The 69,670-nt window shown below is 44.6% G+C and overlaps 7 protein-coding genes and 1 long non-coding RNA gene across 13 annotated transcripts in view; 3 read left to right on the forward strand and 5 right to left on the reverse strand.

The window, feature by feature from the left end:
• The first annotated feature begins 4,758 nt into the window (after positions 1-4,758).
• Positions 4,759-6,129, forward strand: ufsp1 (UFM1-specific peptidase 1). Its single transcript, XM_020491482.1, has one exon. It carries the CDS (start codon positions 5,140-5,142, stop codon positions 5,899-5,901), a length of 762 nt encoding a protein of 253 aa, XP_020347071.1. The 5' UTR covers positions 4,759-5,139; the 3' UTR covers positions 5,902-6,129.
• Positions 6,130-12,987: 6,858 nt separating this feature from the next.
• On the reverse strand, positions 12,988-17,331 carry si:dkey-85k7.10 (endonuclease domain-containing 1 protein). The gene is made up of 3 exons (XM_020491478.2): positions 14,323-17,331; positions 13,651-13,857; positions 12,988-13,520 (listed from the first exon to the last, which is right to left on the reverse strand). Exons 1-3 carry the CDS (start codon positions 14,647-14,649, stop codon positions 13,143-13,145), a joined length of 912 nt encoding a protein of 303 aa, XP_020347067.1. The 5' UTR covers positions 14,650-17,331; the 3' UTR covers positions 12,988-13,142.
• Positions 17,332-20,339: 3,008 nt separating this feature from the next.
• Positions 20,340-23,069, reverse strand: LOC109896997 (endonuclease domain-containing 1 protein-like). The gene is made up of 4 exons (XM_020491481.2): positions 22,303-23,069; positions 21,634-21,834; positions 21,140-21,412; positions 20,340-20,842 (listed from the first exon to the last, which is right to left on the reverse strand). The coding sequence occupies exons 1-4, from the start codon at positions 22,594-22,596 to the stop codon at positions 20,726-20,728; spliced, it is 885 nt and encodes a 294-aa protein (XP_020347070.1). The 5' UTR covers positions 22,597-23,069; the 3' UTR covers positions 20,340-20,725.
• LOC109896994 (perforin-1) lies at positions 20,787-34,383 on the forward strand. 2 transcript variants are annotated; one of them, XM_020491477.2, is made up of 7 exons: positions 20,787-20,899; positions 31,119-31,486; positions 31,736-31,899; positions 32,291-32,480; positions 32,678-32,847; positions 32,976-33,399; positions 33,618-34,247. In XM_020491477.2, exons 2-7 carry the CDS (start codon positions 31,223-31,225, stop codon positions 34,077-34,079), a joined length of 1,674 nt encoding a protein of 557 aa, XP_020347066.1. In that variant the 5' UTR covers positions 20,787-20,899; positions 31,119-31,222; the 3' UTR covers positions 34,080-34,247. The 2 variants fall into 2 exon arrangements, with proteins under 2 accessions (XP_020347066.1, XP_020347065.1); XM_020491476.2 differs by lacking the exon at positions 20,787-20,899 and adding an exon at positions 27,827-27,952 and having other exon boundaries at positions 33,618-34,383.
• Positions 23,574-31,847, reverse strand: LOC109896996 (endonuclease domain-containing 1 protein). Of its 4 annotated transcripts, XM_020491479.2 has the most exons (4): positions 31,708-31,847; positions 27,040-27,384; positions 26,526-26,729; positions 25,492-26,220 (listed from the first exon to the last, which is right to left on the reverse strand). In XM_020491479.2, exons 2-4 carry the CDS (start codon positions 27,337-27,339, stop codon positions 25,816-25,818), a joined length of 909 nt encoding a protein of 302 aa, XP_020347068.1. In that variant the 5' UTR covers positions 27,340-27,384; positions 31,708-31,847; the 3' UTR covers positions 25,492-25,815. The 4 variants fall into 4 exon arrangements, with proteins under 4 accessions (XP_020347069.1, XP_031688110.1, XP_020347068.1 ...); XM_020491480.2 differs by lacking the exons at positions 25,492-26,220; positions 27,040-27,384; positions 31,708-31,847 and adding exons at positions 23,574-24,306; positions 24,788-25,143 and having other exon boundaries at positions 26,526-26,637; XM_031832250.1 differs by lacking the exons at positions 27,040-27,384; positions 31,708-31,847 and adding an exon at positions 23,574-24,306 and having other exon boundaries at positions 24,788-26,220; positions 26,526-26,603.
• Positions 34,384-35,684: 1,301 nt separating the features above from the next.
• Positions 35,685-37,710, forward strand: LOC116375287 (uncharacterized). The gene is made up of 2 exons (XR_004211045.1): positions 35,685-35,735; positions 37,241-37,710. It is a non-coding gene; the product is annotated as an uncharacterized LOC116375287 (long non-coding RNA).
• A 2,269-nt stretch (positions 37,711-39,979) lies between these two features.
• LOC109896999 (interferon-induced very large GTPase 1) lies at positions 39,980-49,789 on the reverse strand. The gene is made up of 7 exons (XM_020491483.2): positions 49,562-49,789; positions 49,119-49,216; positions 47,671-47,762; positions 46,803-46,929; positions 46,055-46,312; positions 45,685-45,945; positions 39,980-45,584 (listed from the first exon to the last, which is right to left on the reverse strand). Exons 2-7 carry the CDS (start codon positions 49,201-49,203, stop codon positions 40,903-40,905), a joined length of 5,505 nt encoding a protein of 1,834 aa, XP_020347072.1. The 5' UTR covers positions 49,204-49,216; positions 49,562-49,789; the 3' UTR covers positions 39,980-40,902.
• A 10,567-nt stretch (positions 49,790-60,356) lies between these two features.
• The window catches only part of LOC109896443 (neuroligin-2-like), a 228,188-nt gene continuing 218,874 nt past the window's right edge, over positions 60,357-69,670 (reverse strand). For both annotated transcript variants that reach the window (XM_020490699.2, XM_031832251.1), the window contains exon 9: positions 60,357-64,920. In XM_020490699.2, the coding sequence (XP_020346288.2) occupies positions 64,089-64,920 (832 nt within the window). In that variant the 3' untranslated portion in view covers positions 60,357-64,088. The remainder of the gene's footprint in view (positions 64,921-69,670) is intronic.

Genomic DNA, 69,670 nt, shown 5'->3' on the forward strand with positions numbered 1-69,670 from the left:
AATAGTCAAACTGCCTAATCTAACCACAGTATAGTTCACCACCTGTGGGTTTTACCCAGTTTCATTTCAAACAGCACATGCTCTCAGGAATGATTATTCATCATCCCGACATATTCTTATCACATAGGTTCTTTTATCACTGCATTTTGATTGTATTATCTTAGCTTGACACCTGAAGTAACTCAAGCTCTAATCTTTGGAAGGCTGTCCAGAGATAGAAAGGTGACCCCTTCAATGGGGTTGGGTAGAGTCTGTAGTGGCCACATTGTGGTGTAAGGAAACAGTAATTGTCATTACTATGCAGTGGACACCAGCCATGCCAGCATGTCATTCACTAATCAGCCCAAGGAGGATAACCATTAATAGCCTATCCAACTAGTGAATATAATTTGTCGATATTATGTCAACTTGATCTAGCCTCTCAGTCTTGTTAACATACAGTATGTGAAGCTGTGAGTTTAAAAGAGGAAAGTAAACTATTTGCAGCAGGGATGTGTCGGGCCAGTTTTCTAAGGTCCCACAGTTGGCAGTGCATGTCAGAGCAAAAACCAAGCCATGAGGTTGAAGGAATTGTCCGTAGAGCTCCGAGACATTATTGTGTCGAGGCACAGATCTGGGGAAAGGTACCAAAACATTTCAGCAGCATCGAAGGTCCCCAAGAACACAGTGGCCTCCATCATTCTTAAATGAAAGAAGTTTGGAACAACCAAGACTCTTCCTATAGTTGGCCCGCCCTGCCAAAATGAGCAATCGGGGGAGAAGGGCCTTAGTCAGGGAAGTGACCAAGAACCCGATGGTCACTCTGACAGAGCTCCAGAGTTCCTCTGTGGAAATGGGAGAACCTTCCAGAAGGACAATCATCTCTGCAGCACTCCACCAATCAGGCCTTTATGGTAGAGTGGCCAGACGGAAGCCACTCATCAGTAAAAGGCACATGACAGCCCACTTGGAGTTTGCCAAAAGTCCCCTAAAGGAATCTGACCATGAGAAACAAGCTTCTCTGGTCTGATGAAACCAAGATTGAACAATTTGGTGTGAACGCCAAGAATCACATCTGGAGGCAACCTGGCACCGTTCCTACGGTGAAGCATGGTGGTGGCAGCATCATGCTGTGGGGATGTTTTTCAGCTGCAAGGACTGGGAGACGAGTCAGGATTGAGGGAAAGATGAACGGAGCAAAGAACAGAGATCCTTGATGAAAACCTGCTCCAGAACGCTCAGGACCTCAGACTGGGACGAAAGTTCAACTTCCAACAGGGCAACGGACCTAAGCACACAGCCAAGACAACGCAGGAGTGGCTTCGGGACAAGTCTCTGAATGTCCTTTAGTGGCCCACCCAGAGCCTGGACTTGAACCTGATCTAACATCTCTGGAGAGACCTGAAAATAGCTGTGCAGCGACCCTCCCCATCCAACCTGACAGATCTTGAGAGGATCTGCAGAGAAAAATGGGAGAATTTCCCCAAATACAGGTGTGCCAAGATTGTAACATCATACCCAGGAAGACTCAAGGCCGTAATCACTGCCAAAGGTGCTTCATCAAAGTACTGAGTAAAGGGTGTGGATACTTATGTTAATAAGGTATTTGTGTTTATTATATATAGCATTAGAACACATTTCTAAAAACCTGTGTTTGTGTTGTCATTATGGGGTATTGTGTGTAGATTGATGGAGAAAACATGTATTTAATCCATTTTAGAATAAGGCTGTAATGTAACAAAATGTGGAAAAAGAGAAGGGGTCTGAAAGTGTACTTTCCAAATGCACTGTACATAGTAGTACATTCACACATACAGGAAGTTATGCCCACTGTTATCTATTCAAACACAGGCTTGTTCCTCTCTGTGAGAGGCCCATGCTTTCCAATGCATTTGTAGCTGGGCACAGAGAGAGGGTCAGAGTTCGTAGTCCACTAAGATCGTCAGAGGGATGCAGCGGGCCTTACACCCTGGCCTCCAACAACACTGGCTCCCCCTGCTGGTACATGGTGGAGGTGCGGGCGAGCTCCATTCACCTGTTGTCGAGAGGAGTCAATGGCCTTGTCTGAATACCCATTCTTGCCTTCTAAAATGGTAGACATTTTGGGTATGTCAAAAATGTAATGGCTTATTTGCTCCGTAAGGCTTATTTGATAGAATATACGTTTCGTAATGCTTAGGTTGTTACGAGTGTACAAGTAGGACAAGTGACATCCCGTCAACTTTGAGAAAAAACACTTTATATCGGATGTGTGCGCATGTTGTTCACACGCGTATCTGCACTCTCATTGGCTAGAATGGACCCACCTGATCTTGCCTCTTCCCGACTGCCTCCGTTGACGTATTTTCATTTTTAGAGCGACCAATCGACAATCTTCTATGACTCTATTCAGGAAGAAAATCGTCATTCGAGACCCACGTGTGTTTGACAACAGCAGATAATTACATATGGTGACGCGTTGTACCAAAATTAACGAATGTCGGGAATCAACGAAATTGCGCATTTAGATTTATGAATTCTCGGTATGGATGAGCCTAGTATGTTGATTGTTGTTGCTTACGTCATTCTATTTTCTTAAACTGTACGTTATCAGTAGTAGGTCGTACGATTAGTACACAGTATGCAGTTTTAGTAAGTAGTTGGCGAGACATATTTCAGACTCAGCTATTGTCTCTCAGTTGTTTGGTCCAAAATCTAAATTACATGGTTATCTTATGAAGTGGTAATACGCGGTGTAGATTCATAATTCCATCTTCAACTGTAAAATCGCGAAAATAAATTAGATTTGTGCTATTGTGTCATTGGTTGTGAGCTCATATCCTAGCACTTAGTAAGTTTCACCATTCATGATGCGTAGAGAGAAGTGTAGCAGCCCCATGGCACTGATGGTGGAGGTCATAGGCAGCCATGTTGAATCAGTGGCTCCCCACTCACTTTGTTTCCTAACAAACAAAAGCTATGAAACATGATAAATATTTGTCTCCTTAATGACCATCTGAGAGTGGGCTACAAAGTTGACTATAAAAGTCATGTTTTCTTTTCTGTGGTTTGCTATGTGTGCCATTTTCTCAAATAGAATGTACCCAAAAATATATAATTCACTACATTCATGCCACTCAACTCAGGACTCACTTCTTATAGTGGCACTCGATGGGTATGACGGTTTGAACCCTTCTGACTATCAGGCTGCCACTAAGGGTGGGGAGAGAACACATGCCAATAGAGAACACCAGTTTGTTGGAGTACATCAGCCATACCCCATTTACCTGCAGGGGGTGAAGAAGCATTGTCTATAGGCCTACAACATCCTATAACTTCATATGTTTTGACAATTTAAAGAATGCATTGTCACTTAAATTGCCTACATACAGACAGAAACGTATTTGTCATTGACCATTAAAGACAGCCAAAAGAATAGCGAGACAGACCAAACTTTCTCATATAAAAGCTGACACTATTTAATGTGTTATTTTTGTTTTTTCATTGCTACACTAGGCTACATACTCTGGACTCACTACCACAGTCCTGGGCTGGTCCTGGTCCTGCTTTTCCCAAAAGCATCATAGCACTAAAATCCTCTTTCGTCGATTTAGTTTAAATAGAATTAAGATTATTTTAGTGCTAGGATACTTTTCGGGAAACCCAGGCCAGACCAATTCAGATGTAGACGCCATCTAATGAAACAGGTGCACAGGACAAATGTGAGCGTCAAGTGGGGATCGTGATCCTTAGTTCCTGGAGTGCCCTGTAAGGGTGAATGAAATTGAGGTTAGAGTGGTCAATCGAATCTCCTATGCGGAGGCCATTAAAATAATTGAGATAACAAGTGATGCCAGTGAAGATATGGTAGTGGATATACCACAGCCTGTAGTAAATGTTTGCTGCAAGACAAATATACCATGTGCATTAAAAAGGTGGATATTGTTGCGTTCCTTGCCACAGTTATAAACTATACAGCAAGTCTCGGAGAAGTCGAAGAAACTGGACATTATTGTGGCTGCGGCAGAAACGTTTTTGGGATTCAGGGATTTTACATCTGAAGACTTGCAAGGGGTAATGGTAAGGGAAGACCCACCCCCCAGGTTCCCCTTGAGCCTGTGTAGGGATCAGATGTTTTATTTATTTTTTACTGAAAAGTTGTTTGATTTATTTTTGGTAGTTCCGTTATTTTATGTTTCCATCACGCATCGTAGATGGCAGGATGCACATTGTGCGATCGCAAATATACCACAGAAGAATGTGAGGTTGCGAAAACAATGCCTCTCTCTTTTCGAAGAATGATCTATTCACTGTATCCTAATTTTTCCTTTGGCACCTTCATTTCATATCATTTTACTTTTAGTCCGTATATATCCCAATGTATTTCTGATTTTAGAGGACTTGGGAGACAAATTGAGACATATTCTGTTTCAAAGAAAAGCTGACCCAACAACAAAATGTATTGGCAGAGGGAGGAATCTCGAGACGACCGTTGGAATATATATATATATATATATTTTGAGGTCATCGTCAGTCATTATCTTCTCCACACGCGCACAAGGTAGGGAGATCACCACCAAAGAACAATGTCATTTTTAGTAACAAAAACATCTGGTCGACTGTGAAAACGGTAAGACTGAGAAGTGTTAATTACTGCAATGCGTAATATCATACGGAATTTGACAGTTTATGTGGTACAGACTAGATTGATCATCCAGGCAGGATCACTGACAGCCAGCTGTCAATCAATCATGTACAGGTTGCCCGACTGTGCGCATGATGCAAAAGAAGGGAGAGGTGTTAGGGAAGGGGGACAATCTATGTTTAAAATATTGAGAATGTGTAATTCATAAAATAGTGACCAATAACAAGCGCCTACGCCGCTTCAGAAAATGTTTCCCACCAAGCCCAGATAGGAACTCATTCGTCAACTTTTGCGGATAGAGGGAACTATTTCAGCGAAGAACTGAGTCGCAGTTCTGACCAGACTGTAAAAAATTCCACGTATGTTTTTCCCTGTACATCGAATAATATTCAAGGTAAATGAAACAGGAAAACCGAGTAACAAAATTGCACTTCTACCTGGATGTTTAAGGTTTAGATTGAAGAAGAAAATGACTTGCATCATGGAATGACAGCAGAATTGCCACATTGACAAGGGGTTTCAAACATTGAAGACACATGGCTAATCTAGAGGAAAACATTTCTGAGCGAATTGACTGGGGTGAAAAGGCAGTGGTGGGAGAAAAACACAAAGGCACAGAGCGTAATGCAGATTGGACAGGGACTCTGCTGAATAATGCACACATTGGACTTCCTAGCCCAGCACCAGATGTTGTCAAATGCTCCCTAATATCTGGGGAGTGCCTCTACTTCCACTATGGGTGTGATGGTCAGGACGACAGGGGCTGGGGCTGTGGCTACCGCACCTTACAGACCATGGCCTCTTGGCTGTGCCAGAGCTGGGCTCCACCTAAGGGCAAATGCAGACCCCCACCCAGCCTCCCCGAAATCCAGCACGCCCTGGTCGCAATGGGGGACAAGCTTGCCATGTTCGCTGGCTCTCGCGAGTGGATAGGGACGTTTGAGGCGGCCCTGGTCCTGGACTACTACTACGACGTCCCCTGTAAGGTTGTCCACGTGCGGGGTGGAGGGGTAGAACTAGAGAGAGCTGCTGAGGAGCTCCACCAGCACTTCCAGAGTCAGGGGTCTCCTGTCATGATGGGAGGCGACCGGGACAACTCCTCCAAGGGGATCCTGGGTGTGTGCACTCGGCCTGGGGGCCAGGGGAGCTACCTGCTGGTGATGGACCCTCACTACTATGGGCCCAGACTGGAGGTGACGTCGGTGCAGGGGCTGGGGTGGGTGTCATGGAAAAAAGTAGGGTCACTGGATCATAGCTCTTTCTATAACTTGTGTCTGCCTCAGACTTCCCGGAAATGAAACGGACAAGGACAGATCAGTGGGAAAAGAAGCGTTTTCGTAAACTCAGGCAGCCCAATTCTGATTTTTTTTTCCACTAATTGCAGCCAGATAGAATTCTTGTAAGGACTTAATTGGATAATCGCTTTATTAAATGTCTGTTGTAATTATCAGAGAAAATATTTTTCAAATAATACGTATTTGAAAGAGAACATCTGTTATGATCCACAAATAAAGATATGTTAAATATATTTCTACTGTCCTGTACAGCAGTAGGGACTGGTAGTGTATGAGTATAACACTATTGCCCTCTTGTGGATAAATGCAGACTTCATATGGTGTGAGGACATTACCATAGAAATAAAATCACTCTAGTTCTGTGTAGGGTTGCAAAATTCCTGGGGCCTCATTTATCAATCATGCATACGTGCAAATCTGTGCGTAAACCCAAGTGTGATTAGTCAATATGAATGTTTCCTTCAGAGTGTGAGCTCAACTCTACCGATACTTCTGGCACAATCTGTTGTGTTACATTAAGTAGCAAATGTGCCTACTCTGGTCTTGGCATGTACTCTCTAGCCAACAGCTCACAGATACAGTGCAGGTAGACTGTGAGGGTTGTCTAGTCTACATGAGATTATTATGGATGAGAGAATATTGTATTTGTCAAACGTCAGTCAAGCATCTATCATCATGTCACCAGAATAAGATTCTCAATATTTGTTGGAAAGGAGCATCAACTAGGGATGCATGATATACAGTTGAAGTCGGAAGTTTACATACACCTTAGCCAAATAAATTTAAACTCAGTTTTTCACAATTCCTGACATGTCATCCTAGTAAAAATTCCCTGTTTTAGGTCGTTAAGGATCACCACTTTATTTTAAGAATGTGAAATGTCAGAATAATAGTAAAGAGTGATTTATTTCAGCTTTTATTTCTTTCATCACATTCCCAGTGGGTCAGAAGTTTACATACACTCAATTCGTATTTGGCAGCTTTGCCTTTAAATTGTTTAACTTGGGTCAAATGTTTTGGGTAGCCTTCCACAAGCTTCCCATAATAAGTTGGGTGAATTTTGGCCCATTCCTCCTGACAGAGCTGATGTAACTGAGTCAGGTTTGTAGGCCTCCTTGCTCGCACATGCTTTTTCAGTTCTGCCCACACATTTTCTACAGGATTGAGGTCAGGGCTTTGTGATGGCCACTCCAATACCTTGACTTTGTTGTCCTTAAGCCATTTTGCCACAACTTGGGAAGTATGCTTGGGCTCATTGTCCATTTGGAAGACCCATTTGCGACCAAGCTTTATCTTCCTTAGAGATGTCTTGAGATGTTGCTTCAATATATCCACATAATTTCCCCACCTCATGATGACATCTATTTTGTGAAGTGCACCAGTCCCTCCTGCAGCAAAGCATCCCCACAACATGATGCTGCCACCCCCGTGTTTCACGGTTGGGATGGTGTTCTTCGGCTTGCAAGCCTCCCCCTTTTTCCTCCAAATGGTCTTTATGGCTAAACAGTTCTATTTTTGTTTCATCAGACCAGAGGACATTTCTCCAAAAAGTACAATCTTTGTCCCCATGTGCAGTTGCAAACTGTAGTCTGGCTTTTTTATGGTGGTTTTGGAGCAGTGGCTTCTTCCTTGCTGAGCAGCCTTTCAGGTTATGTCGATATAGGACTTGTTTTACTGTGGATATAGATACTTTTGTACCTGTTTCCTCCAGCATCTTCACAAGGTCCTTTCCTGTTGTTCTGTGATTGATTTGCACTTTTCGCACCAAAGTACGTTAATCTCTAGGAGACAGAACGCATCTCCTTCCTGAGCGGTATGACGGCTGCGTGGTCCCATGGTGTTTATACTTGCGTACTATTGTTTGTACAGATGAACGTGGTACCTTCAGGCATTTGGAAATTGCTCCCAAGGATAACCCAGACTTGTGGAGGTCTACAATTTTTTTTCTGAGGTCTTGGCTGATTTCTTTTGATTTTCCCATGATGTCAAGCAAAGAGGCACTGAGTTTGAAGGTAGGCCTTGAAATACATCTACAGGTACACGTCCAATTGACTCAAATGATGTCAATTAGCCTTTCAGAAGCTTTTAAAGCCATGACATAATTTTCTGGAATTTTCCAAGCTGTTTAAAGGCACAGTCAACAGAGTGTATGTAAACTTCTGACCCACTGGAATTGTGATACAGTGAGTTATATGTGAAATAATCTGTCTGTAAACACTTGTTGGAAAACTTACTTGTGTCATGCACAAAATAGATGTCCTAACCAACTTGCCAAAAAATGTGTGGAGTGGTTTAAAAATGAGTTTTAATGCTCCTACCTAAGTGTATGTAAACTTCCAACTTCAACTGTATATAAAGTACACTACCGTTCAATGATCTGGTGTTGCCACCAGCTGCGTTAAGTACTGCAGTGCATAATCTCCTCATGGACTGCATCAGATTTGCCAGTTCTTGCTGTGAGATGTTACCCCACTCAAGGGTTCGACCGATTAATCGGCATGGCTGATTTAATAAGGGCCGATTTTCAAGTTTTCATAACAATCGGTAATCTGCATTTTTTGGGATGCCGATTATGGCCGATTACATTGCATTCCACGAGGAAACTGCGTGGCCACCTGTTACGCGAGTGCAGCAAGGAGCCAAGGTAAGATGCTTGCTAGCATTAAACTTATCTTGTAAAAACAATCAATCTTTACATAATCACTACTTAACTACACATGGCTGATGATATTACTAGGTTAACTAGCTTGTCCTGCGTTGCATATAATCAATGCTGTGCCTGTTAATTTATCATCGAATCACAGCCTACTTCGCCAAACGGGTGATGATTTAACAAAAGCGCATAAGAGAAAAAAGAACAATCGTTGCACGAATGTAGCTAACCATAAACACCAATGCCTTACTTAAAATCTGTTTTTATAACCTGCATATTTATTTAAAAGAAATTCATGTTAGCAGGCAATATTAAATATGTAAATTGTGTCACTTCTCTTGCGTTCAGTGCAAGCAGAGTCGGGGTATATGCAATGGTTTGGACCGCCCATTCAATAAAATATGGAAGTTTCGTATTTCACTAAAATAATAAACGTTTTGTTTTCGAAATGATAGTTTCCGGATTTGACCATATTAATGACCAAAGGCTCATATTTCTGTGTTTATTATATTATAATTAAGTCTATGATTTGATATTTGATAGAGCAGTCTCACTGAGTGGTGGTAGGCAGCAGCAGGCTCGTAAGCATTCATTCAAACAGCACTTTATTGCGTTTTCCAGCAGCTCTTAGCAATGTTTGAAGCACAGCGCTGTTTATGACTTCAAGCCTATCAACTCCCAAGATTAAGCTGGCAATACTAAAGTTCCTATAAGAACATCCAGTAGTCAAAGGTATATGAAATACAAATGCATAGAGAGAAATAGTCGACACGTCATAATTCCTATAACTACAACCTAAAACGTCTTAACTGGGAATATTGAACCACCAGCTTTCATATGTTCTGAGCAAGGAAGTTAAATGTTAGCTTTTTTACATTTATATTGCACTTTTACTTTCTTCTCAAACACTGTGTTTTTGCATTATTTAAACCAAATTGAGCATGTTTCATTATTTATTTGAGACTAAATAGATTTTATTTATGTATTATATTAAGTTAAAATAAGTGTTCATTGTTCATTCACTATTGTTGTAATTGTCATTATTACAAATATATATTTAAATCGGCTGATTAATCGGTATCTGCTTTTTTGGTCCTCCAATAATCGGTATCGAAAAATCATAAATCGGTCGAACCTCTACCCCACTCTTCCAACAAGGCACCTTCCCAGACATTTCTGGGGGAATGGCCCTAGCCCTCAACCACCAATCCAACAGGTCCCAGACTTGCTCAATGTGATTGAGATCTGGGCTCTTCGCTGGCCATGGCAGAACACTGACATTCCTGTCTTGCAGGAAATCAACCACAGAACGAGCAGTATGGCTGGTGGCATTGTCATCCTGGAGGGTCATGTCAGGATGAGCCTGCAGGAAGGGTACCATATGAGGGAGGAGGATGTCTTCCCTATAACGCACAGCATTGAGATTGACTGCAATGACAACAAGCTCAGTCCGATGATGCTGTGACACACCGCCCCAGACCATGATGGACCCTCCACCTCCAAATCGATCCTGCTCCAGAGTACAGGCCTCGGTGTAACGCTCATTCCTTCGACGATAAACGCAAATCCGACCATCACCCCTGGTGAGACAAAACCGCGACTGACTCGTCAGTGAAGAGCACTTTTTGCCAGTCCTGCCTAAAGCATGTTCACGTAGATGAGCAGAGACCCTGGGCATCTTTCTTTTGGTGTTTTTCAGAATCAGTAGAAAGGCACCAGGACACACTACCAAGTGGGCTATTTTTCAGATTTTGCCCTACTGGAGTTACACAGTAATAGCGTCACTGCTATTAGCTACACGACATGAATACTATAGATCGCCATTTGGGTCTTTTCGTGTCAAAAATAGATACAGTAGCACAGTCAAAGCTGTACAAAAAAGTCTGCAAACACCAGCCACAAACAATGTATTTACAATACCGTGTTGGTAATAAAGCATCATTTGTTCGACCGCAAATTCTGGGGTAGCTAGTTTTAGCTTGGTACCTAGCTAGCACCAATAAACCCAGCCTGAAAATAATGACCAGTAGAAACTGCAGTCATTGTTCACCTATTGAAATTGAACTTCAGTTCATGAAAATAAATAGCTAGCCAGCTACTTAACCTTGTTGCCAAAAGCTAACGTTATTAGCAACCAGCTAGCTTCATATGGTTGGTGTGGCCTGACCACACCGGGTTATGTGTTGTGAAGCTAGCCACAAAAAGGATTGGAATTTGCAGTTTGCCTTCAAAATAAAAGTATGTCATTGACAGTGATGCAAATGAGTACAAATAGTAGAATTATGTCATACTTTTATTTTCAAGGCTAACCGCAAAGTCCACTATTGTGGCTAATCCTTATTGTGGCTAGCTTCACATTTATCAAATAAGAGCTGTCTTATAAATTAGGGTTATTTTAGATGATGACACCTAGCTATATAATTAGCTAGCTAACCATAGCTACTGAAACAGATTGTCATTTAGCTATGCTTTTGCGGAAGAACATTGTTTGCATCCATGAGCTAGCTAGCTAGCTTTTTTTCATGACCAGCATTGTACGTGCGCGAGACAACTTTACCAGCATCATAGCAAACATATTGATGAATTGTTGTGAAAAATGAAATACGCGTGATAGTGTAATCAATGTGTAATAACGACGTAAAAATTAAATTGTGGTGTGCAGTCATATTCAGGTCCTGATTGGTCAACAAGCTTATTTGACACGTCAAATAGTGTTAAATAGTATCTATTTTGACACGCAAAGACCCAAACGGTGTTCCATAGAAATCCTGGTTGAGAATGAAACAAATGAACAACGAAACAGCACAGCAAGTAAGTGAAAGAAATATGTTTTGATGATGTTTTACTGGTAATGGGGACATATGTAAATGCCAACAAAATAACTTTTTGGTGTGTGTGTGTGTGTAACCTTTATTTAACTAAGAAAGTCAGTTAAGAATAAATTCTTATTTACAATGACGGCCTACACCAGCCAGACCTGGACGACGCTGGGCCAATTGTGTGCCGCCCTATGGGACTCCCAATCACGGCCGAATGTGATACAGCCTGGATTCGAACCAGAGACTGTAGTGATGCCTCTTGCACTGAAATGCAGTGCCTTAACACACACACATGGACGCAGTGGCCTAACTATTTAACTGTACTAGAATGCTTAAAAGGCCGCTAAAATTGTAAATATCGGATATCGGTATCGGCCAAACATGTAATATCAGTGTATAGTCTAATAAACGGCATGGTTTCCCGAGTCGTGGTGGGAGGACTACACCAGAGGGGGCTGGTGGGAGAAGCTATAATAGGACAGGCTTATTGTAATGCTTGGAATCGAATAGAGGGAATGGTATCAAGCTAATGGAAACCTAATTCCATTCCAGACATTACAATGAGCCTGTCCTCCTATAGCTTCCTCTGGACGACACACCATGCCATTGCGTGACTCCAAGTTTACTTCGATATGATTGTTGTTAGCACCCCTATTTCAGTCTGAATTTTTTTCCTTTTCGTAGCTTTTATGGGTTGCACTGTTGTATTTCATAGTATGACGTTGTATAGTCCCCACAGGCTTTAAAAGGATGATTTTGACCATATATGGTTAATTAGGGGCGTTTTAAAATGCAAATAGCCAACGTCGTGCACGATCACTGAGTCTGAGAACAATTGGTATTTATCAATGGTTATCTCCTACCGGTGTGCATATGAGGCTCGTAGGATTGTTTGATAAATCACACTTTTTCTTTGCCAACGAAAATTGTCAATTTAATTCGTAAGTAGTATTTGAGAATAGTTTCTATGTAATATTGATAAATGAGGTCCCTGGAACTTTCAATAAATTCCCTGGTTTTCCAGAAATCCCAGTCCGCGGAATCAGGATGGAATAAGCAGGAAATCAGGGATCCTCCAACAGGGATTTCTGGAAAACCAATATTTTCCTTTTACGTTCCAGGGAATTTTGCAACCCTAGTTCTGTGGCAGTAAATAAACCTTTAAAAGATGACTACAAGCCTGGTGAATATAATTCCGGAATGTGAATACAGTAATTATCCAACATGAATTCTTATGGATTCACTTCATCTCATACCAGATAATCAACATCCTTCTATGACGTTCAGTGCAGTCTGTCTCTGCAGTAGAGAATATAAGCCCGGCAAGTTCTCCTTGATTCAAATCACTCCGACTTGTTCTTGTTACCCAGAGGCCAACATGCAAATGAAGCTTCTGATCAAAGAACAGACGTTGGGTTTTAAATAGGACATGATTATTTTACATGGAGAAGGGTTTTACCACCCAAATGCTGCTATGTCTATAATCTCAAAAGGCTCTGAGTCTGACTGCACATTTTAGGAGCAGTGTCTGCATGAAAGTGAGCTGTTTCTTGAACTAGGGGTTAGGCCTACACTTCACAATAGTTGTTATACATTGAATGGACAATGGAGGCGGAACAAGGTTTGAAAGATCATCTTTATTGCTTGTAAGCAACAACTCACCCACAGGCTACATTCATATTTTCACAATCCACTCGATACAGAAAGCAGATGACAATGTAGAGGTGACATTGAGGCTGGCATGATTGTAATCACTATCACAAGGTTGCTCACTATGAGTCAGGCACACAGTCGTTGTAGAAGATCTGGAAGTTCTTGTCCACGTCCATCCTTCCCCTGAGGAACTTCTCCAGGTTCTTCACCGGAACCTCCACCAGGTGGTTGTTGACGCGGTCATTCAGCCCGTAGGCCCCGAACGCCGGGAACTTGTACCGCAGGAAGTAGGGCGCGTTCTGGTCGTAGTCGGTGCAGCAGTAGGCCGACCACATGTACTCGGGAATGGCTACGCGGTCCAGGTTGTCACGGCGGATCATGTTCCCAGAGGTTGTGACCCCGGTGATCACGTAGGCTTTGCCGCGGCAGTAGTTGTTGAGGCGTTTGCGGATGAGGTCCTCGTGCTCGGCCCAGGGCCCGATATTGAACTCACGGATCTGGGGCAAAAAGAAAGATCATTCCTGTTATTTCCCCATACTTCTTCTTCTTCCACCCTCCCCTACGCTTAAACAGTGTAAGGTAGACACACCAAACTAACTATTATATGTGCAAACTGAACCAACTTACCTGGGGCACCACGTTGGTCAGTGTGTAGGTGGAGGCCTTGTCCAGGGGATCAGCCTGGTGCTCGTCGGGGTTGAGATGCCCTCTCTCGTACTGGACCACGTCAGCATAGTCCTCCAGCACCGCCTGGCTGTCCTCAAAGTTCATGTGCATGTGGGAGGAGGACTGGGGGAACGGCTCCATGTTGCTACTGCCCTTCTCTGATGCCAACTAAGGACGGACGGCGGGTGGGGGGGGTGGGGGGGGAGTGAGGGGGTAGAGGATACAGACGGACGGAGAAGGGGGGGGGAATAGAGCCAGAGGGGGAGAGAGGGGATTTTGATGAAGAAATTATGATGAATTTAATTTGCATATGCACAATACTGCTGCCTACATGAACAGATTACAACCATGTCCTATTGTAACACCAATTCACACAGCCCGTGATGCAGCGAATATTAAACTCCTAATTTTGCCTAGAGCAGCAATATTGTCCTCACAGCTCGGCAAGCTTTACCTACTAGTGTATGGATGTCAGTCATCTGCATCCATGAGAGAACCTTTATCAAAACATGTTTTGAAATTACATAATGGGGATGCTGACTCGCTATATTGGAGCATATAAACATTTCTGGCCTATGTTCAAAGGTGACATCCAACACACACACACACTACATAACACACACAATATTCTACCTGTGGCTCGAACATCCAGGGGAAGTCGACCCTCTTCTCGCCATCGGACTTCTTGAAGGTATAGGCTGAGTAGACAGGGATGTGTTTGTGGGGGTCGTAGAGGGTGACGAAGCGGGGCTTGTCCTCGTAGCGCTGGCAGAGCTTCTTCAGGGAGTTACCGAGGAGGTAGCCCCGAGGTGGGGTTCCCATGTACAGGGAGTCCTTACAACGCTCCACGTGGTTAAAGTCCTCCACCACCCCGGCCTGGGACTCTCGCACACAGCCCAGTATCAGCAGGACCACCAGGGACAGAGAAGAGTAGATGGATAAGTGTTTCACGGTGACCATGTTAGCTACTCAGTCTCTCTCTCTCGAACTGATCTTGTTTAGTTGTCTTGTTTGCCTCCCTCTGTGTCGGCATGTGTTCCCCTCGCTCCCTCTGCCCTTCACACACTACTGTTGCTATTTTGTACGTGAGATTCCTGTCTCTCCCTTCACTCTTTCCCGTGGTAGTCTATAACTCTCTGTACAGTCTCATCTCTCTCATGACGAGATACTCAGTGGGTCGGCCCATCTCGACTTCCCATTGTTAAGTCTATTTCCATACATTCAAAGTGGCGAGCCGGCCGTAGCAAAGTGAAGAGCATCAGTTAATGTTATCAGTGTTCAGCTGTCTTAGATTACCCAGGACTAGTCCCAGCTAAAGCATGATGCATTGGATAGATGTCTTATACTTGGTAATATGAAAACACAGGCTCTGTTAGGTCCTGAAAGGCTGTGTTTTTTGTTATGTATCTCATGCTCTTTGCTCTGTAAAGAGGGACCCAAGGTCACCTGTGTCCATCGGTGCAGAACGTAGTCGGAGCTGATTGTGATCTCTCCACTGTAGACTGCCTCTCATCCTCTGAAGTGGAGAGATGCAAAGTGTGTGTAGATCTGTGGCTAGTCTTATCTGCTTATCCTCTCATGTAAAGACTGAGGTGTGAGCAGAATAAGGCTTTGTACAGAGGTAGATTGGAAATGAAACTTCAGGAAGGCTCTGAAACAAAATGGAGGCCTAGCTGTACCGTGGCAATTTCCCTTCAGACTTCTTGTGGATTCATTGATTTTCACTGGAATTAGTATGATGGGTTTCCAGTGAAGAAGTATGTGGAGGTACAGAAAAACAACATTCCATCCAGGAATTTCAGTGAAATCAGTAGCAACGACTTTGTTTTTATTTCTACTCATTATTATTGGTGAAACCTGTCTGAATAGTTGCTGTTTCACTCAAGTTTCTGTTGAATGTGGGAGTTGTTTAACACCCAGAGGTCGCATGACACCCCTTCCGCGCAGCAGCTGAATATTGCTCTGAATAAAAAGCGTTGCTAATGTATTAGTCATATCATAGCACGCGTTTATATATAGCACATCTGTTGTATGTCGGAGGAAGTGAGTCATCCAACTGTTCGGTGAACTTTATTCAATCAGACGTACAGTGCCTTCGGAAAATATTCAGACCCCTTGACTTTTACCACATTTGTTTGTGTTACAGGCTGAATTTAAAATGTTTAAATTGAGATTTCGTGTCACTGGCCTATATACAATACCCCATACTGTCAAAGTGGTTTTGTTTTTTGACATTTCAAATTTTTTAAATAAAAAAATTAAAAGCTAAAATGTCTTGAGTCAATAAGTTATGGCAAGCCTAAATAAGTTCAGGAGTAAACATTTGCTTAACAGTCACATAATAAGTTACATGGACTCACTCTGTGCAGTAATAGTGTTTAACATAATTTTTGAATGACTACCTCATCTCTGTTTATTTTATTTTTTATTTAACCTTTATTTAACTAGGCAAGTCAGTTAAGAATAAATTGTTATTTTCAATGATGGCCTAGGAACAGTGGGTTAACTGCCTTGTTCAGGGGCAGAACGACAGATTTTTACCTTGTCAGCTCAGGGATTCGATCTTGCAACCTTCCTGTTACTCGTCCAAGTCTCTAACCACTAGGCTACCTGCCGCCCTACACATACCATTACCTGTAAGGTGCCTCAGTCAAGCAGTGAATTTCGAACACAGATTCAACCACAAAGACCTGGGAGGTTTTCCAATGCCTCGTAAAGAAGGGCACCTACTGGTAGATGGGTAAAAAAATAAGCAGACATTAAATATCCCTTTGAGCATGGTTATTAATTACACTTTGGATGGTGTATCAGTACACCGAGTCACTACAAAGATACAAGTGTCCTTCGTAACTCAGTTACCGGAGAGGGGAAAAAACACTCAGGAATTTCACCATGAGGCCAATGGTGACTTTAAAACAGTTACAGAGTTTAATGGCTGTGATAGGAGAAAACTGAGGATGAATCAACAACATTCTAGTTACTCCACAATACTAATCTAAATGACAGAGTGAAAATAAGGAAGCCTGTACAGAATAAAAAAATATTCCAAAACATGCATTCTGTTTGCAACAAGGAACTAAAGTAATACTGCAAAAAACTGTGGCAAAGTAATTAACCTTTTGTCCTGAATACAACACATTTCTGAGTACCACTCTCCATATTTTCAAGCGTAGTGATGGCTGCATCATGTTATAGGTATGCTTGTAATTGACTAGGGAGTTTTTCCGGTTAAAAAATAAACTGAATGGAGTTAAGCACAGGCAAACTCCTAGAGGAAAACCTGCTTCTGTCTGCTTTCCACCAGACATTTGGAGATGAATACACCATTCAGCAGGACAATAACCTAAAACACAAGGCCAAATCTACATTTCCCTGGAGTTGCTTACCAAGAAGAGAGTAAATGTTCCTGAGTGGCAGAGTTATAGTTTTGACTTGAACATCTATGGAAAGACCTGAAAAGGGTGTTCTAGCAATGATAAACAACTAATTTGACAGAGTTTGAAAAGTTTTTAAAAGAATCATGGGCAAATGCTGCACATTTCAGGCGTGGAAAGCTCTTAGAGACTTACCCAAAAAGACTCACAGCTGTAATCGCTGCCAATAGGTTCTTCTACAAAGTATTGACTCAGGGGTGTGAAAACTTATGTAAATGAGATACAGTGGGGCAAAAAAAGTATTTAGTCAGCCACCAATTGTGCAAGTTCTCCCACTTAAAAAGATGTAGGATTTTTAATGAATTTATTTGCAAATTATGGTGGAAAATAAGTATTTGGTCAATAACAAAAGTTTATCTCAATACTTTGTTATATACCATTTGTTGGCAATGACAGAGGTCAAACGTTTTCTGTAAGTCTTCACAAGGTTTTCACACACTGTTGCTGGTATTTTGGCCAATTCCTCCATGCAGATCTCCTCTAGAGCAGTGATGTTTTGGGGCTGTTGCTGGGCAACACAGACTTTCAACTCCCTCCAATGATTTGCTATGGGGTTGAGATCTGGAGACTGGCTAGGCCACTCCAGGACCTTGAAATGCTTCTTACGAAGCTACTCCTTCGTTGCCCGGTCGGTGTGTTTGGGATCATTGTCATGCTGAAAGACCCAGCCACGTTTCATCTTCAATGCCCTTGCTGATGGAAGGAGGTTTTCACTCAAAATCTCAGGATACATAGCCCCATTCATTCTTTCCTTTACACGGATCAGTCGTCCTGGTCCCGTTGCAGAAAAACAGCCCCAAAGCATGATGTTTCCACCCCCATGCTTCACAGTAGGTATGGTGTTCTTTGGCTGCAACTCAGCATTCTTTGTCCTCCAAACACGACGAGTTGAGTTTTTACCAAAAAGTTATATTTTGGTTTCATCTGACTATATGACATTCTCCCAATCTTCTTTTGGATCATCCAAATGCTCTCTAGCAAACTTAAGACGGGCCTGGACATGTACTGGCTTAAGCAGGGGGACACGTCTGGCACTGCAGGATTTGAGTCCCTGGCGGTGTAGTGTGTTACTGATGGTAGGCTTTGTTACTTTGGTCCCAGCTCTCTGCAGGTCATTCACTAGGTCCCCCCCGTGTGGTTCTGGGATTTTTGCTCACTGTTCTTGTGATCATTTTGACCCCACGGGGTGAGATCTTGCGTGGAGCCCCAGATCGAGGGAGATTATCAGTAGTCTTGTATGTCTTCCATTTCCTAATAATTGCTCCCACAGTTGATTTCTTCAAACCAAGCTGCTTACCTATTGCAGATTCAGTCTTCCCAGCCTGGTGCACGTCTACAATTTTGTTTCTGGTGTCCTTTGACAGCTCTTTGGTATTGGCCATAGTGGAGTTTGGAGTGTGACTGTTTTATATAGGTGTCTTTTATACTGATAACAAGTTCAAACAGGTGCCATTAATACAGGTAACAAGTGGAGGACAGAGGAGCCTCTTAAAGAAGAAGTTACAGGTCTGTGAGAGCCAGAAATCTTGCTTGTTTGTAGGTGACCAAATACTTATTTTCCACCATAATTTGCAAATAAATTCATTAAAAATCCTACAATGTGATTTTCTGGATTTTTTTTCTCATTTTGTCTGTCATAGTTGAAGTGTACCTATGATGAAAATTACAGGCCTCTCATCTTTTTAAGTGGGAGAACTTGCACAATTGGTGGCTGACTAAATACTTTTTTGCCCCACTGTATCTGTATTTCATTTTGAATACATTTGCTAACATTTCTGAAAACATGTTTTCACTTTGTAATTATGGGGTGTTGTGTGTAGATGGGTCGGAAGAAAAGCGATGTAATCCATTTGGAATTCAGTCTGTAACACAGCAATATGTGGAATAAGTCAAGGGGTTATGAATCCATTCTGAAAGCACTGTAAATCACATCTGAAGCTATAGACAAACAGTGAGTTTCTCCAGCAGACAGGATTTAAAGCAAATACGAAGCTACGGAGGGGAAGACATGTTTAGCCTCTCAGTTGTTTGGTAACATGACTGTTTTCTTTTCTTTTCACAATGGGGGTATTTTGGTGCTCGTTGAAATTCCTGGCCTTTTCTGGATATGTTCAGTTAAGCATAGTTATATTTTAACATACTGCATGTTATGTATCTAACTCTGGCAGTATTTAATACATATTATTTAGCTGTCTTTGTTTAGGAAATAAGTCAAAGTCTATGAATACTTTCTGAAGACACTGTAGGAACATTTTCCAGCACGATTTACATGATCTTTGAGGAGGAAAAAAACATAAATCCAAACCATGAGTTTTGTCAATCAAGAGCAGCAATTTAAGAAGACTACTAGAGTTAACTTGTTTCCATTGCAGGAAGTGTAAATGAAATGTAAGGAGTTTGGGGGAGGCAAAGGCCCACAGTGAGACCAGAGGTGTGTTTGGCAGGGCATAAAGTTCTGGAACCTTCAGATAGAAAATCTCTGGAACTCCTCCAGCTTCTTAATGGTCAACTCCAGGACCTGGTGGATGAGTGAACGAACAGAGGAAGAGATGGATGAATGAACGAGTGAGTGAGTGAAGGAACTATATTTTTTATTTGCGGGTCAATTCGTTGTTAGCAACCCATCCCTTACAGGATTATTTGACACATTTTCACAAAAGTAATATTCTGTATGTAATATAATAGTAAAATAACTAGATTTACCTCGTTGAAGGCGTAGTAGGTGAAGTCTGGAAACCTAGCTGTGCCATGAGGATTTTACTTCACAGGCTGGATTGTCACTGGAGTTAGTATGATAGGCTTCCAGTAAATAAGATTGTGGATCACAGGAGGTTGGTGGCATCTTAACTGGGGAGGATGGGCTCGTGGTAATGGCTGGAGCGGAATTAGTGGAATGGTATCAAATAAATCAAACGCATGGTTTCCATGTGTTGGATGCCATTCCATTTGCTCCGTCCCAGACATTATTATGAGCCGTCCTCCCTGTGGACGTATAGCAAAACAACATTTCATCCAGGAACTTCAGTGACACAAGTAGCAATGACTTTTGCTAGTTGTAAGACCTGTTTGAACAGTTGTTTTACACATTTCCTGTTGAAAACCACAGGAGGGTAGTGGAAGGTGTTAAAACATCTGCCTGAGGGGATGTCAACCACATTCTCATATCTCATATTCTAGAGTAGAGCACAACCAACCATAGGACTAAACCACAACCTCTATTGTCATGTTGTACTTTATTTGAGCTGGTATGTTATTTTCTTCACAGGTCACATGACACCCCTCCCACGCACAAACTGAATGTTGCTCTGAATAAGAACCTTGCTAATGCCACGTTATAGAACTCATTTTATGACAATATATATCAATTGTATGTCATAAGATGAACTTTATGTAATCAGACACAGATGGAAACATCATTTTGGCCCACATGATCTATGCAGAAAGTATTTGGAGAGGGGAAAAAAAACATGAATCAATCTATCAATAACAGCAATTGAAGAAGACTGCTATATTGTTGACTACTTGTTTCCATTGCAGGAAGTGTAAATGAAACGTAAGGTCTTGTGGTTTGGGGAGGCAAGTCCACTGAGAGACCAGGGGACCTAATGCAGAGCAAAGGCAGGCGGGACACAGTCATCCACAAAGATCTGGAAGTTCTTGTCCACGAAGGTGGACCTCTGGAGGAACTCCTCCAGTTTCTTGACGGACAGCTCCAGGACCTGTTGGATGAATGAACGAACGGAACAAAAGTGATGAATGAATAAATTAACGATTGAGTGAGTGAATGAACAAACAAATTCATATTTTTATTTACGTGTCAAGTCCCCTTTCGGGACCCATCTCTTGCAGGGTTATTGTATGTGATATAACAGTATATGAGAGTAGACAACACTAAGCCATCGCCCAAGATCTGCCAGATTGCTACATTAGTTTTGTTTGTTTTTAAAGCATCTTTGAGATTTTCTTTGTAATGAAAGGCACTATATAAAATACATCTATTGTTATTCTAGATTTACCTGGTTGTTCTCCTTCTCATTGAGGGCGTAGTGGGCGAACGCCGGAAACTTGTAGCGCTCATCGTACGGCGCGTTGTGGTCGTAGTTGGTACAGCAGTAGGCCGACCACAGGTACTTCGGGACCGCCACGCGGTCAATGTTATGGCGCCGGATCATGTTCCCTGAAGTGGTGATTCCGGTGACAACGTAGGCGGTGCCGTGGCAGTAGTTGTTGAGGCGCTTGCGGATCACGTGCTCCTGCTCTTTCCAGGTGCCCGCGCTGAACTCTCTGACCTTAAAGGCAGTGTTACTTCATACACAGGTGCCTCTGTTTATTGGTTGCTAAAGCTGGTGTTGGTATTTTACTTTGGTATGAAATGATTTGACTGGGATTTTAATTTCATTTATTTAAAAAAAATGTATCTCAGTCCATTACCCCACTGTTATTCTTTTTGTTCAATACATAATGTGACAGTACAATTTTAAGTGAAGAACTTGAAAACAAAATGGCGGACCTGGGGCACCACGTTGGTCAGAGTGTAGGTGGAGGCCTTGTCGTCTGGGTCGGCTTGGTGCTCGTCAGGGTTGAGGTGGCCACGCTCGTAGAGGACGGCGTTGGTGTAGTCGTCCAGGATGGCCTGGGCGTCCTCAAAGTTCTTGTGCATGTAGCCGCGCGGGAATGGCTGCATCTCCCTGGTGTCAGAAACTGTGGACAGCTGGGTGGGAGAAGGGCAAACAAACAATGATAGAGCGCGAAGGAGCGATAAATAGTGTCGTAGATATGGATATGAGATTAATGAATAGACTACGTTTTGAAACGCTTGCTCGCTGTAAAAAGGAGACTTTATGATCATTCAAATATTAGCCTATGAAAGGATGTGCAGCAGTCTGTAATTTTCATGATGACCATAGAGTATTGGCTTTGTTATTGAATTACATTTAAATGATATAGAGTGAAGCTAGCGCTACATTCTTTCAAAAGCGATGGCAAAACATACCTTATGATATACTAGTGAGAGCCAATCAATATGGATTAATCCACTGGACTGGCATTACAGTGGTTGCACCGCAAATGGCGCCCTATTCCCTATGTAGTGCACTACCTTTGTCAAAAGTAGTGGACTAAATAGGGGATAGGTAGCCTTTTGGGATGCAACTATTGACTTGAAATGTCTCCAGGTTACCTGTGGCTCGTACATCCAGGGCACGTCCACCCTTTTCTCCCCGTCGGAGCGTTTGAAGGTGTAGGCGGAGTAGATGGGGACGTGGTTGGCCGTGTCGTACAGCGTGACGTAGCGCGGCTTGTTGTTGTAGCGCTGGCAGATCTTCTGGAGCGAGTGGTCCTCCAGGCCCACGGGGGGCGTCCCCATGTACAGGAACTCCCTGCACTCTGGAGAGAGCTCCTTCTCCACCGTTCCCTGGACATCCGTCATCGCCATGGTGACCAGGAGGAAGGCCTGTGCCCAGAGTGGGGCCATGGTGACTTAGCTAGTCTGTCTTTCTGTCTCTCTTGGTTCCCCCTCGGTCTTTCTGTCCCTCTTAGTACTTGTGTGTGTTTCTGTACCTGCCCTGAGTTCTTGGTGCCGGCAGCTCTGAATGAGAGGTACACCTGTGTGTCAGCATTAGCGCTCCCTAATCTGGGCTCATTATGCAAAGCCATGCACACCTTCTCTATCAGCTGACTTTAGCCGCCTATCATTGACAACCTGAGTTCTATTGAAATAAAGATATCATTGCTAGCCTGGTTCCAGATGTCTTTGTGCCGTATTGCCAATCCTTATAGTCTTTGGCATGACAACAACTATAGAAGTTGGCAATACAGCACAAAGAGACCTGGGACCAGGCTAGGCTATTGCCAAAACCTGATGGGTTTTGCTATTGGTGGCCCTGGTGGTATGGCTGGACTCCGCTGGGTTCACTTCTAGTGACTGATGACAGAAGACTGTCACTCCAGAACGAGTAGTTCCTAATCAAGTGTTTTTTTCTGAAGAGTACTAGAGAATTAGAACAGAAACCACACTCAGCTGAGCTCGCTCTGAGGTGACAAGTTCCTCTGTGTTTGTGGTTATACAGCATGTGGTAGGTTCAATCTCATCCTAGCAGACTCTGGTTACTGGACTCATAGATGATGGTCTTGTTATGCTGCGTGACCATGTAACGTTGTGTTGGCGACATGTGGGACTCGGGCAGTGACTTGTTGGGAAATCAAAGAGCCCTTGCAGCAAATTCGTATTTCACTTTAAGGTGGAAACGAAGGTCATGTACCTCAATGACACGAGTGAATTACTTTGAATGCGTCTGTCAACGACCCATTTGCTAGTAAAGGTCATTGAAGTGTATTTGTCTGCACATGTGTGTATTGTGCATAGGATCAAATGATTGGTGAATGGAAACTTGATATGCGGGCTAATTTGGTGTTTTGTGGTATTAATATTGTCATGGATTAAATGAAGACAAACAATGAATTAAACAAATGTATAATGATAGCTTTATTGGTTAGTAATTTCATAAATATCACCATATCATTTATATTTTCAGTGGCAGGAACATCTCCCTCGATCTCTCTCTTTTAAAGATTGTCTCTTGACATTCACTCTCATATCCGTTCACACTTCAGGGACACAGTTTCCATTGAACAGCTGAAAGTCCTGATCCACAGCCATCTCTCTATTCACCAACGCCTCCACGCTCTTCGTCGACGTCTCCGTGACCGCGTTATCTACCACGTCATTAAGCCCGTAGGCTGCATAAGTAGGGAACTTGTACCGGAGCTCATACGGCGCACTGAGATCAAAATCAGGACAGCAGTAGGCTATCCACAGATGTTTGGGTACCCCCACCCGGTTAACGTTACCTCTCCGGATGGTGTTCCCAGTTGTGGTGACGCCACTGATGATGTAAGCCGTTCCACGACAATAGTTGTTGAGGCGTTTGCGGATGCCCTCCAGGTAGGGTAGCCAGTGGTGGTGGAGGAACTCCTTAGCCTGGGGAACCACGTTGGTCAGGGTGTAGGTCGAGGCCTTGTCCCCAGGACTGGCCTGGTGCTGGTCGGGGTTCAGTTGGCCACGCTCGTAGACGACTGCGTCGGAGTAGTCGGCCAGCACCGCCTGGCTCTCCTCTAGGGCCAGGAGGCTGGAGGGAGAACCAGGGAAGGGCTGCATGTTACCCATCCCAGAGCCACGGGACAGCTGGAGGACAAAGGAGGAGATGAAGAGGGTTAGAGCGATGTCAGTGTGTGATTACACAGACAGAAAATAGGTACAACACAGTATATGAGCCAAGAGGAGAGCAAGAGAGGGGTAGAGTGCAACAAATAATTTCAGATAGAAAATGTGAACAGGAATATCGTTTGTTAATACTATGTGACAATGTGTATCTACTACCTAGACTTTGTCACAGGGAAAGCTGTTCATTGTGAGGGCAATTTCATTGCTCTACTGTCTACGTATCGCCCTACATAAAGCCCTATTCTCCCCACTGTAGCAGACGGTCTATTCTTTGAACGACTCACCGACTCCTCTTCTTCAGTTTGATTTGACCACAGACTTCAATAGAACAGACCATTGTGTCTCTATGACTTTGTCTGTGTAGACGATGGAGATGCTTGATCTCGACCAGAGAGACCTATCAGTATAGTTAGTAACAAACAAAACAAGTCTAGGCCCTTACCTGTGGTTCGTACATCCAGGGCAGACCTTCCCTGCTCTCACCATTGGAGCGTTTAAAGGTGTAGGCGGAGAAGAGGGGGATCCTGCCTGCTGGGTCGTACAGGGTGGCGTAGCGCGCCTTGTCCCCGTAATGCTGGCAAACCTTCTGGAGGCCCTGAGTCCCCTGGAGGCCCCTTGGGGCCAGGCCCCTGTACAGGAACCGGCTGCATTCCCTGAAGGAGGAGTCCACGCTGGAGTTTACTGGGGGAGGTAGAGGAAGCAGGGCCAGAGCCAGGAGCACACAGGACAGCAACATAGTGCGGTGTGGATACACTATCCTGTCTGTCTGTCTGTACCTGCACCGGACGGTTAGTGTGGCTATGGACAAGAGAAGGAGAATGGGAGGAGGGAATAGGGAGGGAAGGAAGGATGGAGGGTAGGAGGTGAGATGAAGGGAGGGCTTCCAGAGTAGGTGATGTCATGATTTCTTCAGCAGGTCTGAGAACAGTGTTTTAGAACTGTAGAATAGAACTGGTGAGAACCATAAACCCACTGATAGTATGCAAAGAAGTGACTCTCATTCAGCCAGCGCTATCTGTGTGCAAGCATTGGGTTACCATGGACGTGTGGTTAGCTAGTCGACTCATGCACCAGGCCTCTACCATTGTTTTTACACTGCACCGCGTATGTCCCATATTCCATGCAAATATTGGCTGTGAAACTATATTGAACAGAATCTTTTTTATTACGTTACAACATTACAGCTGTAGCTTACTATGGTACTTTCATTGAAGCAGTATACTGTAGTCCTGTCGGTTTAAGTTCCATGCAGCACACTTTGTTCAGAGCGTTTCTATGAGGTGTGAAGAAAAGTGTTGCTTCGTGATGTGGTTTCTCACACGTTTGAGACCGACGAGAGCTTTTTGTTGTATTTTCAGTTCAGTTGATTGATTGTGCATGACAATTATTGACAGTTACTTTGTAAGAGTATAAAATGTGAATAAAATAAAAGTACAGTAAAACAACTAAAACAGACACACACACAGAGGCCTATCTCTTCCTCTTCTTTTTGAAGGTGTTCTCTGACACACAGTCCTCGTAGAAGATAGCCAGATTACTATCCATGTCCGTTTGTTTCTTCAGAAAGCTCTCCAGTGTCTTTAAAGGCACCTCCATGACTCCATGGTCCTCCTGTTCATTCAGTGCATAGGCACCATAGCTAGGGAACATGAAACGCACCTCATAGGGAGAGTTACGGTCGAACCGTGGGCAACAGTAAGCCAACCACACGTGTTTGGGGATCCCCATGCGGTCCTCGTTCCCCCGACGTATGGTCGCCCCGGAGACTGTCACCCCGGTTACCACGTAGGACTGCTTTCCGCGGCAGAAGTTATTGAGGCGGCGGCGCACGGTATCCAAATAGGAGCTCCAGGTCTCTTCCAGGAAGTCTGTGATCTGGTACCAGGACATTAGCTAACATTAACATAACATTCAATTCTAAATAGGATTATAAACTGGGTGGTTCGAGCCCTGAATGCTGATTGGCTGACAGCCGTGGTATATCAGACCGATTGACAAAACATTTATTTTTACTGCTCTAATTATGTTGGTAACCAGTTTTTAATAGCAAAAAGGAACCTCAGGGGTTTGTGGTATATGACCAATATACCACACCCTCTCGGGCCTTATTGCTTAATTATAACATGATTTATAATGTCCCAAAACCATTCAAAAATGTATTTGATAACAAAATGGCTGACCTGGGGTACCACGTTGGTCAGGGTGTAGGTGGAGGCCTTATCGTCTGGGTCAGCCTGGTGCTGGTCTGGGTTGAGCAGGCCTCGGGAGTACTCCACGGCGTCTGAGTAGTCCTCCAGCACCGCCTGGCTCTCCTGGATCAGAGGCTCCGGGTCATCACTAGGGGGCAACACCTTCATGTTCCCACCCTCATTCCCAGACACCAGCTGTGGAGTGATTGGGGGGGGGGGGGGGGGATGATTTAATGACAGATAAGATAGTTTGTAAAAATAGAGGTTTTTGAAAAGTTGAATTTAGATAGTAAGAGTGGTTAGATGAGAATCATTCGTTTAGGTGGAGAAAAAGCAAGCCCTCATGACAAAGGCAGGACCCCCAATGCATTGGCTGGTAATTCATTAAGATGGGACTGTTATTGCAGGAGAATACTGCGGTATTGCATGAGAGTATCACAGTACGTTGCTGCTGAAGATCTCTCTCTACCTGCTGTGATGATGTGACACGATAACAGATCTCTACCTGTGGCTCGTACATCCAGGGCGTGTCCATCCTCTTCTTCCCGTCGTTCTTCTTAAAGGTATAGGCTGAGTAGAGGGGTAGGCGACGGCTGCCGTCGTACAGGGTGGCGTAGCGCGCCTTGTCCCCGTAGCGCTGGCAGATCCTCTTGAGGCTGTCCCTGGTCCCGTCGATGCCTGTTGGTGCTGCCCTCATGTAGAAAAACTGTCTGCAGTCTCTAAAGCTGTCGGATACACTGGCACCAGACAGCCAGATCCCTGCCAACAGGAGGAGGGCCAGCAGGTAGACCCGCAATGGACGCATCTTAGCCTGGGTACAGACCCTACAGCGGAGAGGGTGGTGGCAGTACTAGGAGGAATAGGGAAGGCTGTTTATACATCCAGGAGTAGACTACTGTAGGGTTCAGTACCAGATGCAGTCCACACAGCACAGAGGGAGGTTGACTGCCAAAGCAAGGAAATGGCTCTGTATGCAAAGTGGCTATGCATAGGACTGATTTGATTGGATGCGTGGTTGGCTAATCATGGAGAGAAGGAGCACATTGGTGAGAGGACTTCAAAAGTAGTCTAGTGTTAAGTGGAATGAAACTTCTGGGCCTAATCTTGTTTTCTAGTGCCATGAGACATTCATCCATCTGTCTGCGAAGGGTTTCTCGTAAGTAAACATCCACTTTCACACCAACACACATTGCAACAGCTTGTGGTGGTATACTGTGTATAGCCAAAGAAAACTACAGGCCCCGGCTATATAAACAAAGCCTTGACCGCAACAACAAAAATACATCCCACATAGTGATTCCTTCAGTCAGTCAGTCATCACACAGACAGACAGACGGACAGGTCAGGACACTCCATTGTTCTAGGAGTTGATTTTCATCAACCTCATCATTACCAAGAGATTGTGATTGATATGTCAGGTAAGAGGTTACTCTATATCAGGGGTATTCAACTGGGGTTCCATGGAGATACTGCAGGGGGTCCGCACATTTCTTCCAATAAAAAAAAAATATTTATTTTTTAAATATCGCTAGCAACAACAGAATAAACACATTTTGCATTACATACATACAGTAGAAACAATGATAATATATTCTTTCTAATGATGTCAACTTTATTCATCATACCCTAATATTGAGCAAATTGCACTAATTGGAGCTAATTACAGAGAAATGATAGTCAAAGTATCTGACATTGGCTATGAAAAAGCACCCGTTAATACTAGTCGCTGCAAGTGCAAAGGCAATGGTGCCGCGTTAGCGGAGACTGCATTCACGGTAAACGCTACATATATCGGCTCAATGGGAAATTACCTTTACATTTCTATCACACAACCTGTAGCACTTCAGCAATACAGATTGAATCATTTTTACCAAAACACTTGGCTAACCTTTATTTAACCAGCTGATATATGAGTGAAAATGTGTTTGGAGTTACCTTTTTAGCTAGTAGACTATGTATTTTACACTTCCAATTATAATGTGAAAAGGTCAAAATAATACAAATAATACAAATCAAATCTATTCATTTTTAAATGTTGATTACTTCTCCTTGCTATTTAGCTGATAATACCATGGTGGGGGTCCCTGGGTTACCGGTTTGCCTGGGTGGGGGTCCCTGGGTTACCGGTTTGCCATGGTGGGGGTCCCTGGGTCAGCGGTTTGCCATGTTGGGGGTCCCTGGGTTACCGGTTTGCCATGGTGGGGGTCCCTGGGTTACCGGTTTGCCTGGGTGGGGGTCCCTGGGTTACCGGTTTGCCTGGGTGGGGGTCCCTGGGTTACCGGTTTGCCATGGTGGGGGTCCCTGGGTCAGCGGTTTGCCATGTTGGGGGTCCCTGGGTTACCGGTTTGCCATGGTGGGGGTCCCTGGGTTACCGGTTTGCCATGGTGGGGGTCCCTGGGTCAGCGGTTTGCCATGTTGGGGGTCCCTGGGTTACCGGTTTGCCATGGTGGGGGTCCCTGGGTTACCGGTTTGCCATGGTGGGGGTCCCTGGGTCAGCGGTTTGCCATGGTGGGGGTCCCTGGGTTACCGGTTTGCCATGGTGGGGGTCCCTGGGTTACCGGTTTGCCATGGCGGGGGTCCCTGGGTTACCGGTTTGCCATGGTGGGGGTTCCTGGGTTACCGGTTTGCCATGGTGGGGGTCCCTGGGTTACCGGTTTGCCATGGTGGGGGTCCCTGGGTTACCGGTTTGCCATGGTGGGGGTTCCTGGGTTACCGGTTTGCCATGGTGGGGGTCCCTGGGTTACCGGTTTGCCATGGTGGGGGTCCCTGGGTCAGCGGTTTGCCTGGGTGGGGGTCCCTGGGTCAGCGGTTTGCCATGGTGGGGGTCCCTGGGTTACCGGTTTGCCATGGTGGGGGTCCCTGGGTTACCGGTTTGCCATGGTGGGGGTCCCTGGGTTACCGGTTTGCCATGGTGGGGGTCCCTGGGTTACCGGTTTGCCATGGTGGGGGTCCCTGGGTTACCGGTTTGCCTGGTTGGGGGTCCCTGGGTTACCGGTTTGCCATGGTGGGGGTCCCTGGGTTACCGGTTGGCCTGGGTGGGGGTCCCTGGGTCTGCGGTTTGCCATGGTGGGGGTCCCTGGGTCTGCGGTTTGCCATGGTGGGGGTCCCTGGGTTACCGGTTGGCCTGGGTGGGGGTCCCTGGGTCTGCGGTTTGCCATGGTGGGGGTCCCTGGGTTACCGGTTTGCCATGGTGGGGGTCCCTGGGTCTGCGGTTTGCCATGGTGGGGGTCCCTGGGTTACCGGTTTGCCATGGTGGGGGTCCCTGGGTCTGCGGTTTGCCTGGGTGGGGGTCCCTGGGTTACCGGTTTGCCATGGTGGGGGTCCCTGGGTTACCGGTTTGCCATGGTGGGGGTCCCTGGGTCTGCGGTTTGCCTGGGTGGGGGTCCCTGGGTTACCGGTTTGCCATGGTGGGGGTCCCTGGGTCTGCGGTTTGCCTGGGTGGGGGTCCCTGGGTTACCGGTTTGCCATGGTGGGGGTCCCTGGGTTACCGGTTTGCCATTGGGGGGGGTCCCTGGGTTACCGGTTTGCCATGGTGGGGGTCCCTGGGTTACCGGTTTGCCATGGCGGGGGTCCCTGGGTCTGCGGTTTGCCATGGCGGGGGTCCCTGGGTTACCGGTTTGCCATGGCGGGGGTCCCTGGGTCTGCGGTTTGCCATGGCGGGGGTCCCTGGGTCTGCGGTTTGCCTGGGTGGGGGTCCCTGGGTCAGCGGTTGGCCTGGGTGGGGGTCCCTGGGTCAGCGGTTGGCCTGGGTGGGGGTCCCTGGGTCTGCGGTTTGCCTGGGTGGGGGTCCCTGGGTCAGCGGTTGGCCTGGGTGGGGGTCCCTGGGTCAGCGGTTGGCCTGGGTGGGGGTCCCTGGGTCAGCGGTTGGCCTGGGTGGGGGTCCCTGGGTCAGCGGTTGGCCTGGGTGGGGGTCCCTGGGTCAGCGGTTGGCCTGGGTGGGGGTCCCTGGGTCAGCGGTTGGCCTGGGTGGGGGTCCCTGGGTCTGCGGTTTGCCTGGGTGGGGGTCCCTGGGTCAGCGGTTGGCCTGGGTGGGGGTCCCTGGGTCAGCGGTTGGCCTGGGTGGGGGTCCCTGGGTCAGCGGTTGGCCTGGGTGGGGGTCCCTGGGTCAGCGGGTTGGCCTGGGTGGGGGTCCCTGGGTCAGCGGTTGGCCTGGGTGGGGGACCCCGCTCTATAGTCATTCCAAAAGAAAACAATACTTTTCTTTTGTCGTTTTTTCCCTTTCCGAACTTTTTTAGGGGAACAGCAGTCCAATCACCCTACGCCTTGTACTGTTTAATGGAGATTATTACAGAGAGAGATGAAGTGAGTAGGGAGACAGATAAGAGATGTGCAGTTGAAGAAGTCGACTCCGGTAGCGAACGCCGGTCTCTCACGGGGGAATATGGACTCTTGAATTAACTGAGCTTTCGCAATACGAATCTCTGGCACATACAGTAACACTCTTATGTGTTTCAGTCAAAATAGCACCACAATATCTTAACACTAGACTACTTTTGAAGTCTGAAAATGTCTGACAACTTTAGATTTTGGTTCAATATTAAAGAACACTATTGAATTGAATATCTACCTCCTCCTCCTCTCCAGGCATACAGACTACTCTGGTGACCCTGCTATGGCTGTGGGGATGGTGGCTGACCCCCGTTCTGCCCGCGTGCACCACGGGCCGGCCAGCAAGGTGCAAGGCTGCCATGTCAGCTCCTGGTACCAACCTGGCGGGCGAGGGTTTCAACATTGTCACCATGGAGCGCAAGCAGGCCTATGTTGTTGATGTGGACAACTGGAAGACCCCAAATGGAGCCTGTACCCTCTGTGTTAACCCTTTCATGGAGGGCCAGACTCAGAGGCTGCCCGCAGCTGTGGTGGACTGGCGTCCCTTGCATCAGTGTCACATGAAGTTGTCCAGCATTGTCTTCGACTCCAGCGAGTCGTTTGTGAGCAGCAGCCAGACAGATGTAATACTACTACTACAGATACTACTAATACGGCTACTACTTCTAATACAACTACATCTACTACTATAACAACTACTACTACTATAATTATAACTAATCCTACAGAAAATAATAATTGATATATTAAGCATTTTATAATAAGACTAATAATATATAGAAATAAGAATCAAATGTATAATACTACTAATAGAAATAAGAATCCCATTATGGGGTAAACTCACTTAATCCACCACCGATGTGTATATATAGGTGGACGGCAGTTGGCAGATTGGTCTGGACGTTAATATCCCCAATGCTAATGGGTCGGCCATGGTGGGGGGTACCCACTCCAGAGCTGCCAAGACGGTGATGAGCCAGTCCAAGAAGGACAAGTACAGCTTCATCAAACAGGATATACACTGCTCCTATTACAGGTTACCTATTACTTCTATGAATATAATAACTTCACACTTGTATTAGAAAGTTCACCTTCCTTTATATAGCCAACACTGCCCTCCAATGGCTATAGTAAGGTATACACTAGATTATAATAGTTGTGCACACACTCTGGGGTGTTAAAGAATAGTTATTTTGCGATAGAATATCCTGTTTCAATTGTAACTACATAATGTGTTTTGTTGACAATTTGTAGCCACATTGTTATTGAATTAGACTTCTTGAAAATAGTCAAACTTCTATCCCCATAGATAGGCCTACTTTTAGGCAGGGACTTTGATGCACCCCTCAAAAAGGCCACAAAATGACAAAACCATTTAGAGAAAGATAACAAAGTAGTTTATTCTCTATCTTGGGTTTCTTCCTCAGTTACCGCCTGATAGAGGACCCTCCCCTGCACCCCGAGTTCTCTCGCTCCCTGGGCATCCTGCCCCCCCTCTACACCGACCAGACCAAGGCTGACTACAATCGTTTCCTCGCGACCTTCGGTACCCACTATATCCGGAAGGTTAAACTGGGGGGGCGGGTGAAGGGCGTCACCTCACTGCGCGTGTGCAAGGTAAGACTTCTCAAACTCTGCAAATGACATTCTTATTATTGATAGTGGTATGCCTATTTGTGGTGTACAACTTATTGAAGATGCGTTCATGTATTTAGGCAGATTATATAGTTCTGTTTTTAATTTTATTGTATGACATCACATTTGATTTAAGAGTCTGCATATGTACCAAGATGTTTTAATAAACCCAAACCTAGGCGGCCGTCAATGGTTACAACGAGAACGAGATCAAGGACTGCCTGGAGGCCGAGGCCTCTGTCGCCACCAACTGCGGAACAGCCGAAGCCAATGCAGAGACAAAGTTCTGCAAGAGTGACCTCAAAAAACGTAACACCAGTGACACCTTCAGCAGTACCTTCAACGAGAGGTTTGATCGATTTCAGAAATGTTATCGATTTTTGGTGGGATTAATGGGCATTATACAAGACTTAGAAAAAACACATTTCCAATAATGTCCTCAAGACAAAACATGACTGACGATAAACAAACATACAGGTTTACCGAGGTGGTGGGGGGACAGACGGACGGAACGCCCGACCTGCTCTTCTCCAAGATTGGTGAAAACTCCAAGGCCTTCGCTGATTGGGCAAGTAGCCTGAAAACCATACCTGATATCATCAACTACTCTCTCCATCCTCTCCACCTATTGGTGAAAAAGGCCAGCAAGAGGGCGGGGCTGAAGAAGGCCGTCGAGGACTACATCCTGAAACACGCCCTGTTCAAGCACTGCTCTGGGAAGTGCAAGGGAAGCTCCAGGTCCAGTACCCATGACTCCTGTCAGTGTGTGTGCCAGACCAGTAAGGAGATGACCAGCCAATGCTGCCCACAGGAGAAGGGCTTGGCTCACCTTACCGTCACCGTGAAGAAAGCCAGGGACCTCTGGGGAGACACCACCTCCCAGACCGACGGCTTTGTCAAGGTATTATTCATCTCTTTTATTTTCGAATTTTAATTGACTATGAAGTTTGTTTTCAAGTGCACTTTAAAGCTACAGTCTAGGATTTGACAAGGGTTACATCTCCCTAGCCCCATACCCGAGCTGCATACTAAAACAAGTGATGGGGGACCTCGTTTTGTCGTTTTTCTAATCACATACTGTAGCTTTCAATAAAGTTTGATTTGGTTTGCTTCGTCAAGGTGCTCATGGGAAAAGACGTCAAGCAGACCAGGGTGATCCATAACAACGACAACCCCATGTGGAAGGAGGTCTTCAAATTTGGGACAGTCAAGCTCTCCCTGGCCAGCGAGCTCAAGTTCACTGTATACGATGAAGACAATTGGTCGAACGAACTCCTGGGGGAATGCAAAGTACAGCCCGTCAAAGCTGGGATTCACGACGATATGTGTCCCATGAGTCACGGCAGCCTGTTCTACTCCTACAAGGTCGACTGCGCCCCAGGGCTTCGGGGCCACACCTGTGGGGAGTACGCCCCTTCCGGGATGAACTCTGACCTCTCTTACCTCTATACCTCCCGCAACGCCCTGAACATGACTCAGGAACTGCTGGCTCACATCCGGATGGGCCAGCCCCTAGGAGACCCTTTGACCTTCTTGGTGAAGCAGAGGGATAATGATCACCCTGCCCTCAGTGACCCGTGATCAAAATACAGTGCCTTGCGAAAGTATTCAGCCCCCTTGAACTTTGCGACCTTTTGCCACATTTCAGGCTTCAAACATAAAGATATAAAACTGTATTTTTTTGTGAAGAATCAACAACAAGTGGGACACAATCATGAAGTGGAACGACATTTATTGGATATTTCAAACTTTTTTAACAACTCAAAAACTGAAAAATTGGGCGTGCAAAATTATTCAGCCCCCTTAAGTTAATACTTTGTAGCGCCACCTTTTGCTGCGATTACAGATGTAAGTCGCTTGGGGTATGTCTCTATCAGTTTTGCACATCGAGAGACTGAAATTTTTTCCCATTCCTCCTTGCAAAACAGCTCGAGCTCAGTGAGGTTGGATGGAGAGCATTTGTGAACAGCAGTTTTCAGTTCTTTCCACAGATTCTCGATTGGATTCAGGTCTGGACTTTGACTTGGCCATTCTAACACCTGGATATGTTTATTTTTGAACCATTCCATTGTAGATTTTGCTTTATGTTTTGGATCATTGTCTTGTTGGAAGACAAATCTCTGTCCCAGTCTCAGGTCTTTTGCAGACTCCATCAGGTTTTCTTCCAGAATGGTCCTGTATTTGGCTCCATCCATCTTCCCATCAATTTTAACCATCTTCCCTGTCCCTGCTGAAGAAAAGCAGGCCCAAACCATGATGCTGCCACCACCATGTTTGACAGTGGGGATGGTGTGTTCAGGGTGATGAGCTGTGTTGCTTTTACGCCAAACATAACGTTTTGCATTATTGCCAAAAAGTTCAATTTTGGTTTCATCTGACCAGAGCACCTTCTTCCACATGTTTGGTGTGTCTCCCAGGTGGCTTGTGGCAAACTTTAAACGACACTTTTTAGGGATATCTTTAAGAAATGGCTTTCTTCTTGCCACTCTTCCATAAAGGCCAGATTTGTGCAATATACGACTGATTTTTGTCCTATGGACAGTCTCCCACCTCAGCTGTAGATCTCTGCAGTTCATCCAGAGTGATCATGGGCCTCTTGGCTGCATCTCTGATCAGTCTTCTCCTTGTATGAGCTGAAAGTTTAGAGGGACGGCCAGGTCTTGGTAGATTTGCAGTGGTCTGATACTCCTTCCATTTCAATATTATCGCTTGCACAGTGCTCCTTGGGATGTTTAAAGCTTGGGAAATCTTTTTGTATCCAAATCCGGCTTTAAACTTCTTCACAACAGTATCTCGGACCTGCCTGGTGTGTTCCTTGTTCTTCATGATGCTCTCTGCACTTTTAACGGACCTCTGAGACTATCACAGTGCAGGTGCATTTATACGGAGACTTGATTACACACAGGTGGATTGTATTTATCATCATTAGTCATTTAGGTCAACATTGGATCGTTCAGAGATCCTCACTGAACTTCTGGAGAGAGTTTGCTGCACTGAAAGTAAAGGGGCTGAATAATTTTGCACGCCCAATTTTTCTGTTTTTGATTTGTTAAAATAGTTTGAAATATCCAATAAATATCGTTCCACTTCATGATTGTGTCCCACTTGTTGTTGATTCTTCACAAAAAAATACAGTTTTATATCTTTATGTTTGAAGCCTGAAATGTGGCAAAAGGTCGCAAAGTTCAAGGGGGTCGAATACTTTCGCAAGGCACTGTATATGCCCTGTAATGCACGGTAAACCTTAGTCTGCCTATCTAACCTTAATGCATACAATTTCTAATCGCTTGTTATTTAAAAATATATATGTGTAACCTTTATTTAACTAGGCAAGTGAGTTAAAAACAAATTCTTATTTAAAATGGCGGCCTACCGGGGAACAGTGGGTTGACTATCTTGTTCAGGGGCAGAACGACAGATTTTTATCTCGTCAGCTCTGGGATTCGATCCAGCAACCTTTCGTTACTGGCCCAACACTCTAACCACTAGGCTAGTTTAAAGATAGTGTTTTCAACATGCACATGACACACTGACATACAGTGCCTTCGGAAAGTATTCAGACCTTTCAACTTTTTCCAAATGTTACGTTACAGCCTTATTCTAAAATGTATTAAATAAAAACATCTCAACAATCTACACACAATACCCCATAATGACAAAGCAAAAACAGGTTTTTTGAAATGTTTGCAAATGTATTAAATAAAAAAACAGAAATACCTTATTTACATAAGTACTGAAACAGCTTGGAAAATTCCAGAAAATGATGTCATGGCTTTAGAAGCTTCTGATAGGCTAATTTACATAATTTGAGTCAATTGGAGGTGTACCTGTGGATGTATTTCAAGGCCTACCTTCAAACTGAGTGCCTCTTTGCTTGACATCATGGGAAAATCAAAGTAAATCAGCCAAGACCACAGAAAAACAATTGTAGACCTCCATAAGTCTGGTTCATCATTGAGAGCAATTTCCAAACGCCTGAAGATACCACGTTCATTTGTACAAACAAAAGTATGCAAGTATAAACACCATGGGACCACGCAGCCGTCATACCGCTCAGGAAGGAGACTCGTTCTGTCTCCTAGAGATGAATGTATTTTGGTGCGAAAAGTGCAAATCAATCCCTGAACATGGGGTGTGACATTCTTACTAATTTACTAGATAACCATTTCGGACTTAAGTATAACTTTTGTATGACTGATGCCTTTAGTGAGAGGTCTAATGCTTTAATATTGAATCATTTCTGCCTTCCCGAATTCATATTCATTAAATAAATAGGCCCTTTTAATTTTGCCTGGCTTGCCATTCCAAATCAAATGTAATATTTTTTGGCTCATATAATTTAAAAAGCAGGTCGCTAGGTTTAGGCAAAACCATAAGCAAATAGGTCAACTGTGATATGAGTAAAGAGTTGATCAGGGTGACTTTAGCTGTCTGACTTTATTAGCCAGCTAATTTTCACCATTAACTACATTATTTGATCAGTTAAATTGGCTAATGTGGCTCAACATTTTTCTGGCTAGCTAACGGAGAATTTGATCCAGCTAGCAATGCTAACAATACTTGTTCCACAACACTTTCTCCCTCACCTCAAACTTTCCAAATGCCAGTTGTATTTTGGTTACAGCTCATGAAGTACGCTTCATCACCTTTTCACCCTCATCAGGCTTCTCACCTACCTCTTAGTTATAGTTCAGGGGACGTGCTGCTATAACTGGTGACCTGCCTTTCCACTCTCTTTCCAGAGCCTGCGCTGATGCTGTAACTAGCAAGTTGGTTGTCTCTTCTCTCTTCAGTCGCGTGCTGCATTGTTGTTAAACTAGCAACCAACTGACCGGAGCCAGCCAAAGGCTAACCGGAGCCAGCCAAAAGCTAACCGGAGCCAGCCAAAAGCTAACCGGAGCCAGCCAAAAGCTAACCGGAGCCAACCAAAAGCTAACCGGAGCCAGCCAAAAGCTAACCGGAGCCAGCCAAAAGCTAACCGGAGCCAGCCAAAAGCTAACCGGAGCCAGCCAAAAGCTAACCGGAGCCAACCAAAAGCTAACCGGAGCCAGCCAAAAGCTAACCGGAGCCAGCCAAAAGCTAACCGCTTTTCTAACATTTTACAGTACAACAATTACAAAAGTTCTTAAACATCAGTTACAGCATTCAATTCTCTAAACCCTTGGGATATTGTCAGGAGTCATTTCCAAAAATAAAAATGTTCAGGAGTTAATGCGTTTTTTTCTAGATGAAAGGATTGCTTCAATTACTATGTTGTTCAAAACATTACATTCACTTCAACAGGAATGTTACAAAACTATATTGTAGTTTATATACTATATAGTGTATTCTTGCACTTTACTGAAATGAAACACTGGCTAAATCATGAAACAGGAGAACGTGGCTTCTCTTTCAAAGGTTCAATCAAATGTATTTATAAAGCCCTTCTTACATCAGTTGATGTCACAAAGTGCTGTACAGAAACCCAGCCTAAAACCCCAAACAGGAAGCAATGCAGGTGTGGAAACACGGTTCTCTCAATTATGAGAACACGGGTGCAGGATCGCATATAGTCCCAGTGCGAAGCGAACACGTCTCACTGACCCCTACTGGCCAACAGCAGTATAAATGCATCACAATGGCTAAACCTTGGGAACTGGCATTTCAGTAAAGGTATTCTAACCCCAATACAAAGGAACAATAAATAAACAGAAGTGTGACCATAGATTTAAATGTGACGCACAAAAAATGTATCAAGTTGTTTCCGATCTACACATGTGCCTAGGGAGGAGGGGTTAGGATTTCTTCTGGACAGGGCCTAACTATACTGGCCCAATAAGCACATTTCCTAGAGATATCCCTTATTGGGAGAGTGGTTAGGGCGTTCGTCATTGGCCGCTAGGGGAGTCACCCTACTGTCTAATTTTAAGCAATTTACAGTACCAGTCAAAAGTATGGACACACCTACTCATTCAAGGGTTTCTCTTTTTACTACATTGTAGAATAATAGTGAAGACATCAAAACTATGAAATAACACATATGGGATCATGTTGTAACCAAAACAAAAGTGTAAACAAATCCAAATATATTTTATATTTGATCATCTTCAAAGTAACCACCCTTTGCCTTTACGACAGCTCCTGCAAGAACCTGTTCTTAGTGATGCAACTACGGCTTTTGCCAAAGCAGAGATGCTGAAAAAACTATTTGCCGCACTACAGACGTCGATATCGAGCCGCTAACACAAGTAAAGGTCCAGTGCACTACTTTTGTGAAAACATATTTAAAAAAATATTTGTTATTCATATTTTCTATTAATAATTAAAATGTTCAGGGGGTGCTGCAGCACCCTCATCACCCCTACTTCCCACGGCTATGCTTTCCATGACAGACTGACCAGGTGAAAGCTATGATCCCTTATTCATGTCACTTGTTAAATCCACTTCAATTGAGACAATTGAGACATGGAATGGGCCTTTAAAATGGGGTATGGTAGTAGGTACCAGGTGCACCAGTTTGAGTGTGTCAAGAACTGCAACACTACTGGGTTTTTCATGCTCAACAACAGTTTCCCGTATGTATCAAGAGTCAACATGGGCCAGCATCCCTGTTGAATGCTTTCAATATCTTCAACATCAGTCCATACCCTGATGACTTCAGGCCGTTTTGAGGGCAAAACGGGTTGCATCTCAATATTAGGAAGGTGTTCCTAATGTTTTGTACACTCAGTGTATAAACTGTATTCTAGTCATGGTCTATCCTATATAACTACTGCTGTACACACCTTTTCTAGTCATATATTGCCAATAATGTCTATACACACCATCAAATAAATATATATTTATGGCTGACATTGCTTGTTCTAATATTTATATATTATTTTATTTTTATTTGGGGGATTTTAGTGTATTGTTTTGTATACATCATACATACACAAAAGTATATGGACACTCCTTCAAATGAGTGGAATCGGCTATTTCAGCCACACCTGTTGCTGACAGGTGTATAAAGTCGAGCACACAGCCATGCAACATTGGCAGTAGAATGGCCTTAATGAAGAGCTCAGTGACTTTCAACTTGGCACAGTCATAGCATACCACCTTTCCAACAAGTCAGTTCGTCTAGGAGTAACAACGGCTCAGCCGCAAAGTGGTAGGCCACACAAGCTCACAGAATGGGACCGCCGAGTGCTGAAGCGTGTAACATGTACAAATTGTCCCGGTTGCAACACTCACTACCGAGTTCCAAACTGCCACTGGAAGCAACGTCAGCACAATAACTGTTTTCATGGCCATGCAACAGAACACAAGCCTAAGATCACCATGCACAATGCCAAGCGTCGGCTGGAGTGGTATAAAGCTGCAATGCATAGTGCCAACTGTAAAGTTTGGTGGAGGAGGAATAATGGTATGTGACTGTTTTTCATGGTTCGGGCTTTGCCCCTTAGTTACAGTGAAGGGAAATCTAACGCTGCAGTATATCCTCACTTGAAAATGAATGCTGCTTTTTGGGGGGTGTTCAAAGCAAACCATTTTCCCTTTAATACAAAAGTTTACATAGAAGCATTTACCTCAGTTGGTGTAGCCTACTTTGTTTAAAGACATTCATATCCAGAGTGTTGACTGCACCTCAAAGGCTCACTGTTAAGATAATTTGCCATTGATATAATATACAAGAAAGTGATTAATTATTATGGAATACAATTGGTGTGAAATACTTATGCAGTAAGAAGCATCAGGATGTTTGTGTGTGTGTGTACACGTCTTCTGGTTATAAGTATTATACACAGTCTAATAACAATATTCAGCTAATACAAATAGCTACTGATATTTCACATGGGAGAAAAACACACAATAGATTATTTCATATCAAAGTGTCTTTGGAAAGTGAAGAGTTCAGAAGTATTAGTCTCAGAATAATGTAATTTTCTAATTCAATGGTTTCAACACTTTCCTGAATAAATGTAAGTAAAGAATGCCAGAACAATGCTTGACTTTACCCAGTGTTAAAGCAAAATGAACCCATTCACCACATAAGAACCAACACATGTAGTGAATGCTAGCACAAATAAAAACTAAATGTGACAAGAAAACATCTCTTGAATTATGACCATTATTCCAATGCAGATTCTCAAAATATACATAAAAAAAACATCAACACATCATTAAGTGTCAATGGTTGCTAAACTTTGATCATATGCAAAAATAAATGATTATTTCTGGGACAGCAAAGTAAATGAGGCAAAGTGTATGACAGTTTATCATTCCAGCCAGCAGACTCTTCTGCTTAGTGATGAAGCTGATGTCTTGTATTATTAAGTCATGTTCTTTGTTTACTATTAAATCTAACCATTTTGTTTGACTATGGCCTGACACTTCATTACTCTTCAAGATGCCACTCTTCTTCAAGATGATGAAGAGGCTTTCAATTAATGCTAAAAGACTCTCTAAGGCTGTTTTCTGCCTGTTCCTTTGTGATCCGTTTCCAGGAAGGGGGGATATCTCCAGGGTGTGAGACATACTCTTTGGCAAATTCCTTGTTGAATTTTGCCATCACATATTTCCAGTAGTCTGAGGCCTGTATGCTGGGATCTGCCGGGATATGCCAGTTGGGAAAAATTTCTCTGTACTTTTTTAAAGGCTGAAATTCTTCATTTGTCTCGTAGCATTTGAAAGAACCCTCACTAAACACTGCAGAGGAGCAGATGTCAGTGCAGAGTTTCCTTGAGTCATTAAACCTGACCTGACCAAGTCCCTGTGGTCTGTGTATTGAGGCACAGTGCTCATTGTGGGCCTCCCCTCCCGCCTCACATGGTGCCCCGCAGAATGGACACTGCTTCCCGCAGCCAAACACTCTTGTGAACAGCTCGTTCTGAGGCTTGATTTTCTGTCTTTTCAATTTATGTTTCACATCCTCTGCTTTTTGGAATTCTTCTGTCAGAGACTGTTCCATCTCCACCACAGATGTTTTGAGCCAGTGGGAAAACTGTTCCTGGTTGGAATTGTTGAGGATCATAGTGGCTTCCAATGCATCTTGGGGAATGACCAGCTTCTCTCCAAGTTCCCTGCATATGTCCTGAAGGAATTCCTTTATGTTGTCGTTCTCATTAGTCTGTGCCTTTGAGATTGCCTCATTGATTACTTTGATAATCCCATTGAGTTGATACTTCTCTAATTCAAACATTTTGTTCCCTTGTGAAAAGTGTTTCAAGATTTCATTCAAAATCCAATTCTTGACAAAAGCTTCATAGTGACAAATGTAGCTCACATAGTTGTCAAAGTTGAATGCTGACAGCAGTTGCTTCAGGATAGAGTACTGGAAAAATGTCCGAGAGCTGAATTGAAAGGCATTCTGCCCCGTCAGCATTACGTCAACCATTTCTAGACCCAGAGAATTGGTGACACAGGCTTCTACTGCAGGTCTGAGACACAGGTTGGTGAACTCTGCAGCTTTCTTCTGACACTGATCTTGTCCACTGAACAAGTCTTTGAAGTCTGCCAGATATTTACCTTTGAACTGTTCAAGGCACCAATGAGGATTGTTTGCACATATGAACTGTTCATGCATTGCTTGGAAAGCCCTGGATGCAAACCCACAAACGTACAATTTAATGGAGAGTTCAAATTTATTGCTTGTCCCAAGATTTTTGTTGGCTTCCAACTTCTCTTCAATCATGTGCAGGATCTCTTGAATGTATGTGTCATGGTAGTTTGTCTTATTTTGAACAGTCTCTCTCACAAATTCATTGCATTTGTCTATGAGGTTGTCTGCCATGGCCTGGGTTTTTCTTGTGTTCTCATTCATGTAAATGCTATTCACTAACTTCTTTAAGAACCCCCCTGGAGAGACTATGAAGGGTTTTGTTCCATGATCTTCAAGTTTCACATTGTTCAACTTTTCATTCACTGCCTTCTGCATCATGTTAGACCGGAGCTGGCTTAAAACATGGCTCACAATGTCTATTTTCTTCAATCCTGTAAAAGAGAGCTCCTGCACAGTTTCCTCCCACACCTTTTCAAATTCTCTGTCAAGCTCCTGATCTGGCCTCTGACATTTGTCCTTTCTGCAGTTCTCAACCAACTTCAGCACCTTTTCCTCCATCACCGCGGTGTAGTTCTTCTTGATTGTGGCAAGCTTGTTCATTCCTTGTTGAATCTCAACATCAGCGACCAGTTTACTCAAAACAGAGTTTTCTATCTCCCTTTTTAGACTTTTGATGCTGTTTGCGAAATCCTCTCTGTATCTCTCCACCAAGTAGACATGTCCATCTGCCTGTTCATAGTACTTGGTCAGGTTGTCAAGAAGGTTCTTCTCCCATTGGACAAGTTCTATTGAGGCTTCACTTTTCAAATGATGGAGAAAATCCCTCACGTCTTCTGTTTGATATTTCATTGCTATTGTTCCGAAGTTGGAAATCCTTGTTTCAGCATTTGTCATCCATGTGTGCATGTGCTTTCTGAATGACCATTCCCACTTACTGAACTCAACACACAGCTTCATGTAGGCATCAGCCACCAGGCTGTTTCTGAAGCTGAAGATGAAGTTTTCATACTTCACAGCATTCCACAGGCTTTTTGTCCACTCCAGAAAGTCCATGATGTTGTTCCCAGAGGCTTCACAGTTCTGGAAGACCTCGATCATGTTCTTTTTGAACTCGTATACAGACTCGCTGTAACCGGCGTTGACGGGTGCCATTGGGGGGTTTCCGTGCCAAAGTCCAGGAATGTACCAGTTACCAGTCTCTGGGTTGTACTCCATCACATCAGTGAAGCTCTTGTTCTCCTCCTTGTTTTCCATTCTGGCTGCTGCCTGGGTCATCTCGTTTAACTGCTCCAGCAGCATTTTCCGGTCTCTCATGTTCTTATCATGTGCCGAGACATCTGCCACGTTCTGGTGGACAAACTGACACTTGGGTTTCTTTCCCACCTCTTTCATCCGGAGAAAAGCGTGGACCACGATCTGCAGGATGTCCTTCATCTCGGTCGAGTTCTCCATGGCAATATTGATTATAGTGACATCACTCAGGCCGACAACAAGTGTGGCTAGCTCGTTGTCATGCTCGTAGCTGTCATCATGCTGTGCCAGCTCTGGCGACTTCAGCCCTTCTGTGTCGATGATCACTAAGAAGTCGCAGTTCAGCTCTTTTTTGAAGTCGTCTTTGACTTTGATGAGCAGCATAAAGGCCCCTCTTGTGCATCTGCCGCTACTGACTGCGAACTGCACTCCAAACATTGTGTTCAGTAGAGTGGACTTTCCCGTGCTCTGAACACCTAGAACAGTTACCACCAGGATCTTGCTCTTCGGTTGCACCAAGACATTGAGTTGATGCAGCACATCACTCACCCATCTCAGAGGTATGTTAGATGCGTCTCCATCCACCAGCTCCAGAGGAAACCCATCCAGAAGCAACTCAGCACATAGTCTGGGCAGGTGCTTCAGTTGTTGCCTAGACTCTTCAGCTTCTTCCAGTAAGACTGCAGATTCATACAGTTGACCCATTTCACGTAGGAAATGCTCAGTTCCCAAAGAACTGTTTGAAATCTGCCTGTCAAGGTCTGCAATTTCATCTTTGTTTTCAGATGAATTCTGAGACTTTTCTTTGTACAGCTCTCTAAGGCCAGAAAGGTTTTTACGAGCCATATTGTCCAGGTTCATTCTCATCCATTTCAAGAAATAGGTCCTTTCTAGCCCTGCGCTTGATATTGCATTTATGAAGCAGGTCATTGCCTCTGAAATGTCATATCTCCTTTGCTGTTCCCTAAGTTGTCTCTTGTCTGTTTGGAGTTCACTTTTGTACATCTCTAGGTTCTGGTTCCCAGCTTTCCGCAGTCTGCATTCCTCCTTCTCCAGACGTGCCAGCTCCTTCCAAATCTGTCCTTGCAAGGGAAGCTGACTTTCCTTATACTGTGGTGTGTCATAAATCTTTGACGTGATTGCGTCAGCATTTAGCTTGGCACTCTGACATTCTTTGTAGTCCTCATCAACCAGTATTCCAAGCTCATGCGCCACTTCAGCCATCTGCTCCAATGGCATTCTGGACTTTGAATTCTTAATCAACTCACCAACTGTGTTTCGCAGGTTATTCACAAAGTCTGCATCATTGATCTGTTTGGTCTTCAGGATGATGCTGCTTTTTTTCAAGTTCAACTCTGCTGCTGTTCTCTTCAAAGCATCAATGCTGAAGCTCTTGCTCTGTGTGTTACCCACTAGAAACAGCTGAGCCTTGGTGTGTTGGCTGGTCAGTAGCTTGTACTTGGTGTCCAGGTTGTCAAAGAACACAAAGACTGCTGCAGAGGTCTGGCAAAGAAAGGAATATTGTGTTTCAAAAGAACTGATGTCCCCTCTAAGATTGGATACAGCAATAGCTTCACCAAAAATATCTATGTTTTTTTTCCCACTTGGGAGGTACCAGCTTATCTCAACCAATCCGTTGGATATTCTCCTTGGGCTATCGCCACATTCCATGTCGTGGTGGACAAACGTGTCGTGATACTGTTGAGGATTACTCAGCAGCTTGTTTAGAATCTGAGACTTGGACAGAGAGCACTCGCCCAATCTGACAAAAGAGACCATAGGGAGGTCAGAGAGAACAATCCTGTCTTCAACAAATCCTCTGGAATCTGCCAATGAATGCGGTCTGAACTTCTTGACAATGTCTCTCATGGCCCAGAGCATTAGCGTACACTCTTCTGTGTCACAATTGGGGAGAAGCAGGGGCACTGAAAACTGACACATTGACATTTTCAAAACCATCTCTTGCTGGAGAAAACCATTGGAACACAGAAAGAGAGCAGTCACAATGTCCAAGGGGTTTACAACATTACTAGAGTCCAGGTTATCAACCAGACTCTCCAGATCTAGATCTATGTTGCAAAATGAAGCATCACAATTTGCCTCGCCTTCTAATGAGGTACATTTCACACTCCTAGCAGTCACATTCACCATCATCAACCTCTTTAGGAAAATCCATGGCAGGGCTGAGAGAGTCTGAGCAGGTTCATCGGTGACAGTCTTCTCATCAATCTGCAGCACGGTGCTAAGGTCGAGCTTCTCTGTGTAGTGTTGCTCCAACCCCAGGTCCAGCAGCAAACTCTCCAGGTGGGTTTCTGTGTCGGGAAAGAAAATAACATTTTCAGATCTGACCTCCTTGGTTGTCAATCAACCGATTGTAAAACATCCTCCTGTCACACGTTTCAACACACTCACTTGTGCGGCCATATGTCACCACCGACTTGCTTTGGTTCCCGTTCTTCAGCACCGTAGAGACGTGAAAGGAGTACTTGACACCTGGACTCAGACTGGAGAACGTCAGGGTGTTGGACTCCGTTGTTATCTTCTGGACTTCCTCCCCATCACAGGAACAGGTCACGAGACATGCCTCAGTGACACCAATCGGTTTGTCCCAACCCAGAGACACTGATTCACTGCTGACTTGGTCAATCTTTACTTTATCAGGTGGCAGAGGTTCTACAAAAAGGACAAAAAGGGCCCAATTCAATTACAACTTGAAGAATGAAAACAAGTCAAACAATTCTTCCTGTAATGCAAGGGGAAATGTTTGAATCATTGCACTTACTTGTATACATGGACATTGTGATCACCGGGCTCAGATTCCCATCTTCTGTAACCGATGTGACGCTGAATGTGTACTCCGTCCCTGGAAAAAGGCCTTCCACATCAGCGCTGTTGGACCCTTGGATGGAACGGATCTCTCTCTGGGTGTTGCAGGAGTAGGTCAACTCGTACCTCCGTGCTGGTTCAGAAGGGCGCCAGCTCAGAGAAACAGAGTCACTGCCAACATAATGAACTGTTATCTCTCCGGGGGAGGAGAGCTCTGTGGAAGAGAGCAATTTTTTTTTGAATAACTTGCACATATATACAAGAAGAAATATATAAATGTTTCATCTCTGGGCTAGGAAATGAGATATAGCAGCCAATCACAAACCTGAAAATATCTTTCAGCTATACATAATGAGTCTTCAACACAACTCTTCAGGCATGAAACATTTATAAATACATGCTATTATACTGCATCATCCCTACTGTTGTTATGCTATAATAATGACAATAATATTAGTAAAATAATAACAGTAGTGAAATAGTGATAAATAGTGAAAAACGAGTGAAAGATTATTTTTAAACAGTGCTGATCGCCATTCACAGTGAATAAAGTAACGTGCCTTAAATGTTCAATGCAAATAAGCATACGTGCAGTGTTTGTGAATGGAAAGCAACTGGTAATGATTTTATTCAATTATAAAGTATACATACGGTTGTCACAAATTCAGAGATACTGTATAATTCCTCTTATATTATTGAAGTACCTGCTACAGCAGTATCCATCTGTTGAGACGGCTCTGTCTCCAGACTGTCAGCTTGTACTCTCTGAGATGTGTCCTCATCTTTCCCAAGATATAAGTCAAGGAATAGATCACTTGCATCTTGAAAGTCCTTCAATTCAAAAGGAAAACGTCTACAGTCAATTGAATGTTAAAAAAAATGGAATAAAAATGGACCACAAACTGCAAAGTACTTGATAAAAGAGTGTACATTGTTATGGCTGTCATTGAACAACCCCATGCCATGATTAGATGGTGAAAAACAATAAAAGCTAATTTACCAACATTTCTGAAAATGGATATGCATTTTGGAAATAAACTATTCATATATACAGGTAACTGACAAAATAAAGGAAATGAGGGATACAAAGGATGCATTTACACAGTCTGCCCAATTCTGATCTTTTTTCCCCTAATTGGTCTTTTGACCAATCAGATCAACTCTGAAGAAGATTTGATGTGAGAAGATCTGATTGAGCAAAAGACACTTAAAAACCCCATCATAATTGGGCTGCCTGTTTGTTTAAACGCGGCCAAAGTGTATTAAAAGCAGGTGTGGTTCCTGAGTTAATTACGCAAATAACATCCCATCATGCTTCGGGTATTCATTTAGAAAAATGCCCAGTTACCCATTATTTTGGCAATGTCCCCAATCACTTCCCTGGGGCATTGGGATATTATTTAGACCAGAGGAAAGAGTGCCTCCCACTGACCCCACAAAAACACTTCCAGCAGCAGCTGGTCTCCTATCCAGGGACCGAACAGGACCAACCCTGCTTAGCTTCAGAGGCAAGCCAGCAACACATTTCTATCTGCAAAAACCTCAGTGTGAAAGAGCAACAGCACACCCTACCTCTTCATCTGAGGAGCTATCCATTGGCAGGGTGTCTTCAGTCGCTCCACTCCTAACCCGGTCAAAGGTCACATCTTTTAGACTGCATGGCTCTGAAATACGTTTGGGGTAATAGAGTGTTGCAAATCAAATACATGTTGCAGCACATCAAAAAGTTGGTGAAGCATTATCAGATGCATTATTTTCCATTAGCACTACCTGTAATATTGATAATTATGCCATTTATCCAAAGCGACTTACAGTGGTCCTGGCTGCCGGGGGGAGGCACACTTTAGCTAGGTTGTTTAGCCCATATATTTTGTTCTAATGTTTGAGTCCCTCAGATATCACATGAACACACATAACAAATGGTCAAATGTGTAGAATTGTAGGAATTAGCTTTAATACGGCAAAAATAATGTCTGCAATCCATGACAAACTGTGTATAAGAACAGGAAATGAGCTTCAAAACGGCAAAATCCTTTCTCTGTCAACAAGAGGGGTGCTAACAGTTTGTGTCGTGCTAGTACCCGTAGAAATAGATGTGGCACTCGCACAGCGTGCAGGAGGGGGGGGGGGGGGGGGGGGGGCGCAGGATGTTCCCCAATGCTGGAAGGGGGGCCTGAGTGAAAAAGTTTGGGAACCCTGAACTAAGCTACAGAGGACCATCCCTTGACACTGATCAGATTAGTTCCCCCCCCACACAGGGTTAGAATAGGTTGATCCTAGATCAAAAACTAAGAATGGGGGGTGGGGGGGTAATAATTATTTGCCTGCGCTTCAGCTGAGGGATTCTATCCAGCAACCTTTCGGTTACTGGCCCAACGCTCAAACCACTAGGCTACTTGGTGGTCCTATAAGGTGCTCCTAATGTTTGTACACTCAGTGTAGTTTATCAGTTACCGAACATAAAAATCCCTGGGCAACTGTGGACAGGGCCTATACACTTTGCAAGGATTTTTTTTTGGCAATGATGTATATATAAACCCTGGATTGCTAATGGTATGTATTGGCCAATTAGCGGCTTTGAAACTACCAGTCGCCATATTGGTACACCCCAGAATGAACAGTCTTCCATTGGAATGAATGGTATTTTAGTATTTCTTTATTGAATTGGGGACTTAACATTAAGTACTTCAGAAAATCTATACTTTAAGGTATGTTTATGTTTAGTTCACATAATTTCAAATAATAAATTAAGGTGTCTGTAACAGAATATACAAAACGAATGTAGACGTTAATAAATGCATTTCCCTCGCTTCCCAAATATTTCTTTCAATGGGGAGGAATACCAAAATGACTGTGCAGTATTGATTTGATTTGTAAACGTATTCAATGTACTTGTGAATATATTGTTTTGTTTTTATTAATAGCGTGTTATATTTTGTAGTGTATTTTTTAAGAATAACTGAGAAAAATATAGCCGAAATATGACTTCAGGACTTTTAAAAAGTCCCGAGGCTACCTACCTCCCTCTTCCTCGACGATTGCTTTGCATCTCAAGCAAAACCGCTGTCCCTCCTCACAAAGCGTGTGACATCGAATACACTCCATTTTCCGAAAATGTCTGCCACAGAAAAACATCAACAATGTGCATAGCAGTAAAGTGAAATGTTGTAGTGATTTAGGCACCCCATATAATTAATACAAAAAAAATCATGAATGCCGTATAATCGGATCATGAGAATGTTGAAAAAAACATATCACATATTTGCATTCACAAAAAGTATATTAGCCTACAAGTAGCTTAGTTCATAATCAGCTACCGTTACTGTGATATTACATGTATAATTTCTTAGGCCTACGTGTTGTATAACATTCCATTTTTGTAATAAAGATTTTTAAAAACGTTACCATGTGATTTAGACCATTCAAGAGTTTGATTAGCAAAGTTTGATGATACACGACTCACCTCAACTCCGCAGCTCAATGACGGATAATCAAACGTTCGAGTGGGATGAACCATGTGCATGAACGACAACCTGTTTTATCGTGCATGACAACATTCATGCCATCATATTTGAAACATTTTCAGACCTTTACTGTATTAGCCTACGTTTTATTAGGATGTAATTAACGTTAAAAAATTTTTTATATCGTAATTTGGTTCAGGCCATCTATGCTTATGCTTTCAGTTTCATTTCCTTGAAATGCGAAAGTAAGGTAATAATAGCCTAGTTGAGGGAGAGGCAGCCGAGGAGGAGGAGACTAGAAAAAGTTTTCAATGGCAGGGCGAGGGCACAGGTTAGTTGAGGTAACATGTATATGTAGGTACAGGTAAAGTGACTATGCATAGATAATAAACAGAGAGTAGCAGCAGCATAAAAATGGGGGATGGAGGGGTCAACGCAAGTAGTCCTGGTAGCCATTTGATTAGCTGTTCAGTAGTCTTATGTCTTCTGGGAAGAAGCCTTTTGGCTTGCCGTGCGGTAGCAGAGAGAACAGTCTATGACTAGGGTGGCTGGAGTCTTTGTAAAAAATTTTTGTCTTTCCTTCGACACCGCCTGGTATAGAGGTCTTGGATGGCAGGAAGCTTGGCCCCAGTGATGTACTGGGCCGTACGCACTACCCTCTGTAGTGCCTTGCAGTCGGAGGCTGAGCAGTTGTCATACCAGGCGGTATGCAACCATGCTCTCGATGGTGCAGCTGTAGAACTTTTTGAGGATCTGATGACCCATACCAAATCTTTTCAGTCTCCTGAGGGGGATTGACGTTTTTGTGCCCTCTTCATGACTGTCTTGGTGTGCTTGGACCATGATAGTTAGTTGGTGATGTGGACACCAAGCAACTTGAAGCTCTCAACCTGCTCCACTACAGCCCCGTCGATGACAATGGGGGCGTGCTCAGCCCTCCTTTTCCTGTGGTCCACAATCATCTCCTTTGTCTTGATCACTTTGAGGGAGAGGTTGTTATCCTGGAACCACACTGCCAGGTCTCTAACCTCCTCCCTAAATGCTGTCTCATCGTTGTCGGTGATCAGGCCTACCACTGTTGTGTCATCGGCAAACTTAATGATGATGCTGGAGCCTCCCAGGTGGCGCAGTGGTTAAGGGCGCTGTACTGCAGCGCCAGCTGTGCCATCAGAGTCCCTGGGTTCGCGCCCAGGCTCTGTCGTAACCGGCCGCGACCGGGAGGTCCGTGGTGCGACGCACAATTGGCCTAGCGTCGTCCGGGTTAGGGAGGGCTTGGTCGGTAGGGATGTCCTTGTCTCATCGCAGTGCGCACTAACCAAGGTTGCCAGGTGCACGGTGTACCCTCCGACACATTGGTGCGGCTGGCTTCCGGGTTGGATGCGCGCTGTGTTAAGAAGCAGTACGGCTGGTTGGGTTGTGTATCGGAGGACGCATGACTTTCAACCTTCGTCTCTCCCGAGCCCGTACGGGAGTTGTAGCGATGAGACAAGATAGTAGCTACTACAACAATTGGATACCACGAAATTGGGGAGAAAAAGGGGTAAAATTCAACAACAACAACAACAAAAAAATGATGATGCTGGAGTTGTGCTTGGCCATGTAGTCATGGGTGAACCGGGAGTACAGGAGGGGACTGAGCAAGCACCCTTGAGGGGCCCCAGTGTTGAGGATCAGCATGGCAGATGTGTTGTTACCTACCCTTACCATCTGGGGGTGGCCCATCAGTAAGTCCAGGATCCAGTTGCAGAGGGAGATGTTTAGTCCATAGTTTAGTGATGCACTATGGTGTTGAACGCTGAGCTGTAGTCAATGAATAGCATTCTCACGTAGATGTTCCTTTTTGTCCAGGCGTGAAAGGGCAGTGTGGAGATTGCGTCATCTGTGGATCTGTTGGGACGGTATGCAAATTGGAGTGGATCTATGGTTTCTGGGATAATGGTGTTGATGTGAGCCATGGCCAGCCTTTCAAAGCGCTTCATGGCTACAGATGTGAGTGCTACGGTTTGGTAGTCATTTAGGCAGGTTACCTTGGTGTTCTTGGGCACAGGGACTATGGTGGTCTGCTTGAAACATATTGGTATTACAGACTCGGTCAGGGACAGGTTGAAAATGTCAGTGAAGACACTTGCCAGTTGGTCAGTACACATCCTGGTAATCTGTCTGGCCCTGTGGCCTTGTGAACATTGATCTGTTTAAAGGTCTCACTCACATCGGCTACGGACAGCGTGATCACACAGTCGCCCAGAACAGCTGGTGCTCTCATGCATGCTTCATTATTGCTTGCCTCAAAGCGCGCATAGAAGTCATTTACCTCGTCTGGTAGGCTCATGTCACTGGGCAGCTTGCGGCTGTGCTTCCCTTTGTAGCCCGTAATAGTTTGCCATAAAGTCCTGCCATATCCGACGAGTGTCAGAGCTGGTGTAGTAGGATTCAATTTTAGTCCTATATTGACGCTTTGCCTGTTTGGTGGTTCGTTGGAGGGGATAGTGGGATTTTTTCTCAGAGTCCGAGTTAGAGTCCCGCTCCTTGAAAGCTCTACCCTTTAGCTCAGTATGGATGTTGCCTGTAATCCAAGGCTTCTGGTTGGGGTATGAACGTACGGTCACTGTGGGGATGACATCATCGATGCACTTATTGATGAAGCCAGTAACTGATGTGGTGTACTCCTCAATACCATTGGAAGAATCCCGGAACATATTTCAGTCTGTGCTAGCAACACAGTCCTGTAGCTTAGCATCTGCTTTATCTGACCACTTTTTTATAGACATAGTCACTGGTGCTTCCTGCTTTAATTTTTGCTTGTAAGCAGGAATCAGGAGGATAGAATCATGGTCAGATTTGCCAAATGGAGGGTGAGGGAGAACTTTGTACACTTCTCTGGGTTTTTTCCCCTCTCTGGTTGCACATTTAACATGCTGATAGAAATGAGGTAAAACTGATTTAAGTTTCCCTGTATTAAAGTCCCAGGCCACTAGGAGTGCCGCCTCTGGATGAGCGTTTTGCTGTTTGCTTATGGTCGGTATACAGCTCACTGAGTGCGGTTTTAGTGCCAGCATTGGTCTGTGGTGGTATGTAGACAGCTACTAAAATACAGACAAACTCTCTAGGTAAATAGTGTGGTCTACAGCTTATCATGAGATACTCTACCTCAGGTGAGCAAAACCTCAAAACTTCTTTAGATATTGTGCACCAGCTGTTCACAAATATGCATAGGCCCTTGCCCCGTCTCTTACCAGAGGTTACTGTTCTATCCTGCCAATGAAGTGTATAACCCACCAGCTGTATGTTATTAATGTCGTCGTTCAGCCACGACTCGGTGAAACATAAGATATTACTGGTTTTAATGTCCCGTTGGTAGTGCTTTCAGTTCGTCCCATTTATTTTTCAGCGATTGAACGCAGATTAGCCACTCATCGCCTGATCCTCACAAGGCACGCCGATCTCTTTACGGAAAATCTATGTTTCTTTCTCCAGCGAATGACGGGAATGAGGGCCTGTTTGATGTTTGGAGTATATCCTTCCCGTCCGACTCATTAAAGAAAAATTATTCGTCCAAATCGAGGTGAGTAATCAAGAAGGGTGCAGGTCAAGTGCCCTCCACATCATTGTGGAAAAGAAAAATGAGTTGATCATCAATGGCAACAACTTGCCAATGTCCCAACCACTCTCTCTGAACGACCAACCAGTACGGGTGGTTGACCAACCAGTAAGGGTACCTAGGGACACAAATTGATAACAAGCTGAGTTTTACAGAGAATGCAGACTGTATTTTTTTAAAGCAAGTCAACGCCTGTTTTTAATCAGGAAATATAAGGGGTTTGGGGTCAGCCAGGATGTTCTGAAGAGGGTGTACAGCATCTTGGTGGAGAGCATCCTCATGTTCAATATGACAGTCAAGTATGGTAGTCTGAGCGTGTGGAGCAAAAGCAAACTGACCAGAATAGTAAACACAGCCAGCAAAGTAATTGGTCGACCACAGGCCCATTTGATCAATCTGTTCCACAAGGCAACCAAACAGAAGGCGCTGGCTGTCATTGACGACCCCTCTACATCTTCAGTTCAAGGGTCTTCCCTCTGGCTGGCGCATCAGAATGCCCACAGCCTAGAAGAACGTGTTCAAACATTCATTTGTTCCTTGTGCTGTTGGACTACGAAATGCAAAGTCAATTTTATTCTATTACATTCTATTCTAACATGTTTACTAGACAACAAATGAAAGTTGAAATGATACCACAACTCCCTGTATCATTTATTTTTGCAGTAAGATTGTAACTAGTTACTTCCAAATACATCTCATGAATATCACAATGAATTGATCCAGAAGTTGAAGTCAACATTTTATTGGTTTCTGATGCAGCTGGAATCATTTAGTCATTTGCCAGGACACTTGTAAAAAATATTATATAAAACATTTGATTAAACTCGATTATATACATACACTACATGACCAAAAGTATGAGTTGGTCTGCCCTTAGGCTTGTGGGCAGCTGCTCGGCCATGGAAACCCATTTCATGAAGCTCTCAACAAACAGTTATTGTGCTGACATTGCTTCCAGAGGCAGTTTTGCAATCGAGGACAATTTCTACGCTCTACGCGCTTCAGCACTCTGCGCTACCATTCTGTGACCTTGTGTGGCCTCCCCTTAGGGAGTGGTTGGCCGGTAGGGATGTGTTGGCCGGTAGGGATGTCCTTGTCTCATCTCGCACCAGCGACTCCTGTGGCGGGCCGGGCGGACGCATGACTTTCAACCTTCGTCTCTCCCAAGCCCGTACGGGAGTTGTAGCGATGAGACAAGATAGGAGCTACTAAAAAATTGGATACCATGAAATTGGGGAGAAAAAGGGGTCAAAGAAAAAAAAGAAAAAAAAAGAAAAAGAAAAATAAATAAATTGCAGAATCCAATCATTTGTAGGGGTCTCCACATGCTTTTGTGTATATACTGTATAGTGTACATCTCTTGATTTATTGGCAACAGATTAAAGGTATGTCATTAAAAAAAGTCATAACATCATTATCTTACAGGCAGTTGAAAACCCTGCATGTATCTATTTTCGTTTTTATATGTCATTGCATTGTAACTGTCAATAATTTAGATTGTCTAGACCTAGGATTTTAACTCGCAACATAAAAACAGTGGGGATCTTGCAGTGTAACATGCCTTAGGCTATAACATGAACTTTGCCATGCCTAATAAGAGTCTTGATCTTCCTAGACCATAGTTTAAACATAGCAGTCATAACCATTTGTAAAGATCTGGGTTTTCTTCCACAGAGCTCTCCTCCCCCGGAGTGATTTATGAGTTTAACAGTTCATTATGTTGGCAATGACTCTGTTTCTCTGAGCTGGCGCCCTTCTGACCTGAGGTACGAGTTGACCTACTCCTACTACACCCAGAGAGAGATCTGTTCCATCCAAGGTTCCAACAGCGCTGATGTGGAATGTCTGTTTCCCGAGGACGAAGTACAGTTTCAGCATCTCACTGGTCACTGAAGATGGGAATCGGAGTGTGGCGGTCAGCATGTCTACGTGTACAAGTAAGTGCTTTTAAAAGGTTATTGGGAACTTTACCTATGAATCCATTCGATATTAATCCAGACACACTCACATTTGCCAATCAGTTCTTAAAATAAATATTGCGTTGCAGTATTTATACAGTAAAGTCGTTTCAGTTTTCACATGTAATCAGATGAAGGCGTTGTCTGCTGGCAGTAGTTGTGTACACATTAAGGTTTATTGTCAAACAAAGAACACTCAACTGTATTCTTAAAAGGAGAATTATGTTTTTGACTTGTGTTTTCGTTATTAGTTGAATTGAGCGCTCAAACTTTATTTATTGTCCTTTTCAGTGTCTGTACCACCCAACAAGGTTAAGATTGACCAATCCAGCAGTCAATCATTCTCTAAATTGGGATAAACCGTTGTCGCTGGTGTCATTGCAGCATGCCACATGACGGAGAGGAAGCCCATAAGGTGACAAGAATCCAACACCGTGACATTCTCCAGTCTGAGTCCAGGTGTCAAGTACACCACCTGTGTTTCAACGGTGCTGAAGAACAGGACCCAAAGCAAGTCAGCTGTGATTGTTTTTTTGTGTTTTTTTTTAAACGTTTCAGTCTAGCAGGAGGGCATTTACCAACCTTCTAATATGTCATCTATGAAATATGGGCAGTGCTTCAGTTTTAGTAACAAAGGTTTTACTAAATTCACCTGTCCATATTTAAAGATATTTCAAACCGTTCTCTTTTCCCCCACCTGGAGAGCTTTCTGCTGGACCTGGGGTTGGAGCAACTGTAACGATCGTTGTCCTCCTCGGATGATGAGGAGTAGGAAGGATCAGACCAAAATGCAGCGTGGTAAGTGTCCATGTTAATTTTAATAAATAAACTGAACACTGCAATAACCAAAAAACAACAAAGAGAGAGAGTGAACGAAACGAAACAGTTCTGGAAGGTGAAGACACACAAAACAGAAAACAACTACCCACAAACACCAGGTGGGAACAGGCTACCTAAGTATGGTTCTTTTAGTTAGTTGAAGTGTACCTATGATGAAAATTACAGGCCTCTCATCTTTTTAAGTGGGAGAACTTGCACAATTGGGGGTTGACTAAATACTTTTTTGCCCCACTGTACCTCTGAGATGGCTGAGCGATGTGCTGCATCAGCTCAATGTCTTGGTGCAACCGAAGAGCAAGATCCTGGTGGTAACCGTTCTAGGTGTTCAGAGCACAGGAAAGTCCACTCTACTGAACACAATGTTTTGGAGTGCAGTTTGTAGTCAGTAGTGGCAGGTGTCAAAGACGTCTTCAAAAAGAAACAGAACTGCAACTTCGTTGTAATCATCGACACGGAAGGGCTGAAGCCGTCAGGGCTGGCACAGCTGGATGACAGCTACAGTGCATTCGGAAAGTATTCAGGCCCCTTGAGTTTTTCCACATTTTGTTACATTACAGCCTCATTCTAAAATTTATAAAATTGTTTTCCCTCATCAATCTACACACAATACCGCATAATGACAAAGCAAAAACAAGTTGACATTTTATTAAATTAAAAACAGAAATACCTTATTTACATCAGTATTCAGACCCTTTGCTATGAGACTCGAGACTTGAGCTCAGGTGCATCCTGTTTCCGTTGATCATCCTTGAGATGTTTCTACAACTTTATTGGAGTCCACCTGTGGTAAATTCAATTGATTGGATATGATTTGAAAGGCTGTCGTGGAATTCTTACACAGGGACACTCAAAGTCAATCTTAAATGAAGCATTGTTTATTGTACGAGTGCTGGAGAGGTTCCAACAAACTTAATACACCATAGTGAACATCTGTCAGGAGCTCTGCTGGGGCAGTCCCAGCAGTTGTCTTATATACAGCTATACACAGACAAGTTATATTTGCATGATTTAACATAATTCATGAATCCTTACCGTTTTGTTTCATTCATGTGACTGACCAATACTGGTTCATAACATGTGACAGACCAATACCTCACGAGGCCTGGGCGTACTGTCAAATTACAGTGACTGATAGTGAGGATTTGTACAGTCAGCACATGAATAGAACAGAAATTAGTTATAAGAAAAGCACAAACATTAAAATTCCATCCTCATCCTCACTTGTGTGATAATAATCCTTACATTTTAATGTAAGCATTTAGATTTGAGCTTCTATATCAACATATCCTATACTCCTATTAAACCAATGGAAATCAACAGACAAAAAAAACAGACACTTCATCATTTCAAACCCTTCATTCTGGGTTGTACAATCCAATTAATATGGTAATACTATAACCATAAAGGTTTTACTTTATTAATGGGAGTGAGTATCAAAAATGCACATACATACTGTACTTGGCAGACTCAATGGACAAGATCAGTGCCAGAAGGTAGCAGCAGAGTTCACCAACCTTGTCTCAGACCTGCAGTAGAAACCTGTCTCCAACTCTCTGGGTCCAGAAATTGTTGATGAAATGCTGACAGGACAGAATGCCTTTCAATTCAGCTCTCTGTGATTTTTCCAGTACTCTATCCTGAAGGAACTGCTGTCAGGATTCAACTTTGACAACTACTAGTTTCCTCTGCGACCTCACAGTCAAGATATGGGCCCTTGAAATCTGCCCCAAGACTATAAGCAGAATAGGCACTCCGTGGAATGGTACTTACACTTGACCTTAGCTACTGGCCAAACAGCATTGTGGGTGTTATTTGCATTGCTTAAAAGCAATTTACAGAAGACTTATTCCTTGAACTGAGCATGAATCAGTCTACCTAGGGTACTAGGGTCTGATGCTAAATCCATTTTTTAATGCTTTCAATGTTTAATAATAAAAATTCTGTAAATAAACAAAGTTTAAAAGTTACTGCATTTTATTCATGACTTATATGTTTTGTTGAATGCAAATGGTCATATTTTTAAAATAAATGTTTTCTTGACACATTTGTTTGTATTTTGTTTTGGCTCTCATGTGGTGAGTAGGGTTAACATTTCATTTGGATGTCATTTTGTTACGTTGGATCAAACCACACATTGTTTTTAATACCCAATGACTGATACTGATGTAATTCAGTCAAGTGTCGAAAAGCATCATCTTTCAAAAGGGGCAATGTTCCCTCTCATTGTAATGTACATAAACACAACAAAAGTTAGAAATGAAAAGAAACTTATTCAAGTTTGCTTGTCTGTTTGCTTCTCTGTAAGAAAACCGTACTTATGAATATTAGCTGAATATTTACTAGTCTTATTACCTCAAAGCAGTATTAAAAACAGTTTCTTGATGCAACATATTGGCAAGGTATTGGTATTCCACTGATGTATTCCAATAATCACATTGTTTGTAATGGAAAAATCTGTGTTCTAAATGGAGTTGAACGGGGTGCAGTAGGCCAATGAAGAGGCATAGTCAACAGTCTGGCTATGAATGTCTTTAATGTTCCCCACATCAGAATCCCAGCATACAGTGTATCATAATTTCTAAAGTAAACAAATATCATCACCTTATTTATATAGTTTTACTTTCATTTTTTAATTATAATATGTTTTTAAAATCCATTATTAACATGTTTTCTTCATCTCAAGTCATGGGTTTCGGAATTCAACAAAGAAAATGAAAAACAAGACAACAGGTGCAAATTTGACTATGCAGGCCCGAACTGACACCCAGCTCAGAATGTTTCCCAGGGTTATTTGTCATGTGCTTCAGTACAACTGGACTCTCAGGTGCCTTGACCATAACATAGACGAACCTTTCTCTGTTTTGAAGGTCAACCATGACATGTAGTCACGAGCAAGGCAGGAAATTCACCTACATGAAACATTGTTACGGTCTACCTCTTTAGTTCAGAACAGGTGTTTAACAGAGCATCACTCTGGCAAATCTATAAAACAGTGTTATCTGCTTTATAACAACAGATGGTGTTAATCATTGAACACTTAACAAAATTGGTTTTGCACCAAAAAGTATGACTTTCTTTACGTGCGGGAGATAATACATTAAAATCCAATATGGATTTTTTGGGGGGTCGTGTCAATCGTTTTAAAGTCCTACTAAACTAACACTATAGATATCAACTCCCTCTGCATTAGTCCTAACTAATGCTACAACAAAATGGAGTACACACCTATGCTTACACACCAAATGAGCTATCCTAACACATACTCTCACATGTACACACTCACACTTCCTGGTCTATACCTATGTACATGCCTTGTCATGCAGTTCAACCATCTGCCCACTAAGCAACTCAATTCCCACCTCACCTTTCCACTTGGAAGGCAAGCTTAGCGGTACCGATAGCTTATGATGAGGTCACTGTATACAGATAGCACAACCTACATGGACAGGACACATATTGTACGTAACACAGTGTATTCAGGGGGACATGTGTCCCACCCGCAGTACGTGATTCCCGATAAGGCTAAGACGTAGCCTGGTCCCAGATCTGTTTGTGCCGTCTTGTCAACTCCTAGTCGCGACAATGACCGTAGGAGTTGGCAAGACGGCACAAACCGATCTGGGAATAGGCTAGATCAGAGGCAACTTAGGTTACAAAAAGCCATCGTTTCTCGGTCTCCCTGTGGTTCCGGGGCTACCCAACGGTAGGAGAGTCAACAGGTTTGGGAATATACACATTCCAAAAGCCACAAGGATGTTTTTAGAGGTGAATTCATTTTATTTTAATTTTTGCTTCTTGGCCATGTTTTGTCGTTGCCACATGGGTGGTGGAAGTTACCGATTCCACCTTTAAGGTGAGCTGTATCATCATCCAGTATGGCTGGTGTGGTACACCGCTAATAAAGGCCTGCAGTTATGCAGGGCCCATTTGAACGTGTGAGAGACCCTATAACCAACAGCAGAGAATGAGAATGGGTCAGTATCCTTGCTTACGATGTTCGCTTAGTGCTTACACAGGTTGAGTAGTCAAGATGCTACGTAGACAACACTTGATGACTTTTTTCTGAATGTCCATTGTCTATCCACTTCGGAACAACTTTGTTAGTTACATGCACGGAAAGAACTAACAGAACGAGAATCCCACTTTCCTGAATCTCTCGGAAAAGTTCCGTGGCGAATACATTTAAATGGCGTACGGTTAACATACAATACTAGCTGGAGACCCCTTTTCAACTTGCACCTGTTGTCTCTGTTGTCGTCACAAAGTCATTTCATTCATTCACTCGAAAAAAACAAAAACAAGAAACGTAATATTTACAAAGTTTTTTGACTGTTTGTTCTTACACTTAAAAATGTACAGTTTTGCTCCTCTTTTTTTTTGACGTCTCTCTCTGTCGCAAAACGCTGAATTCGTCCACATTCAGAATGTTCAGAGGAACGGTAGGTTGTTATGGCGATTGTGTCACCATGGCGCCCTCTAGTGTGTAAGCGTATAAAATAGATAAGGAAAAGAACAGGGAAAAAAAGGAAATAGCATCTGTCACTCTTCGATTGGTTGAAGTTTTGTTGTGTTGTATTTGTAGTAGTACTAGTTTCCTCTGCGACCCTCACGTTGCCCTCTTATTCACAGGATAAAAAAAGTTCAGGATCTAATTGCACAAAGACTTGATAGGACAGATGTATCTGATCATTCCCACACCTGAAATAAGATGTCGGGTGCCCTAGTCTGTCCACTGTCCCGGTCACATCTCACATCCTTTCCCCTTTGTTTAAGGCTGTGATGATGACTTGGAGGCTTTGGGGCTCTCTCCCAGGTTTCATATTCTAGTCCAATAGCACATTTTATAGTAAGTCCATCTCTGTAGGGGAGAGAAAAGTTCCAGCATATAAGTCCACTGACTCCCTCTGATTCCACATATACAACCCCAGTCTGGTCTTTGTTACAGTATATTGTACAGCGGATCATCTCTCGTGTTTCCCCATCACACACTGTCTCTCTCAGTTGGCCAACACAGAGTATCTGACAAAACCAACCTGTGTTCTCTCACACATCCCCCCACCTTCAAGCAGTAATGAAATAGGTACCAAAGAAACGTCTAAAGCTAAACACAAGCAGAGACAACACTGTCGCTAGCGGTTTCTAACCGAGGATACTACAGCGCACTGTGGGTTCACACACAGCGCTACAGTTCAGTTGGATTAATCCTATTCACCCATCAGCCCCCTCTGCTGGCCATGTCATAGCATTACGGACGGAGGTGTTGTCAACAGGCTTTCCCTTGACTTTTACGTGCACCTCCCTGTTAAAAAAAAAGAAGGAATAGTAAAAACAGCTGATCACTTTGTTGTCCCTTGGTCTAAGGACCTCTTACTCCCAGTCCTCTTCCCAGCTCTGTTATCCCAGACCCTGGCCTGTCTGATAGACCACCAGTCTTTCCTCTGTGTGCTTAGAGTTCAATGTACAGCAGTGGAGCGAAGGGGACGTGAGGGCAACAGAGTCAGCAGGGACATGTGTCAGGGGGGAAGGGTCAGGAGATGCAGGGTTCAACGACGGCACACAGTGAAGCTACGAGTTGAAACGCCGGCGATTTCTGCTCTCAACTTTCCACAAAGAGAGTTAGTTGAAATTGCATGTGCAGCAGTCCTGAATCAGACGGGTGTTTACTGGTGGAGGAAAGGAGAAAGGGACGGGGAAAGTAGAGTGAGAGGAAGAATGGAGGAGTGTGTGTGTAAGCAGTTATTACAGGGGTTTCGCACCACGGGGAGGCGCCTCTGATACGAGATGCCTGCCTGTCTCTTTCCTCACACACATTCCATCTTCCTCCATCATTCTCTCTGCCCTCTAGTTACCCCTGGCCCTGGGAAGCTGAGCTGACATGTACTCACGCGAGCGCACAGGCGTTCATCAAACAGCATTGGTACGGGCCAGAAATCGAAGGCGGAGACGGGCGGAGAGAAGGGGAGAGTGTGTAAAAGAAAGAGGGAGATGGAGGGACTGTCCCTTTTCTCTCCTTCGTTGTAACATCATTAGGAAAAAGTGACATTATACGAGGACCCGAGACTTGGCCGTATGTACCTTCCCACCCAGGACCTCTGAGAACCCTGGCAGGTTCACCTTGATAAACGATAGGTCTACCTGCAGCCTCAATACTGCTAGGGCACCCTATTCCCTACACCCTATTCCCTACACCCTATTCCCTTTTTGGCCAGAGCATAATGGACACCAATACCTCTAGGTTTGTGTCCAAAATGGCATCCTATTCCCTACATAGTGCACTACTTTTGGCCTGACTGGCCCACAGTAGTGCACTACACAGGGAACTGGATGCCATTTCAGTGGCAGTCTATGGCTTCTACGCCTGCCATAATGAGTCACGGAGAGACAGGGGCCCAAGGCTCAGTGGATGGCCTGGTTATTACGAGAAAAATACAGAGCTGCTGCAGTGGCACCAATAACTCACATTACGTAAGAGGGGCCCTCAGGGGCCCTGGCTGGATGATAGCAGAGCAGGAGGAGGATGCGAGACAGAGAAAGGGGTCTTTATGTGATCGAAATGTAGTCTTGTTTTTTCTTCTGTTTAAGTGTTCTTAATGTATTGGATTGCACACACTTTTATGAAATGTGTTGTGTAAATAAAGGTTGAATTGATTTACGAGGGTAGTTGATTTGTTTGGGGTAGCATGCAGTCTGTTGTGCAATAGTAGACAGTAAGCAATAAGGGTGTGAGATGATCAACATAAGCAATGTGTTGTATAATCAATGTGTATAAGAATGGTTTTTATTCATGTTTGGTCCAGTCAGGTTTTTCGTTGTTGTAAAGGATAATGTTCATGAATGAAAGAAGCACCGCTGCAGGGGTTTTATGACGTGCCACCAGGGTTTTTTTTTCTTGCAGAAAAGAAAATATGAAGAAAAAGCATATGGAATTGAGATAGAAATAGTTTAAAACAGGAGATGTGTGTGTGAATATTGACTATCCAGTGTCCTCTCCCCATCATTGTTTTTAAAAATAATTCATGCATAGATCCCCACTGAGAAAACCATTTCGATATTTTCTTCTTTGTACACATTTATATATAACTATATATATATATATATATATATGTCTATATATCTATATATTTAAAAATCTTTCCACAAAAAATAAGAACCGAAAGCAACAAACAATCAAACAAACAAACGTTGAAAAAAGATAACGAAAAAAGCACAAGATAGGCCAGTTTGGCACTTTTCATGAACACACAGTAAGTAGGCTATCTTGATACAGCTCAACACTCTTGATTCTCTCTCAGTTCCCCTCCTATGGGAAAACAACACAGTACTTGGCACCAAGAATGCTGGTAGAAAGACGATATCAGAATACCAATATTTTCATGATATATACTTAATGTATGTACTGTACGCCTTGTATAAAAAAGGTTGTTTTAGAACTACAGAGGAGGGAAAGAGAGGGATGTGGAAAAGAGAAGAGACTCAAGTAAGCAGATGAGATGAGTAGACAGATAGAGGCTTTCCAATATATCAGAAGGAAAAGGAACCAAACGCTTTACCTCACGCTCCAAAAAACGATCCCCAACCAGTGGAGGCTGCTGGGAGAAGCTATAGGACGGGCTCATTGTAAAGTCTGGAGTGGAATAAATGTAACGGTATCAAACACATCAAGCAAATGGAAACCACATCTTTGACTCTGTTCCATTCATTCCATTCCAGCCATTACAATGACCCTGTCCTCCTATAGCTCTCCCCACCAGCCTCCTCTGTCCCCAACCCTATTACAGCACAGAAACCGAGAAAACATGGGATGAAAAAAACAACTAAATGAAATGCACAGTTAGAGGCAGAGGATCATCCTGTGGGCAGGTTTGGGGGCTGTCAGGATCCGAGAATACGAGACCCTCTCAAAATATCTCAACACCCTCAATAACACCTGCTTCCCCTGCAGTTCAGCTGCACTTCCACTTAACCCCAGCAAGGTTGTGCTGTAGGAAAGACACAGCATCAGGGCAGCAGGCTGACGGTTGGAAAAACAGAGAGTAAGAGAGAGAGAGAGAGATATCCATAGCGATCCAATAGTGATAAACCAGAGTGTGTAGTTGGTCCTCCGGTCCCCCAGGGGGAGCTGTAGCTCTACTATACACGTGTGGTGGAGTGGGGGTGGGGCAGGGTGTTGTTGTGGCCGGTGCTGGGGTAGGTGTTGAAGGGGTGGAGGGGCTGCATGCCGGTGATGGTGCTGGGGATCATGGTGATGGTGTTGGGGGTCATGAGGGGCACGTCGTCCGGGGCCCTCCGCAGGGCCAGGGTGTAGTCGGGCGGACAGGAGGGCCGCAGGATGTCGTGGGGCCGGAGGGGCTCCATGTCGTGGTGCGAGTCGTGCTCCGAGTGCTTCATCTGCAGGGACATGATCTCTTCCTCCTGGCTGTGCGCCAGGTCGTTGGCAGGCCCGCCGTGGCGCTGCGGAGACAGCCGGTGGCGCCGCATCTCCTGACGCTTGTCCCGCTTGTAGTAGAGCGCAGCAAACGCCAGGATGTTGAGGAAGAGCAGCGACGCCCCCACTGCCACGGTCACCGACAGCTCTGTGGAATAATCCCGCGTGTCACCGGGGAAGAGGTCCAGTCTGGGCCGCTCTGATCCGTAGGGCTCCACGGGGTCGGGGAAGGTGGGGTAGGGGTGGCCCGTGGTGCGGGGTTTGGGCTTCCAGGGGCCCCCGGGGGGGCGAGTGCTGCCTGGAGGTAGCCTGGTGGTGGTGGGGTTCAGGACTTCATGGAGGGAGTGTAAATGAGGGACCAGCTCCAGCCAGAAGGCCACCTTGTTGGCTCGGTAGTTGTCCCTGACGCGGGGCTTCAGGCCGATGTGGAGGTACTGCTTGTCCTTGGAGTTGAACTTGGTCCAGATGACCTCCTCGAAGCGGTTGGGCTTGGTGTGGATGAACTTGGTGTCCTGAGGCACTGGCAGATTGGGGTCCCTGGAGGAGAAAGAGGATGAATCTCACTCAGGTGATTTCAATCAACTTTAGATATTCCAAAGTTCTTAATGTTTTGTATACTCAGGGGGCTGCTCTTAATGTTTGGTACACTCAGGGGGTGCTCTTAATGTTTGGTACACTCAGGGGGGTGCTCTTAATGTTTGGTACACTCAGGGGGGTGCTCTTAATGTTTGGTACACTCAGGGGGTGCTCTTAATGTTTGGTACACTCAGGGGGGTGCTCTTAATGTTTGGTACACTCAGGGGGTGCTCTTAATGTTTGGTACACTCAGGGGGGTGCTCTTAATGTTTGGTACACTCAGGGGGTGCTCTTAATGTTTGGTACACTCAGGGGGGTGCTCTTAATGTTTGGTACACTCAGGGGGTGCTCTTAATGTTTGGTACACTCAGGGGGTGCTCTTAATATTTGGTACACTCAGGGGGTGCTCTTAATGTTTGGTACACTCAGGGGGGTGCTCTTAATGTTTGGTACACTCAGGGGGGTGCTCTTAATGTTTGGTACACTCAGGGGGTGCTCTTAATGTTTGGTATACTCAGGGGGGTGCTCTTAATGTTTGGTACACTCAGGGGGGTGCTCTTAATGTTTGGTACACTCAGGGGGTGCTCTTAATGTTTGGTACACTCAGGGGGGTGCTCTTAATGTTTGGTACACTCAGGGGGGTGCTCTTAATGTTTGGTACACTCAGGGGGGTGCTCTTAATGTTTGGTACACTCAGGGGGGTGCTCTTAATGTTTGGTACACTCAGGGGGGTGCTCTTAATGTTTGGTACACTCAGGGGATGCTCTTAATGTTTGGTACACTCAGGGGGGTGCTCTTAATGTTTGGTACACTCAGGGGGTGCTCTTAATGTTTGGTACACTCAGGGGGTGATCTTAATGTTTGGTACACTCAGGGGGGTGCTCTTAATGTTTTGTACACTCAGGGGGGTGCTCTTAATGTTTGGTACACTCAGGGGGGTGCTCTTAATGTTTGGTACACTCAGGGGGGTACTCTTAATGTTTGGTACACTCAGGGGGGTGCTCTTAATGTTTGGTACACTCAGGGGGGTGTTCTTAATGTTTGGTACACTCAGGGGGGTGCTCTTAATGTTTGGTACACTCAGGGGGGTGCTCTTAATATTTGGTACACTCAGGGGGGTGCTCTTAATGTTTGGTACACTCAGGGGGGTGCTCTTAATGTTTGGTACACTCAGGGGGTGATCTTAATGTTTGGTACACTCAGGGGGGTGCTCTTAATGTTTTGTACACTCAGGGGGGTGCTCTTAATGTTTGGTACACTCAGGGGGGTGCTCTTAATGTTTGGTACACTCAGGGGGGTACTCTTAATGTTTGGTACACTCAGGGGGTGCTCTTAATGTTTGGTACACTCAGGGGGGTGCTCTTAATGTTTGGTACACTCAGGGGGGTGTTCTTAATGTTTGGTACACTCAGGGGGGTGCTCTTAATGTTTGGTACACTCAGGGGGGTGCTCTTAATATTTGGTACACTCAGGGGGGTGCTCTTAATGTTTGGTACACTCAGGGGGGTGTTCTTAATGTTTGGTATACTCAGTGTATACTTCACTGTTAAACAACCTGATGAATTTGATACAAACCAACATTAAAACTATTTATACATTCAAAATCAGAATACATTTAATTGATCTTTTTACATACAGTATGATACTCTTGTTAGGGCTGCAAATCATAGACATGGGGGTCTGGATAGCCAAAGTACTGTATCACGGAAGTACTGTATCATGGTAAGGTCATTTCCGATTGAACCGACAAACAGTGTTTACCCTGAACGCAGCTACAGCGACCGCGGGAACAGTGCCATTAATTGTTAATCGCGCTATAAAGTGGATCTTCAGCATTAAGGGCTGAATAGAGCCCTACATTAAAGAGTCCTCAAGAGGAGGGAGAACAAACAAAATACCATTCTCAATCTTCTACCACCTACCACCAATCACCTACCTACCTAGCTACCTACCTACCACCAAACAATCATCTACCAACCACCTATCACCAACTACCTACCTACCAACCAACCACCTTCCACCTACCCACCAACCACCATTCCACCGACTACCAACCAACCAACCAACCACCTTCCGCCTACTCTACCCACCTATCCACCAACCACCTTCCCACCAACCACCTATCCAACAACCACCTATCCAGCAACCACCTATCCAGCAACCACGAACCCAGCAACCACATACCACCAAACCAACCAACCACCTGCCCACCAACCACCTATCCAGTAACCACCTATCCAGCAACCACGAACCCAGCAACCACATACCACCAAACCAACCAACCACCTACTTGCCCACCAACCACCTATCCAACAACCACCTATCCAGCAACCACCTATCCAGCAACCACGGATCCATCAACCACATACCACCAAACCAACCAACCACCTGCCCATCAACCACCTATCCAACAACCACCTATCCAGCAACCACCTATCCAGCAACCACGGACCCAGCAACCACATACCACCAAACCAACCAACCACTTACCAACCACCTACTCACCAACCACCTACCGCTGTCCTACCAACCACCTACCACCGTTCCACCAACCATCTTCCATCTACCCAGCTTCCCATCAACCACCAACCCACAAACCACTTACCAACCAACCACCTACCACTGTCCCACCAACCACCTAGCACTGTCCCACTTACCCACCTTCCCACCAACCACCGTCCCACAAACCACTTACCAACCAACCACCTACCCACCTTCTCACCACCAACAACCTATCCCTCTACCACCTATCCACCTATCCACTGTCCCACCAATCCATCTTCCCACATACCACTGTCCCACCAACCACCTACCTACCTACCCACCACCTACCACTGTCCCACCTACTGCTGTCCTACCAACCATCTACCCACCAACCACCTTCCATCTACCCACCTTCCCACTAACCACTGTCCCACAAACCACTTACCAACCAACCACCTACCCACCTTCTCACCAACCAACAACCTATCCCTCTACCACCTATCCACCGTCCCACCGTCCCACATACCACTGTCCCACCAACCACCTACCTACCTACCCAGCAACCACCTACCACTGTCCTACCAACCATCTACCCACCAACCACCAACCACCTACCACCATTTCACCAACCAACTTCCCACCAACCACCTTCCATCGACCCAGCTTCCCATCAACCACCGTCCCACACAACACTTACCAACCAACCACCTACCTACCGCCCCACAAACCACTTACCAACCAGCCACCTACCCACCAACCACCTACCACTGTCCCACCAACCACATACCCACCTTCCCACCGTCCCACAAACCACTTACCAACCAACAGCCTATCCCTCTACCACCTATCCACCGTCCCACCAACCCACCTACCACTGTCCCACCAACCACCGTCCCACCAACCACCTACCCACCTTCCCACTTTCCCACCAACCACTGTCCCACCAACCACCGTCCCACCAACCACCTTCCCACTTTCCCACCAACCACCAACCACCGTCCCACAAACCACTTACCAACCAACCACCTACCAAACCAATCACCTTCCCACCAACCCACCAACCACCTTCCACTTACCCACCTACCACCAACCACCTACTCAGCTACCACCTACCCATCAACAACCTACCCACCTACCACTGTCCCACCAACCACCTACCTACAGTACCTACCTTCCCACCAACCACCTACCCACCAACCACCACCCCACCAACCACCGTCCCACAAACCACCTCCCAACCAACCACCTACCCACCTACCACTGTCCCACCTACCGCTGTCCTACCAACCACCTGCCCACCAACCACCTACCACCGTTTCACCAACCACCTTCCATCTACCCAGCTTCCCATCAACCACCGTCCCACAAACCACTTACCAACCAACCACCTATCACTGTCCCACCAACCACTGTCCCACCAACCAGCTACCCACCTACCACTGTCCCACCAACCACTGTCCCACAAACCACCGTCCCACAAACCACTTACCAACCAACCACCTACCCACCTTCTCAACAACCAACAACCTATCCCTCTACCACCTATCCACCATCCCACCTTCCCACCAACCACCTACCCACATACCACCAACCACCTACCACTGTTTCCACCAACCACCTACCCACATACCACTGTCCCACCAACCACCTACCCACCAACCACCGTCCCACCAACCACCGTCCCACCAACCACCTTCCAACCTACCACCTTCCCACCGTCCCACCAACCATCTTCCCACCTACCACCTTCCCACCAACCACCTTCCCACCAACCACCGTCCCACCAACCACCGTCCCACCAACCACCGTCCCACCAACCACCTTCCCACCGTCCCACCAACCACCTTCTCACCGTCCCACCAACCACCGTCCCACCAACCACCTTCCCACCGTCCACCTTCCCACCTATCCACCATCCCACCTTCCCACCAACCACCTACCCACATACCACCAACCACCTACCACTGTTTCCACCAACCATCTACCCACATACCACTGTCCCACCAACCACCTACCCACCAACCACCGTCCCACCAACCACCTTCCCACCGTCCCACCAACCAGCTTCCCACCGTCCCACCAACCACCTTCCCACCAACCACCGTCCCACCAACCACCGTCCCACCAACCACCTTCCCACCGTCCCACCAACCACCTTCCCACCGTCCCACCAACCACCTTCTCACTGTCCCACCAACCACCGTCCCACCAACCACCTTCCCACCGT

This window comes from Oncorhynchus kisutch, linkage group LG9 (assembly GCF_002021735.2).
Source record: "Oncorhynchus kisutch isolate 150728-3 linkage group LG9, Okis_V2, whole genome shotgun sequence".
Lineage (NCBI taxonomy): Eukaryota > Metazoa > Chordata > Actinopteri > Salmoniformes > Salmonidae > Oncorhynchus > Oncorhynchus kisutch.

Excerpts from the sequence above, each read along its gene's own strand:
- ufsp1 (XM_020491482.1), top strand. The coding sequence starts at position 5,140 with ATGGCTAATCTAGAGGAAAACATTTCTGAGCGAATTGACTGGGGTGAA.
- si:dkey-85k7.10 (XM_020491478.2), bottom strand. The coding sequence starts at position 14,649 with ATGGTCACCGTGAAACACTTATCCATCTACTCTTCTCTGTCCCTGGTG. Across the intron at positions 13,858-14,322 it reads CCTGGATGTTCGAGCCACAG|TTGGCATCAGAGAAGGGCAG; the intron begins GTAGAATATTGT and ends GTCCGTCCTTAG. Across the intron at positions 13,521-13,650 it reads TGACCAACGTGGTGCCCCAG|ATCCGTGAGTTCAATATCGG; the intron begins GTAAGTTGGTTC and ends TTTTTGCCCCAG.
- LOC109896997 (XM_020491481.2), bottom strand. The coding sequence starts at position 22,596 with ATGGCCCCACTCTGGGCACAGGCCTTCCTCCTGGTCACCATGGCGATG. Across the intron at positions 21,835-22,302 it reads CCTGGATGTACGAGCCACAG|CTGTCCACAGTTTCTGACAC; the intron begins GTAACCTGGAGA and ends TCTCCCACCCAG. Across the intron at positions 21,413-21,633 it reads TGACCAACGTGGTGCCCCAG|GTCAGAGAGTTCAGCGCGGG; the intron begins GTCCGCCATTTT and ends ACTGCCTTTAAG.
- LOC109896996 (XM_020491479.2), bottom strand. The coding sequence starts at position 27,339 with ATGCGTCCATTGCGGGTCTACCTGCTGGCCCTCCTCCTGTTGGCAGGG. Across the intron at positions 26,730-27,039 it reads CCTGGATGTACGAGCCACAG|CTGGTGTCTGGGAATGAGGG; the intron begins GTAGAGATCTGT and ends ATCACTCCACAG. Across the intron at positions 26,221-26,525 it reads TGACCAACGTGGTACCCCAG|ATCACAGACTTCCTGGAAGA; the intron begins GTCAGCCATTTT and ends TCCTGGTACCAG.
- LOC109896994 (XM_020491476.2), top strand. Across the intron at positions 32,481-32,677 it reads CCTCACTGCGCGTGTGCAAG|GCGGCCGTCAATGGTTACAA; the intron begins GTAAGACTTCTC and ends ACCCAAACCTAG. Across the intron at positions 33,400-33,617 it reads AGACCGACGGCTTTGTCAAG|GTGCTCATGGGAAAAGACGT; the intron begins GTATTATTCATC and ends TGCTTCGTCAAG.
- LOC109896999 (XM_020491483.2), bottom strand. The coding sequence starts at position 49,203 with ATGGAGTGTATTCGATGTCACACGCTTTGTGAGGAGGGACAGCGGTTT. Across the intron at positions 47,763-49,118 it reads AATCGTCGAGGAAGAGGGAG|AGCCATGCAGTCTAAAAGAT; the intron begins GTAGGTAGCCTC and ends AACGTATTTCAG. Across the intron at positions 46,313-46,802 it reads GATGGATACTGCTGTAGCAG|AGCTCTCCTCCCCCGGAGAG; the intron begins GTACTTCAATAA and ends TCTCTTCCACAG.